The sequence below is a fragment of the Peromyscus eremicus genome, chromosome 19, assembly GCF_949786415.1.
Source record: "Peromyscus eremicus chromosome 19, PerEre_H2_v1, whole genome shotgun sequence".
Taxonomy (NCBI): domain Eukaryota; kingdom Metazoa; phylum Chordata; class Mammalia; order Rodentia; family Cricetidae; genus Peromyscus; species Peromyscus eremicus.
The window spans coordinates 58,312,543-58,384,387 of NC_081435.1; the positions used below are offsets into that span (position 1 = coordinate 58,312,543).

Consider the following 71,845-nt stretch of genomic DNA (forward strand, 5'->3'; position numbering starts at 1 on the left):
CCAGAATGCTAGGATTAAAGGTGTGAGTGCCACCATTTTCTGGCCTCTATGTCTGTCTAGTGGCTGTTCTGTCCTCTAACCCCAGCTAAGTTTATTAGGATGCACAATATATTGGGGGACACAATATATCACCACACTGGGTCCCTGGGTCATACCAACTGGATTGTAAAAGTTTTCATAGCTCCCAAACCCTGCATTAGCCCAGTTCTGAAACACTTCTAGATCTAGGTTCCTTTACATTCTAGCTAGCTCAAGACCCCAAGTCTTAAGGGGAACCTTTAAAAAACTTGATGGAGTTATAGTAGGAAAACTCACATGTGACAATAAAGCTTCTGGAATTCCTAAATGCGTTTTTAAATAGAGGAACATTAAATTATATTGACTGGAATTTAGTAAGTTGAATCTTGCAGAAGCTAAAATAATAACCTTAAATTCATGTGACTGACTCCATTAAACTACATTCATAGGCATGATATAGACACAAAATGGAAATGTCAAAGTTTCTAAAAGTATATATTTCCCCCATTTAGATTTTGCTCCTGTTTCTTTGCTGGAGGTGAAACCCAGGGCCTCACATACACTTGTTTAATATACCATTGGGATGTATGCCTAGCTCGACTGTCTCCTTCAATTTTCACTTTCACTAATGACTCCTAAAAGCACACAGTTCCGGTACTGATCTCTCCATGACAATCCAACTCTTTGCCAGCCACATTTCTTGATAGATAGGTTTCCTACAGGAAGTTATTATGTAGTTTATCTCTAATCAAGTACATTAGACCAAGTTTATGATTGGACTCAAAGGCAAGTTTGTGTGTATGAGTGACTGCATGCTAGACAAATCAGTTTTAATTTTCTATCACATTACATTAAATACTCTTTTCTATATGTTTACAATTGGTCCTTAAATTTTAGGTTCTCTATGTTCAGAAACCCAACTTTATCATCAGTCTGACATGGTGTATTCTAGTCTTGCAAATATTTCATAGTATATCGTCTTGGATTTCAGTAGCACATCTCTGGAAAGGGTAGATAGTTATAAATAAAATTCTTTAAGACAGATCTGGAGTGGCGTTTGCCACTGCAGTTCCAACTATACGGGAGGCTGAGGCTGGAGGATCTTTTGATTCCAGGAATTTAAGGCCAGTCTGGACAACACAGAAAGATCCACCTCTCAAATATGAGTAATACATAACTTTCTAAAATTTAAGTCAATTTCTTTAAATAATGTTCTACTATCCTCTAAAATTACTCCAGAATAATGAGTTGGCTGACTTAGACGAATTACACACAGATTCCTGAAGGAGTAGTTTAGTTGGTTAAATTGGACTTTATACATAAAGATGTATTTACCAAGTGACAGGCCACTGATATTTTTGTGTGAGGCAAAGGGGTTTAAATCAAGAAAAGACCCCCTGAAACGAGGTCAATTCCAGATAAATCCAAGGACTGCAGACGTTCTACGGAGAATCTAGAAGCCAAACCCTTACCACTGAAGAGAACGCTCCAAATTAAAACGTCCTAGGAGAATTAGTCAGTGGCCCTGACCCCCAGCACTGGAGGACACTGACAACCATTTCGTGGGGTTACTGCTTCCTTCCTTCAATCCAAAGTCCCTGGGAAACCTTGGTGGGACAGGAAGGAGGCTAACAAATGCTATGGCGTCCAAATACCAGCTTGAGTTGTTGAGGAGATCCAAAATGAGATCCCTTTTGTTTGTTTACTCCTTAACTGAAGAAGCGAACCTAGGTAACCTCACACGGTGGCTACAGTTTAACCTTACTTGAAACAAAGTACCCCGGGTCACCCTTGACACTTGTCAGCGAGATTGCCACCCGACCAACCTTCGGCTCCCCGCGCGCCCAGTGGGGGTTGGGCCGGAAGGGCGCGGCGGGGGCGGAGCAGGTGGGCTCGGGGGGGGCGTGGCTCCGAGGAGGCGGGGACAACGCGGCCGGGCCGGGAGCTTGGAGGACCTAAGAGGCGCGGCCGGGGCCACGCCCCGGGCGGGAGGGCCGCTCTGTGCGCGCCCGCTCTATGATGCTTGCGCGCGTCCCCCGCGCGCCGCGCTGCGGGCGGGGCGGGTCTCCGGGATTCCAAGGGCTCGGTTACGGAAGAAGCGCAGAGCCGGCTGGGGAGGGGGCTGGATGCGCGCGCACCCGGGGGGAGGCCGCTGCTGCCCGGAGCAGGAGGAGGGGGAGAGCGCGGCGGGCGGCAGCGGCGCTGGCGGCGACTCCGCCATAGAGCAGGGGGGCCAGGGCAGCGCGCTCGCTCCGTCCCCGGTGAGCGGCGTGCGCAGGGAAGGCGCTCGGGGCGGCGGCCGTGGCCGGGGGCGGTGGAAGCAGGCGGCCCGGGGCGGCGGCGTCTGTGGCCGTGGCCGTGGCCGTGGCCGGGGTCGGGGCCGTGGCCGGGGCCGGGGCCGGGGCCGCGGCCGTCCCCAGAGTGGCGGCAGCGGCCTTGGCGGCGACGGCGGCACGGGCGGCTGCGGCGTCGGCAGCGGTGGCGGCGTCGCCCCCCGGCGGGAGCCTGTCCCTTTCCCGTCGGGGAGCGCCGGGCCGGGGCCCAGGGGACCCCGGGCCACGGAAAGCGGGAAGAGGATGGACTGCCCGGCCCTCCCCCCCGGATGGAAGAAGGAGGAAGTGATCCGAAAATCAGGGCTCAGTGCTGGCAAGAGCGATGTCTACTACTTCAGGTACCTTTCTGAGGGTGCGGGGTGGGGTGGGGTGGGGTGGGGTGGGGTGCAGTGCAGTGTCAGGTAGGGGTCAGGGGTCAAGAGCTGGCCTGGGCAGGGGTTGCAGGATTAGAACAGAGTCCTGAAGGTATATGACAAGGACCGGGTGACCTGGTATGGAAGGGGAGCCGAAGCCCTCCCTTCCTTGGCAGAGGTTAGACCACAAGTGAAGGGGCACAAAGGTGTCTGAAAGGTGAGGCGGGCACACTCTGTTAGAGGGCTTCCGGGAAAATGGTTCGCAAACGAAGGGTTAATGGGAGTGATGGTTAGTCAGTCCATGAAAGGGTTAAAAGAAGGTGTAATTCATCGAAACTGTAAAACCCAGTCACTGTTGGCGCCTGTCCCAGCATGTCCCGGATTCATCATCAGAAGTGCGTTTAATCTTGCACATGTGGAAGAATTAGCCATCTACAGGAAGAAAGTTCCAGTTAACTTTGTAGGGTCCAGGGAGGTTTCACTTACCAAGCAGGCATTTGTAACTCCAGAAACTGCGTGGAATGCTTTGGCGTGGCAGGACATGCTCATCTTTTGACAGCGGAAGTTGTCAGACTCCCAGACTAACATTTGCTCCCCCCAGTGAACATGTGGCAGTGTCTGGAGACATTTTCGGTTCTCACCTGGGGAGAGGGTGCTGTTGGCATCTGGTGAGGAAAGGCCAGAGGTGCTCCCGTGCTCCAGGACTTAGGCAGCCCGTTGCAGTAATTATCTTCCCCCAAGTGCCAACCAGGAGTAAAGTTAAGAAAGATAGCTGAAGTGTTTCAAGGTTTCTCACTTGGATGTCATCTTGCCATACTGCGGTTACACTGCTCATGTCCTTCGTTTATGATAGGTGGCAAGCTCAGGAAAGGGTCATCGGCCATTGATACCAGTGGATTATAAACAAACTGACTGAATGTTCCTCCACACCATCCCATTTTTCGAGGAGTACAAACATGTTATGTTGAATAGGTTGGAGGTCCCTTCGTGGACAGATGGAACGGTTTTCAGGCAGTGAAATATCTGAGTGTTTGGGAACTAGTTCTTAGTCATCCAGAAGCTGCAGTAATGTGAAAGATTTCCTATTGGTCATTCACTGGGACGGGAGAAATATGCTTATGTATAGTATTTCCAAATCATATATGCCATCATTTACGTTTAAAAAGTTGAAAAGTTGTGTATAAGCACACGCATCAAAATACATGAGTGTAGTTCTTGCTGATAGAGACCATAAATATGAACATATTGTTTTCCGTTCCTCCTTGGTGCTGTTGGTCAAACCCAGGGTCTGGTGCATCTATAGGCAAGTGTTCTGCCGCTGAGCAGCAGCATCCCCGGATCCTGAACACATCCTTGCTGGTCTCTTAGATACAGGAATAATTAGTTTACTCTTTTCAGCTCTTGAGTTCCAACTCATTCTTTCGCTTTGTTTGAGACAACTTATTTTCAGTGTTGGGAATTGAATCTATTCCTTGCACGTGCTGGGCCAATGCTATAAACTGAGTCATGGCCTGCTCCCCCTCCCCCCTTTTAAACTTTTGTGACCAGAGCTTTGCTAAGTTTCCCAGCCTGACTTGAATTTGCCTTGAGCTGGTGATGCTCTTGGGCAGCCCCCTGTGGAGCTGGGATTAAGGTTCTATCCCACCAGGCCTGACTAGAAAACTTAAAGTATGAAGATGATTGTGTGGGTTTGTTTCAGTTTCTCCATCACTGTTCGGTTCAGTGCTATGATGGTGCTAAAAATAAAACACTAGCAAGACGTAGTGGCCTATGCCTTTAATCCCAGCACACAGGTGGATCTCTGTGAGTTCGAGACCAGCCTGGTCTACAGAGCAAGTTCCAGAACAGCCAGGGCTACACAGAGAAACTCTGTCTCAGAAAACAAAACAAAAAATTAAAACGCTACAACTCAAAGATATATTTGTTTCATTTAGTGCTATTTACAATTCCTCTTTGCTTTGGATTTCATTTTACTGTTATCTTTCCTAGGCAGGCAGTCTGCATAGGCTTTGTGTGAACTGCTGCCGATGTTACGTCTTGGAGGCAGTTATATTTGACGAGAGTTTTTTGTTTCTGGGATTGAATCCCTTGAAGAAAAGCTCCATTCTTAGTTGAGCATTGTAGAATTTGTATTTTCCCTGCTTACAGAACTTGTCTTGGGATATGGTTTGCTTGCTTTTGGAGTGATGTATTTATTCAAACTAATTTGTGTTTTTCTCTTTTTGGATATGTGGCTGGAAAGGCTATTTCAAAAGCCAAACTGGGTGCAGTTGCACATGCCTGTAGTCTCAGACACTCAGGAAATTGAGGGACAGGGTCACTTGAGCCAGCCTGGTTAATGTAATGAGACTCTTGTTTCTAGAGGCTGGTGAGATGGTTTGGCAGGTACAGGTGTGTGCTGTCAAGCCTGATGACTTGAGTTTGATCCCTGGAGCCCACGTGGTGGAAGGAGAGAACTGGCTCTCAGAAGTTGTCCTCTAACCTCCTCCTCACCGTGCACACTGTCTGCCACACATACACCAAATAATAAATGCATATATGTTAAGAAATTAGAAATACAATAACCAGAGCTTTGAACGTAGAGCTCTTGCCTAGCATTTTTGATTATTTAGTAGTAGTATCATCAAGATGGAACCTCATGTAGTTCTGGCTTGCCTTGCACGTAGAGATCTGCCTGTCTCTGCCTCCCAAGTATTGGGATTAAGGCATAAGCACCATACACAGCTAGCATTTTATGTAATGTATGTATAGATGGTGTGGTGTGGAGGCCTGAGATTGACGTCACGTTTCTTTCTTAGTATCTCTCTACCTTTCATATTCAGTCAAGGTCTCTGACAGAATCTGGAACCAGTGTAGCTGGCCTCTCCCATGTGTGCTGAGATGAAGGGATCAGGCAGGACAGTCAGCTCTTGCATGGATTCTAGGGCTCGAACTCTAGCCCTCACACTTACATTTCAGGTGCTCTACCCACTGAGCCACCTCCTCAGACCTTGCTTAGCATACGCCAGGCTCTGGGCTGGATCCAGTACTACACAAAAGTAGATAATCAGAAATCAGCCATGTTGCCACAGAGCTCCAGTCTGTTCATGGTCACATTTTCCTGACTGTTCTACATTGTTGATAGATTTTTTTAAAATTTAAATTTAAATAGTAATGCTTCTTGGTAGATAATACCAATGTAACCAATTAAAAGCCGACTTTCTGTACAAATTCGTCCTTAGGAAATTCATCAAACATCATAGTGATAGTTACTCTTTTTATACGACACTGCAATGTTATTTCTTGTGCTTTGAAATGGAAAGGACATTGAGGAGATTTGTGCTTCTTTAGGACTACAAAGAGTGTTGTCGGTAGTTTGTTGCTCTCCTGTAAGGTGTGAGTTACTGTGTGGAACTGTTGTCACCTGTTGTGACTCTCTGCAGAGGCTATGCTATGAACACTAAGAAGCGTGAAATACAGTGTGAGCTTGTAGTGCATTAGTTTCTTTGATTTGTGATGGCAACTTTCTGTGATGGATTATGATGATGGGCCAGAGTAACCGTGAGTTCATATTACTTTTCAGACTCAGTTTTACATATTGGTATCCCATATGATACATGCCTTTAAACCAGGATCTCACAAAACTGTATCTGTTAATGGTAGGTTCAGTGTGAACTCTCCTGCTGGTAGGTAATGTGAACACCTTCACCCAGCTGTTCACACAGCTTCTAATAATGCTAGCCCCCAAATTAGTCTGCTCCTGGGGAGATTAATTTAACTAAGCCATGCCTATTAACAGAGGGTGTGCCTGACACTTATTAATTGGGCTGAAATTAAATGTACAGGGAAAGCCTTTGGTTTTGGTAGAATATGTTTTGGCTGCATCTTGAAACTGCCCGAGTTGTAATAGAAGCACCTCTGGGTGCCAATTAAGTACTATAATTACGCCCTCTGTCAGGATTACTGAGATAGTGCTGTGGCAGTTCATCTATTATCATCCAAAGCATGTTTTAAGAAAAAGGGTGTGGTTTGTTAAACTGCTGGGTCCATTGGTACAGTTTCTGAAAAACTTCATTGCCACATTTGAACCCATAAAACAGTAATTTTCTTACTGGCCGTGATCCTTCATTTCTAGCATTTGGCATTCTATATAACACGTACTGGTTTGTGTTTCTGAAATACTTTCCTCTTCATAGGTTTCTTTAGGAACTTACTCTCTCTTGCCTTCTTTTTTTTCCTTTCCCTGTGCAGCGCCCTTCATGGTCCTGGTACTAGGCATGTAATCCCAGGCTGGCTTTGAAGAGGTGGCAGTCCTGTCTCAGCTTCCCCCACGCTGGAATTACAGGCACACACCAGCTCTTGGCTGGTTTCACTTTCTTGAACTAGAAAGAACAGGACTCAGATGTTGTTGAGGTCCATAAAAATCACAAAGGATCTTAATAGGAGTCTCCAGAGGAGGCAGCTAGGTGTAAGATTGGATCTGGAAATGGTTCTCCAACTCCTGGACTTAACAGTGGCGCATTGTGAGCATGCTACGGCTTTCCCCATGCTCTTATTGCCCACTCATTAGTGGGGTCTGGTTGCCACAGTACTTCATACTATTTGACACAGGGATTAATACAGTCCTCGCTCGGGTAACCAAATAAGCAGCACCTTCAGTAAGGAGTGACCTATAGCTTTATTTTTGCTCAAAATTCCAGGGGATATAATCCATCCTGGCTGAGAAGGTGTGACTGTAGCCCTATCCCAGGTTATTACCCCTGACCCAACCTTGAGTATCTGAAGCAAATTTAATACTGTATAATTTCATTCATAAAAAACCTCTTCAGTAGGTTGCTTGTGGCGGTAAGATTGAAACATGGCAATTTTATAACCAGACATAGCTCAGTATTGCAAAACTAGAAGAGAAGTCAGCAGTCACGTCATGATTACTCCTGCCAGAGCGGTGCTATCTGCATGGGTTCAGAGGAGGGAAACACGTTGATTGTGAGTGCTGTGGGGTCTTCATGGTAGACCGAGGGTGTTAGGTTAATAAAAGTAGGGGTCTCCAGAGGAGCTCTGGAAGAGCTTGGCGATTGGCGTGTTGCATTATGGACCAGGGAAAAGATGGGTCACTCAGCTCATTCATGATAGAATGAATTAACCAGCATGGCTGGAACAAAGGTCGCTGGGTAAGAGAAGTAGAAAGTGGGGTTGAAAGGTTGAAGGGAGCCAGGTTAAAGGGGCCTCCAATGCAGGGTAAAGCACATTGCTAACAGGGAAAATCCACTGACCTCTTTTAGTTTCATGTTTTCAATTTACTTTACACTTACATAAAACATAAAATTATGTATCTATATATCCTAAGGACTAAATTTACATTGAAGGCTTTTCAAGAGGAGCTATGAAGGAAGTGCTGTTTTAGGAAGAGCATTGTGGATCCTTTAGAATGCAGACCACGGATAGTCTGTCAGGATGCCCTGTGGTGATGAAGACCATTTTGACTGTGACCATATGCAGAATGGGTTCAAAGGGGGTTATATAGTAACTGATGAGACATGGAGATAGAAATAATCTAAACGTAGATAATAATCCACTGGGGTGTGTTGTGCAGGGACTTATGAATGTCTATTTTAGGATAGCTTATGTTTGCAGGGGAGTGGAGGAATTGTGAGGAATAGCTTTAGTCAGTCTTCCTGTCAGTACACACTGCTTTTTGAAGCAGGGCTATGCAGTTTTAAAAAAATCTTTTGGCAATTTTCTGACAACAGGGTTTGTATTTAAGTACACAAGATAATTCCAGTTTCACATTTTAGCTTCAGATAAAATTTGGTTTCTGGGGGAGTTGTTTTTAATGTTAAGGAAATCTTTTGTTTCGAATATTTACTCAACTTTGAACAATTCAAAGGGGTAAAGAAACAACTTGAAAAGTTTAAGGAGTCAGAGAGATGGCTCAGTGCTCCTCCAGAGTACATGCATTTCCTTCCCAGCACCCACATGGTGACTCACAACTGTCTGTAACTCCAGTTCCAGGAGCGACAGGGGCAACACACACGTGGGTACTCAGACATCCATGCAGGCAAATGTCCATGCATTTAAAAAAATACAACTTTTTTTTTAAAGTTGAGGTTTTCGTAGTTTAATCTCTTCCAGTGTTGAAGTATTTAGATTTGTGTGTGTGTGTGTGTGTGTGTGTGTGTGTGTGTGTGTGTGGTTTTCCTTAATTCCTTATAAAGTTCTTCTTGATCATAGTGGGTAGTGCTGTACTTCTGAGCATGATCTCCATCTAACTAGCCCTGTGCCTTCTGAGATGCCCCCGTCCCTCACAGACTGCTGTGTCTCATTCCACTGTAGTGACTGCCGTGCTCGCAGCTCATCGTTTAGAAACTGCTTTGAAGATAGGTTTGGGTGTTGTTTGTAACAGCCACGAAGCTACAGTTCACCATGTCATCGATGTGTCCTGGGTTAGCGAAGGGGCTTCCGAGTCTAGTTCTGGCTGCATACTGCAGGCCTGAGGAGACAGGGTGGCACAGTAGGATGCAGTTGTCTGCCTCAGGCGGTGATGGTTCTAGGTGAGTTCACCGTGGTCTGGTATCTCAGGGACAGTTGTTAATTTTTTTTTTTACATAAAGTTTCTTTCGGATAATTGTATTTAAGAGTCTTGAAGGTGGAGTTAGGGTTAACAGTCACTTTAAACAGTTTGACAGAAATGAAAGGAACCTGGGCCCAAGTGATGAATTGTCTTCACATGAACTGAGACTCCACTCAGGGTTTTGCTTTTTAATTAAATAGTAAGAGAAATGAAATGCATGGTTGCACGTTAGTTCAGGAATGGGGGTAGTAGACAGGGAATTTTTGTTTGTGGTTGAAACTGAGAGAGTATTTCATTACTGGATTAGCTCTGGTCAGAGCAAACTGAAAATGACTAATATTCACCAGTCTACTAGTGTTAAAAAAAGCAATACTGTAAACTTAAGTTATGAATTGATACTTCTAGAATAAAAAATTAACTGACATTCTAGAATAAAAGCTTAGTCACTTTGTGAGTCCAGGTATTTCTGAGATGCGGATGGGTAGCAGCCATCTTAGAGGGTGGATGGGAATGTAGTCACTGCGTGTGCTCAGCCAGGCACTCACAGAGTCAGTTGCTGCTGTGCAGATGGCTTGAATCTCATGAGTACATTTCTTCCTTAACTATCTCTTGGGCCTTGGCCTCCTGTTGCTTTTCCCTATCTCCTACAGAGCAAGGTCCCTGCTCTTAAAATTCCCTGGGGCAGGCAGGTTTCTCTTCTAGAAGCTTGTTACGGAAATGACAGTGGCTTGTCCTGAGTTTTCTGCATGGCACATACCTGCCAGATGCCTTGCAGAGTCCCATCTGTGTGACAGGAGGGAAGCAGGACTTACTAGGCACCACTTGATGTTGCTAATATTGCAAACTTCGCGTTTTTTACCCTTCTTGGATTACAGCGTTTATTAGTGGAGTATGTGAGACTTTTACCCTGGGCCTTGGGCTTGCGGGGCCAGCTCTGTACCCCTGGACTGTGTCTGCAGCCCAGATAGTCTTAGGGTTGAGTCCTTGGGTATTTATGTCTCCTTGGAGTCTGAGGAGAGAAGTGTCTAGAGTGTAGCCTCTTTAATGACTTTTTCTCTGTAGAAGCCTTGACACTTGAGGTACTGGTGTCTTCTCACGGTGGCTTTTAACACACAAGGAAAAACCTCTTGCACATTCCACTTTGAAATTTATTGGTTCTTCCCACAATGACTTTCTATTTGTCTCAGCCACACGCTAAGCACAGTGGTGCCTATCTTTTTGGTAAAAGTTACTGCCTGAATATTTTCAAGTTCTGAAAATAAGTCAATTGAAAGAAGGTCCACGCTGGAGCTCAATTTTATTGCATTAAAAGGATCTTTAGGAGGAAATCTGATTAAGAATTGTTACTGTATTTTGAGGAAAGATATTTTCTTGTTCTTTTTTATGTACTGGAGATACTTGGAGGGCCTTGTGGATACTAGGTGAGCATCCTCTCACTGAGCTACATCACTTTTTACTTCCGAAAAGCTGCCCAGTCTGGCCTTGAAAACTCTGAGATCACAACACGCATTACTACCCTAGCTCCCTCCCTCTCTCCCTCCTTTCCTCCTCCCTTCCCTTATTCACTCCATCTTTGAGATAGTTTATCAGACTGTTCTTTATCAGTCACATGAGTATTTGATTACGAGGACTTCATGGGTATTCTAGCTTAATTCAAACTATAATCATAGAAAAGACTGAGAAATACAATAATTTTTACAACTTTTCAAATTAATTTGAGTGATTTAGTAAGACTTATGTAGTAAAACTGACTTGACTAAAGCTGAAAATTTTAAGTATATGATTTATCCCATTGTGCTTGAAAAAGAAACTACATTCTTTCTTAATTGACAGGGTTCTTGCTTTCAGAAAGTTACTTTGTTCAATGGTTGCCTCTAGATTATGACATTTGAGAGTTTTAGAAAAAGGGGTTTATAATATTTGGTTGTTGGAAATACATAGGAATCAAGGAAACATACAGGAATCGTAATGAAGTAAAATTTGAGAAGATTGTGCAATTGTTTCTCATCTGGATTGGAGAATAACAAGGCTACATAGGCACATAACGATTTAGGTGGGCTTGAAGAATTAATATCTCATTGACAGGTTCATCCTATCTGGAAAGAAATACTGGGAGGAATTAAAGGTATATGGCATATTTCAGTGACTGAGGTTGGAATCCAGGATTCCTTAGTTGACAGGAAAAAGTCTACAAACAATATATTTGATTGAATTCTTTTGATGATGTGCTAAGGAGGGGAAGGCATTTTGTCACCCTTGGGGAATCTGAGCATGCAGAATTTGAACTTGGTGCTGGATGGGTGGCAAAGGGATGTGGGAACTGAAGGGTTGTTAGTGTCCATCCAGCTTGGAGGAGTAGGTGCTACATGGGCCATGATGCCACTGGCAAAGATGGGAATAACAGATCAAGTACAGGCAGCGAGTGAGGTGGGAAGCATGTGGTTGGTAGTGATGATCAAGTTTTGGGCAGTGTTGAAAGTACCCTGATGGTTTACTTTGAGGTGTTGAGCATATTTTCCAATATAACTTGCAATTGGAGTTGAGGTATTCTGTATGTGATCATGTCTTCTTTCCCACAATGGATTTTGGTTTTGGCTACTTTTATTCTCTTATGGTCTGGTAGTTGGTGGTTGTAATTGTCATCTGTTGGATGAATTTTGTGTAATTTGATTTGTGTTCCCAGAATGCTTAAGTCATGGGATTGTGAAAAACAAAGGTTAATAGGTCTTCCAGCTATCCAAAATTTGTGATGACAGAATACCATAGAATGTGACAGATGACATGCACTGTGTTTTAGACTTGAGCCTGAAGTTACTTTAGTCCAGAGTAATGTTTCATTGTTTTGTTTCCCAGTGTTTCAAAGTTCTTTGTTCTTGAATTATTTTTCACTTATTGTGACTAGTTAGTGCAAGGTTAAATCCTAGGTACGGCATGTCAGCCTCTGTGAGATGCCTTCTAGAATTCTCAGGGTCTTCTGCAGACACGGTCATGGTCTGTTCTAGCTATTTGGCTTATAAAAATTATTAGATAAGACTTTAGGGACATTGTCCCTAAAAAACAGTTTCACAGATTAATCACACAGAGATCCTTTTTAGGGCAAGTCTGTTCTGTACACTTCTGGTGTGTTTATAGTTTTGTATCTTCGGCAGTTTTTTTTTAATTTTTTTTTATTGATTTATTTGGCTTTTTTGAAGCAGGGTCTCATAGCCCTGGCTAGTCTGGAAGTAGCTTGTGGTTGAAGCTGACCGTTTACCTCCACATTTTAAGTGCTGGGATTACAGGCTAGGCCTGTGACATCACACCTGGCTAATAAGTTATTTTTGATAGCCTTATTTTATTTATTTTATTTTTCTCTCTTTAGATCTCTGTGCTTTTTTATTTTTACTTTTGAGATTATAATGTAATTACAACATTAATTATAATATAATTACTCCCCTTCCCTCCCTCCACATCCTCATATATATTCCTCTCAGGTTGTCTTCAAATTTATAGCCTCTTTTTTTATTAGTTGTTGTTGTATGCATATATGCATATACATATACATATATATATATATATCCCTAAATATAACCTGCTCACTTAATATGCTTATTTAGGTAGTTTGTCAAACGAGTCATGTCAGAATTGTATAAACAGGTTCACAGATGTTCTTGCTTGTTTTTCATTTCAGTAGTTATTGTAGTTTTAGTAGGAAGCATATACATGTCAAAATTTGAGTTTCTTTATTTTTACTATTGCAGATACTGTAAGCTTATGCCAGATTATGTGGATTCCAAATTCATCTGTTTTAAGCTAGCTACTGAGCTCTTGGCATTGGGTATAAACTGGTGTTTTCAAAAAGCAGTCTGGAAAGAAGTTGGTGAGAAGGTAGACTCTTGCAGGGAGTGTGCATGCTGTGCATGTGGCTGTGCTCATTCTGAGGCAGTTAGCTGAGTGAGTGATAGCAAGATAACCTGTAGCGGCGTGTACAGTGTGCACCCAAGGGAGAGCTGTATTAAATAATACGATATCTCTTTCTGCAGAAAGTTAAGAAGTTCCTTCAAAACTTGTAGTAATTCTAAAATTAAACCAAACCCATATAATTATAATTTGTAACAATCAGGAACAGAAATTCCTGTTAAAAAGGTTATATAGGATTTTATTTTTAAAAGGTTATATAGAGGCTATTAATATTTCCTTTTGTACAATTAAACTTTTATTTCTTCTAGTCCAAGTGGAAAGAAGTTCAGAAGTAAACCTCAGCTGGCAAGGTACCTGGGAAATGCCGTTGACCTCAGCAGTTTTGACTTCAGAACTGGCAAGATGATGCCTAGTAAATTACAGAAGAACAAACAGAGACTGCGGAATGATCCTCTCAATCAGAACAAGGTTGGTAAATTTACTCACAGCGTAGACATGCACTTCCCAAGCTCTCCAGAAGGGTTTCATGTGCCATTGAGATCACCATTGTCTGAATGTCTTTCCTCACTACAGAGTATTTGAAAACTTACAAGTAGGATTTATTTTTCTATATTTGGAAGTACTTGAACAGAGAAAGTGTGAGTAATTGTGCATAGTAGAAAACAACATTTCAGTATGTTGGTAGACCACTAACATGTACTACACTTTGTGATTTTTTTTTGAAGTATTTTTTTCTGTTTGCTAAAAAGAGGCGACATTACCACAGAGTGTGTAATTGCATAGTAATTGTGAAGTTCAAAATTTGGGGAGGGGCAGTGTGACTTTGACTTTGATGATGTCGATGACACTGACTCATAGATGTTATTTTCATCCTCACAGATTTTTTTCACTAGCCCTTAATTTTTTGGAGTTGCTTGATTATTCCATAGCTATATAAACAAGTCACATTTGAATATGTTAATTTGATTAAAGCTTCAGTATCTTTACAAAAAAAAGCTTCTATTCTTCCAAGGACACCTGGCCATGTATGACCCACGGACAACTCCTTGACTTGCATGGTTCCTCTAGGTAGGTTACTACCCTTAGTGCTGAGTCAGGAGTTGAGGTGGACATCACCACTGCAGATGCCTAAGTCAGTGATTTCAGTGACTTTGTTATCAGTTGTTAAAGGCTTCCATTCCTCTAAATTTTAGGAGTCTTTGTTTGTGTGTTACCATCACTGCTTTCTCGCAACAATCCTGTGAAAATAAAGAGTGAAAAGTAGAGGCTTTTCATAGGGTTTGACGGATGTAACCCCGCCAGACCGTCAGAAGTACAGCAGGCCTTGCACTCAGGAACCAGGCTTTGCCTCAGGCAGGCGTGGGCTTGGTGAACTGGCTGTGCTGTGTGTTAGCTGATACAGTCTGTCATAGTGTAATATCGGATACACATAGACAACTTTCTGAAGTTGAAGCCGCGGAAGGCCTGAGGCCTTTTGTAGAATAGAGTAATAAAACTTCTCCCATAGCATTATTGTGAAAAAGAAGTAAGAATTTACATAAAAACATTTAGCAAAATATTGACCCCTGCTGTTTCCTTTTTCCCCCCTCCTAAACTGCCCCTTCCTTCCATAAACTGTAGCCAGCTTGCTGAGCACCAAGCTACCCTACCTGCTTAGCGTAGTGTTTGTATAGGAAGCTTTCTGGCTGAGCTCTTTTCTTCCTTGCCTTTTCCTTTTCTGAAGCACATACACGCACCAGTGTACCTGTGTGTATGCATACATATGTGTATATGTGACAGTTACGGTTTTCTAAAACTGCCACTTTAAAACTCTAGCCACAGTGCCACCTGCACTGTGGACCTGACTATTTATGAAACGAAGAGAGTGCTTTTAAATTATCCTGTTGTTTCCGGAATTGCATTTTAGCCTCATTCAATGTAATTTGAAGCTTTACTTCCTGACAGTTAGGGTTCATTAAAAACCAAACACTAATTCGTCTCTAGTTTGTGTGCACCTTTCTGCTCTAGCTGCTCTGGACCAATCCTCACCCTGCAGCATGACATGCCTGCGCTTTCAGGACCTGATCTAGCTGCTCTGGACCACTCCTCACCCTGCAGCATGGCATGCATGCGCTTTCAGGACCTGCTTGCTTCTGTGCTGTTCCCTCTGCTTGGAATGTGCTTCCCCCTCCCCCTCCATCTGGCGAACTCCTCACTCAGCCAAGGCTCCACTCCATTGCCTGCATCTCTGGGAATCCTGTCCCTTCTTCCATGGTGACTGCTGTGCTTTGCCATTGTGTTTGTGCCTGTACTTCAGCTAGACTGTGAGCTCCTTGGGAGCAGGGACTCTGTTTTGTTTTTGTTTTGTACAGTAACTCAAAACCTTGCACATAGTAAGTAGCCTTGATGTTTGACTATACTAGCCACCTGATTCTAGATAGTGGTAATAAATGTTTATTTAATAAAGTCATACAACACAGGTTTGGAAGTGCCTTTTGTTTTCATTGTTTTCTGACATTCTATGTGAAGTTAATGGTGTCTGGTCTTGCCTTCATTTGATTCTTAAAAGTTTTAGGTAAGTAGCCATGGTGGGAGTAGTTGCAATTTTTTTTTTTTTTTTTTTTTTTTTTTTGAGACAGGGTTTCTCTGTGTAGCTTTGTGCCTTTCCTGGATCTTGCTCTGTAGACCAGGCTGGCCTCGAACTCAGAAAGATCCGCCTGCCTCTGCCTCCCGAGTGCTGGGATTAAAGGCGTGCACCACCACCGCCCAGCAATTTGTTGCAATTTTAGAAACAGACTCCCTTTGGGAGTAACACTATCATTACAAGCAGAGAACATACTTGTGGTGTAGTTAGCTGATGTTTTTCGTGACAGTATTGCATAAAGAAAGCTGGGAAATGTAGCTGACAGAAATCTTGATATGTAGTAAGCTCGGCTATAGTACATTTTTTTTTTTAAGTTTTAAAATATTTTTGGAACTGGGGATAGTCAACAGTTAAAGTTTTTAAACAGAATTGACTGACTATAAACTCTGATCTTGATGTATGTCTTCTGTATTGAAGCAGTTATTGCTAATGAATGGTATTTTCAAAGGTAAGATCTTTGCAAAGTGGTTTTTAATTACATTCGAGTGGGTCAGTAGGATGGAGTGGGCATTGGCTTTGGATTAACACACACTGCAGTTTTTGTACTTGTTTTTGCTTTTCTCAAATTTAGTCTTACTCTGACCTCCCAAATGGATTGCATTCTTGCTTTCATTACACTTTATTGATTTTTCACTGCTATAATTATTTGCAGGCAGCCTCATCTCTCAAGGTGATAAAATAGTTGAAATGCTAAGTGTGTTACTGAAGATCTCTCTGCAGCTAGTGGGGGCAGGTGGCTCACAATAATGTGAAAGGGACCAACTAGGGTGTGGTAAAGTGATGTCAGTTTTCTCATAGTAGAGCATTCTGGGATGGAATTCTGTTAGCTGTCGCCATACATATGGCTAATGTGTGGCTGTGTATGCCTGGTGCTTACCCTGTTGGACAGTACAGTTTTAGAATGAAAAGGCAAAATCTTGGCTTCACATGTAAAATATTTTTGTGCATATGCACACACACACACACACACACACACACACACACACACACACAGAGAGAGAGAGAGAGAGAGAGAGAGAGAGAGACTTTTCAAAGATACCTCAAAGTTTCAGAGATAGGATTTGACATTTTAAGGAGGCAGTAGAGGCAAGATAATAATTTTGGGTGGGTGAGATGGCTAAGCAGTTAAGGGCCCTTGCTGCCAGGTCTGATGATGTTGAGTTCCGTTCCCGGACCCATGTGAAGGGGGAAGGAGAGGGAGCACATGTGCATGCGTGTGTGCACACACACGGAGAGGGAGGAGAGAAAATAACTATTAAAAATTTAAAACAAGATAATTTTGAAAATTTAGCTGGAGATCTGGAGTGAGCTACATTAGTTGTGAATGCAGAGCATATTTAGGGAACTCAGGAAGCTTGCTTCTGTTAAATTCTACATTAAACTGAATTCTTTATGTTTCTGTTTTTAATACTGTAATATAAATGTCTTAGTAATGAAGCTACAAAACAAAATACAAACACTCTGATGTTAACATGCCCTACGATATATTTTGCAAGTTGCTTACAATAAATATTGTAAGGAACAAGTCTTATCTGAGTTTAACTTCATAGCACTGCCACTACCTTGGAAGGACATAGTTCTTTCACTGCCTTTCTGTGGGACTTTGGAAAATAAAAGCATCCTGTTTCTTTGGGAGAGGTCAGTTCTGTGTCAGATCTGCTGTCTTTGATTCCACATGAATTATCTTGGGCAGTGGGAGTAGTTAGTATGTTAATGTGATTGCAGGCACTGACTTGGATAATGTATGGCTGTATCCTAGATTCTCAGATACATGGAGAAGATACTTGTTTCCGTTATTCTCACAAAATAATAAAAAGTACAATTTATACCTCAGTAGTGTAACTTGGGGGCAATATCTATAGAGTTTAAAGAAACTTGTAAGGTAGTGGATGGTTTGCACTTTGGTTTAGACTTAGTATGCAGTGTGGAGACTGGACTGGAAAAGGGTGAAGCTGAAAGTAGGCAAGCTAATTGGGCTTTTCGAGTCCAGAAAAATAATGGGCCTAAATTAATACCTTGACAGGAGGTATAGAAAGAGAAGAATCAAGAGAAATAAGTAGCTTTAAGGGCTCGCTGGTCACAGGGAGAGAGACTTGATGCTTTCTAAAATTGTGGCTTTGGTCACTGCTGTAGTTTGGTTATAGTTTGTCTCCTAGAGGTCCTTATCTAGAGACTTGGCCCTCTACTGTGATTTCGAGGTGGACAAACTGTTGGCAGGGTGGCCTAGTGGAGAGTGTAAGTAATAGGGTCCCACTTTTATAATGAATTAATGCCAGCTTGGTGGAGCAGTGTGGGTTTCATAGGCACAGCAGTGGATTGTTATCAAAAGGTCAAGCCTAGCCCTTCTCTGTTCTCTTGCTTCTCTGTTTGCACACATGCCCCTTGTGCTTGTAGACTGCTACTGTGATTTGTTGCAGTGGCCAGAGGCCTCTCACCAGGATGCTGGCACCAGGCCTTGGGCTCTCCAGGAAACAGGATTGTGAGCTCGATGAACCCTTTTTAAGTTGCCTTAGCCCAGGGTATTTTGATTAGCAGCAAAAAGTAGAGTAAGTCAGCCATGTCCAGGTGTGTGTGAAGTTGTCCGTGAGGTGGTAGGTGGTAAGGGGAGAGCCTGTGGGTTGGGGTGAAGCTGGTGGAGTTACAGCAATTGTGTTTCTTAGGTTTCCAAAAGGGGCGCATGTGGGTTCTCATGATTTTTCAAGGATTCCTGCCCTAGTGATTTGTCACTTGTGTCCAGTGTAGAGACAAGTAGGATGGGTACTTTTTCACACTGCAGAATGCAGATGAGATGAATAAGAAATCCTGTGGAAAACTGAAAAGGACTTTCTCAAAGGTAAGAGCAAAGTCAAGAAAATGTGTTACAGAAGCATAGAAAATGCTTTTGTTAATGCCATGGAGAAATCAAGGAGAGTGAAGACTACATCAGAATTGGAATGGAACTGTTGACCTTTATGTAGCCAATTCCCAGGGATTGAAAGGCCAAGAAAGGGTGTTATGCCTGGTCTTTGAAAGTTTTATAATTTGGATTTATTATTAGGTGAAATAATGTGGGGAAATGGTGAAAGGATACCCAGTGAGAAACATTTCCCTCCTGCTTTTGTGTTTCAGCTCCACAACTCTGTTCTCCTCCCTGCAGGACAGGATTAGGATTTTTTTTTCTTCCTTTTTGTAAGTTCATTTAGGTCATATGCAATCATAAACATACTGTATTTGCATATTATATGTTCATGTTTTAACTTCCCTATAAAATGATTAGAACGTCTTTCTCTAAATATTGAAAGACAACTTGGAAGGAACCAGAATGAGGATGCAGGATTGTAACTTGAGGGTGCATGTCTCAGAAACTTCTAGGATCCTTCCAATTGTGTGCTGTACTTTGCGGGGGTGGGTGGGGGTAGGGGTGGGGGTGGGTGGGGTGTGTGTGTTTCTTCTACAGAAAGTTTATCTCCATCAGAAACTCAAAGGGATCTATACCTGAAAAACTTAACCATTTTTTTTTCTAAAGCAGAAAGGAGAGCCAAGGTGTGAGGGAAAAGAGGGGCCAGGCTATTTGGTATAGCTCAGAACAGCTGTTTGCCTGATTGTGGACTTCCCAGTTACTGAGTAAATGAGTAGGGGTTCTGTGGTCAATTCATCATCATGACAGTGCTTTGTATGGGCTATTGTAAGAACTACCCCTTAGCTTCAACCTTCCCAGGATTTCCACCTCAATAGAACGCAAAGAGAATATATCTCTTGACCTATAAGAGAAAGTGACTGGAGTCTTTCCCTAAGATCCCTGCATTCTGTGTGTGTATTTCTTGCTGGTTGGAGTATTTTTCAGTTGCCTGTAGGTGTACTTGGGTAGAGAGGGAGTGGATACTCCACGGGTGATAGAATTAGTAAGACATGGAAGTCTTTTCAAGGAGTTACTAGTGTTTATATTAAGTGTGGGTCTATATTGTATATGGAGTGCTATTAATTTGATATGAAATGGAGAAAAGTGGAAGTGAGGAAACAATTTTGTCTGGTAAGGAATGGCCAAGACTTAGGAGATGTGTGGTGCTGAACATAATGGAGTTATTATTGGGATTCGCTAGCAAATTGGATGTAGAGAAGGACAGAAGACTTGAGGTGAGCCCTTGTATTTTAGATGGAGGGGGTGGATTGGTTTGCTGTTTACTTAGATCACCTTAGGTGAAGATTGAATAAGGATGGCTAGAAGTGAACTGATGATGCCAGTTGGAGGTTCCTGGAATACTCAGATGCTGATGCCCTGTGCAGTGGGTACACTGAACTAGAACAGAGGTCAGCCAGAAAGTCATTGGCACATGTAATTTTCCAAGTAATGAGAGTGGTGGGTCCCAGACACAGGCAGAGATACAGGATCAGCCTTGAGAAGCTCCAGAGTTTGGCTAAGGCAGACGGAATCAGCAAAAATGGGTCTAGAAAAAGATGACTAATTAGGTAGGGCAAATGAGAGAAGTACATTCCAAAAAAATAGAATTGCTGCTGTTGAAGGATTGACCAGAGGAGGACAAAGTTTTATTGATTTGACATTTTAATTACTTTTCTGTTTTGAGACCAGGTCTCTACATAACCTTCAGTGCCCAGGGTCTCACTATGTAGACCAGGCTGGCCTTGAACTCACAGAGATCCATTGAGGTTAAAGGTAGCATGCATCACTTTGCCAAGCTTTAGTTAGCTTCAGAACATTAGGTTTTGTGAGAACAGAAGCCAGATTGGATAAAATTTGTCAGCAAGGACAGTTATTTCAGTAAATGTTATTAGGTAAGAGGGAGAATCACTAGATGAGAGATGAAAGAGACACCACTTTGGTTGAGCTGTCTCATTTTAAAGATTGGAATGGTTAAAAATATGGCTTATGAAAGAGTAGAAATTGTGGAGATCAGAAAAGGGAAATGTGTTTGCAGATGACAAAACCATGGAACTGTACTAGTTAAGGAAGAATGTGGAAGGCACAGGAAACTAAGAAAATAGAGAGTCAATTGATGGAGATTTGGGGGTCAGAAAAGGCAGAAAGCAGTCCTTAGACTTGAGCTGCAGACTGGAAGTAGAGAATTGAGACTCAAATGCATCACTGAGATGTGGAGCTAGAGTTGCTGTTTTTCGACAAGCCTATAACTAATGTCAGATAGGTGAGGTCTGGCAGGGGAAGGTCAAGGACTCGGTTTTGGGTGAGTTACTCATGGATGGAGGTCGTTAGAAATGAGAACAGGCCGGGCGGTGGTGGTGCATGCCTTTAATCCCAGCACTCGGGAGGCAGAGCCAGGCAGATCTCTGTGAGTTCGAGGCCAGCCTGGGCTACCAAGTGAGTTCCAGGAAAGGCGCAAAGCTACACAGAGAAACCCTGTCTCAAAAAACCAAAAACCAAAAAAAAAAAAAAAAGAAATGAGAACAGAATTTGGGATGAAAAAGACAAAGCATAATGACCTGAAAAAGAAAAACGGGTAAAGCCAGATGCCATGGGCTCTGTAGAAGCTGGTTCCTTTGAAGGCAAAACATCAAGAAATGGTTAGAAAGTAGTAGGGAGAGCAGAAAGCTCCTTCCTGGTCCTCAATACACCGAAGGGCTGGGAAAGGACTGTCGATGGCTCAGAGGGTGAGCGCTTGCTGTGCGAGCTTAGTGACCTGAGTTCAGCCTCTACCTTACACAAAGATGACAGGAGAGAAGCTGTCTTCTGACCTCCACTCACGTGCCCTGTCCAAGCACACCCCCATAATAATAACACAAATAATTAAAAAGTTAAATGAGCTTGCTGTGCGGCTCAATGATAGAACGAGTCCAGGGATTGTTTCTTTTACATTTTAAACTGGAACCCATAATACTCCTTTTCATAAGAATTTTAATACAGATCTTACAGCTTACATTTAATTATAACGTTTTCCTTTAGAACTTTTAAGTTCAAAACAGAAAACAAGACTACTCAGGCTAGGGCTCTGTAGTGTAGGGCCAAATGTGTGTTGGCATTTTGCCTCTAATTAGCTTATTGGATGGAATTTTCAAAGTCTGGGCAAGCATGATTCTCAACTTGGAAATAGTGTAGAGAAAGTCTCAGGAGATGATACTTGAGTGAGGTGGTACGTCATCCATTAAAATGCCAAGTGCTATGCAATGAGCTAAGTAATGCACAGGGGCCTGGGTGATATTTCAGGTTGAATGGTAAGAACAAATTTTTCTGCTGGTAATTTTCAGACTGAGTTCTGAGTGACAAGTGACCATTCTTTAAACAACAGCAACAACAACTTGAGAGAAAAGTATTCTATGCAGAGGAAAGAGCCAGTGCAAACTCTAGGGAAAGATGCACCCAGTATGTGAGGACAGAAAGAAGGTCAAGGTGCTGGAGTTGAGTGAGTGCAGAGTGGTACCCAGCTGAGAACAAAGCAGTAGTCTACTCAGTCTATCAGGGCTCTATACTGCACAGGGAAATGGTGCAGTGCACTGTTGGAAGGTCCTTGTGGGAAGTCATAGGCTGGTTGTAGTCACCTGTGGAGAACATATTGTAGAAGAGTAGAAATAGAAGCCAGGGTCTCTATTAGGAGCTGTTAAGACTATTGCGCTTGTCCAGACAGAGGTGATGATGACTTAGGCAGTTTAATGAATAAAAGAGAAAAAACGAGGTAGCAAAGGAAAGTGGTCAGTTAGTATTCTCTTGTCCAAAGAATTTATGGTTTTCTGTTATGTACAGAAATATCCTTAACAAATGGGTAAAGGATATTTATCCTAATGAATGAAGTTAATTATTGTTAGTAGCATTCCATATTTATGGCTAAGTTGAGTTGTGTATTTAGAAATTTGGGTAGATAAATATTGTTAGGAATTAAAAAAAAAAACCCAAATTGTAGGCTTGCTGATGAGGGTAATATGTTCAGTATATTGTTACGTTTATCCAACTTTTCAGGATTCACATGTTTCCCACTGTGATAGAAACTTCTGACAAGGCCTGGGCTTGGCTTTCAAATGAATAATGGAGGCACATTTGAGGATGTGGTTGTGTGTGCCATGGCATTCACATGATTTTATTTGGATACTCAGTTTTGCTAATAATTTCATTAAAATTTGCAGGTCTTAGCCCAATTTTGTAGACCTAGAATCTGAGGTCATTGTGTCATACAGAAAAGCATTTGTGTTATTGTTTCCACAGTTCCCCCAAGGACACAGACACATGGCAAACAATGTTACATTCCCAGGAGCTGGAGTTATGGGTAGTTGTGAACTGTCTGAACTTGGGTCCTGCAAGAGCAGTAAATGCTCTTAATTGCTGAGCCATATGTACATCCCTATTTTGTGTGTGTGTGTGTGTGTGAGAGAGAGAGTTTATGTGTATCACATGTATGCAAGAACCCCTAGAGGTCGGAAGAGAGCATTGGATTCCCTGGAACTGGAGTTACAAGTGGTTGTGAGTCACTGGGTGGATGGTGGCAACTGACCCTGGGTTCTGCAAAAGTGACGTGTGCTTAGCCACAGAGCCATCTTTACAGACCCTCTGTCTACTCTTAATAAGCTGTGATGGGGTGCTAGACAGTTTGCGTTGTTGGTGTTTGATTTTGTGGAAATTGCTACTTGAGGATAATCTTGATTTCACTCAGGCACACCCAAGATATAGCTGTCCTGGAAAAACTTAGAAGGTTGGTTACATTTATAAATTTTGATAGCATGGCAAGTATCTTAATGCAAAAAAGCTGCTATTTATTCATTTTTTTTTTGCCAAGACAATTACAAATGATTTTAGTGATTGTCCTTATCTCCCTGTCTTCCAGAATGTAAGAATGTAAGCTCTAAGGCAGGGACTTTTTTAAAAATGACATTTTCAGCTTCTGGTTAGTACCTACTCCATAGGCACACAGTCTGTTTTTCAGTGCTTCCCAATTGGGATATAAATATCTCTCTGGAACATGTGTATTAAAGGCTGCAGATTTAAAATGGTGTGTGAATGACACTTTACAATGTCAGCTGTATATGAACACTGGGTAAGTAGAGCAAAAATTTTCACCCTATGACAAGGTGAATTTTTAAAAGTGAAAAATTAACTATTGGAAAGTAAAACCTCTATGCTTTAGTTATAGAATCTGTACAGTGTTGAACTATCTTTCATATAGCTCTTCTCAAAACCTGACTGACAAGGTTTAAGAGAACCTCCTGCTCTTGCAGAAGACCAGGGTTCAGTTCCCAGCACCTACAAGGTGGCTCAGAGTTGCTTGTAACTGTGGTTCCAGGAAACCTGATAACTCTATTTAGGTCTCTGCAGACACTACACCCACGTGCTGCACATACGTATATGCAGGTAAACACACTTGCACACACAAAGTAAAAATAGATTTTTGATGATAATAAATCTAGCCAAAGAAGGTGATCGAGTTTAAGTCACTGTTCTATGTGATATGTAAATTTTACATGGATATCTGTTTAAGACATACGGTGTTGGATGTCAAACCCAGGGCTTTATTCATGCTATGTAAGCACTTTCCTGCTGAGTCACATCCACACTGTACACTGATGATTTGAAAGGAACCATTTCAGCATTTCTTTGAAGTTCTACACACTGTGTATGCTTCAGCAGATCTATAAAGATACCGTGATGTGTTTTCTCCACATTCTCCTTTCTCACCAGCCTTTCCTCTAGAGACAAGCATACTTCTCCCTTGTTTGCGGTACTAAGTGGTGTGTTTTCAATAGAGGGGCGGTTGGAAATACTGGGTTGAGAAATGAATCACTTGATTACTTCTTCCACAGATAAAATTCTGTGCTTTTAACAAAATGTAGGGAACTTCATGTATCTACCGATTATTACAGTTTTTTTCTTTCTTTTTTTTTTTTTTGATGGCTCACTGTGATATTTTAACAAACTCTTCAAAGCAATTCAAGGTCTGAGTCACATAAGATGAACTCATTCTGCCCATTTATGTGACTAGGACTTTTCAGTGCCACCTCATTTATTAAAATAAGAGTAAGAACAGAACTGATGCAATTGGTAATACTTATCTAAGAACATGAAGCTATTTTATAATTCTTCAGTCAGGCATTTGGGGGGGGGGTGAGGCAGGAATTGGGAGGCCAGCCTAGGCAATATAGCAGAACTCCATTTTAAAAACAAGAGGAACAGATGACCCCACCCCTTTCTTTTGAACTGTGTTTCATATCTGAAGTTACCATTTATGTTTTGTAATTGTGTTAAAATTGTAATATACCATCTTTGGTAAAACAGGTTTTTTTTTTTAACATCATTGAGAGCTTTATATAATAACAGAAAGTGGAAAAAAGTCACTATCAGTATGGATAAAATACTGATTGTTTATTAATATTGATAATATTGATAAAATATTAATAAAGATTTTCAAGTCTGAAATTGGAGATAACTTTGGAAGTGGAACTCTTGATTCAGAAGGAATATATAAAATGTAGGCTGCTGAAGTGTTTGCTCATGTATAAAGGGTTGATAGCATTGTATCGGTTTGTTACAGTGTAACTAAGGACAACTGACAGTTGCATCTGTAATTATCGATATTAGGTAAAATGCAAACTAATGTCAGCTTCATGGTGTAGTGAGCTGCATATAACTTCGAAGTTCTGATGGGTAGGGATGCAAACACCTGGCAGATACTGGTTTATGAAATGTTCTTTGCCACTCATGTTCTATAACCCATGTGGGTCACTCAAGTGTTCCATGGATTGAGACCCCATTGTTCCATCCCCTCCCCAGTCACCTTTACTGTGTGGTTCTTAAGTCTTACATTACAGGCTTTTGTGGAAGGTCATTGAAAGTAAAACAAAAAAGAAACCTGCTTACTAATTATGTTATTGAATACCACAGTTATTTCTCTTGTAGATTTAAATGGGACATATTTTTAGAATTTTAAAGTTCGTGAGCTGGGCTGTTTACAATATTGCAGTGAATTTGCTGATTTAGTTTGTATAAAGGAGCTTCACTTTTTTATATTTAAAGAGACAATTTTGATTTTGTGAACAGCTATAATTGTGCTTCATGCCAAGGTGATTGTTTTTAACGCCCAAGCTTATGGCAGAGTGTCAGTGGTTTAGGACAACTCAGGTAACAGGTGGCCATGAATTAAGTGACTCTAGCAGTCCTTAGGGGAGGGTGGTAATATAGTTTACTGGTTCTGTGAGTTTCTGGAAAGCTGGTCAGTCTTCTTTGCAGATTGCCCAAGAGAATGTTTTAGAATACAAAATTACTTGTCAAATTTGTTAACCAGTTAAAAGGAAAAGAAAAAGTGTTCAAAAATGCTTTGAGTGAAATCAAGAGAAGAATGATGAGGTACATTCTTTAACATCTCTTACTCTGTGCAGTTGTCTTCGTAAGAATTAGGCTAGGGTTCTTTAAGACGGAAGGGAGTGAACCATCTCATTAGACAGGGGAACCTAACAATGTATCCTGAATATTTTAGCAAGCTCTTCTAATTTTTCTTTATTGATCCAAGAACATAAATATATAGAAACATCAACCTTAGCAGTTTTTTGTTGTTGTTGTTGTGTGTGTGTGTGTGTGTATGTGTGTGTGTATGTGTGTGTGTGTTTTGTTCTTTTGAGACAGGGTTTCTCTGTGTAGTACTGGCTGTCCTGGAACTCACTCTGTAGACCAGGCTGGCCTCAAACTCAGAGATCTATGTGCCCCTGCCTCCTGAGTGCTGGGATTAAAGGCATGTATTACCACTACCCTGTCAACCTTAGCATTTTCAACACTAGTAATTACAAATATTCAATACTTCCAGTCTTTGTGGATTTAAGATTCATAGTTTGTAATAGTGAAGTGTAGTCCTTGCTTCATCCTTTCTAGTGTGAGTCTCAGACTTAGATATGCTTGTATATACAAACAATAGTAATTACTTCTGATGCCATATTTGTTCTAGTACCAGCAAAGCATACTCTTCCTTATTAAAGAATGTAAATGTTAACTAAACAAGATACTGTTTAGTGACATAATTATTTGATAATCTTAATGACAGCAGTTGTCTTCCTTAAGAATTAGGTTGCCAGGCGGTGGTGGCGCACACCTTTAATCCCAGCACTTGGGAGACAGAGCCAGGCAGATCTCTCTGAGTTCGAGGTCAGCCTGGGCTACCAAGTGAGTTCCAGGAAAGGCACAAAGCTACACAGAGAAACCCTGTCTCAAAAAACCAAAAAAAAGAAAAAAAAAATTAGGTTAGGATTCTTGATCACTGAATATTGACGTTAGGCTGGATGACTTTGTTGTTTAGGGCCTCAAATGTTCTAAATGTTGTAAGCCAGAAATGCTTGATGCCTGTATGCATCCCAGAATTGCCGCAGGAGTTTTAACAAATGCACACTCCTAGTACCCATGAGAAAGCACCAAGCCTGTCCTCCGCTTGTAATCCCAGTGCTCGGGAGGCAGACAGGAGGACCCCTGGTTCTCTCTGGCCAGTTGGTCTAGCCAAATTGGTAAGCGTCAGGTTCAGTGAGACACCTTGACTATTAAAGTAAGGTGAAGAGAGGAAGATGCTTGACATCAACCTCTGGCCTCTGTGCATAAGCACATATGTGCCTGCATACTCGTGTATGTGCACAGACAAGCACATGTATACACACAGAAGCACTCACTTGAGCCTCTTTTAAAAATTATTCTGTATATGTATGCACATGTGCTCATGCGTATGTGTGTGGCCATTACTATTCCATGGCACGTGTGGGAATCAGAGGACAGTTTTGGGGATTAAATTCGTTCCTTCCATCATGGGGCTTCCAGGAATTGAACTCAAACGTCAAGTCTTGACTACAAGACTTTATCCACTGAGCCATCTTGCTTTCTCAAACTGCATAGTTTGTAAAGTTGGTGTCCTTGAGTGGTTATTTTGCACCCTGTCCCTTGAATTTGCACAGTGATGGATTATTAAGATAAATCTAAGTGCCAGAAACTAGTATTGTGAGAGTCATTTGAGGTAAATGTATCTCTTGAGGATAAGCACATCCATTGAGAGAAAATTAGGATAAAATAATTGCAAGAATGCACAGTACATACAGAAGAGGAATGTTGGTGGTGGGCAAAGGAGATGGGGAAAAGGGATATTTAATGGATTCAGATATTACTGAAGTTGTTGTCATAGCTGCCAGGCGATGCTTACTTGGTAGGCTTGCTGATATTTTATAAGCAGTGGCCACAGACTCCATACCTATATGGCCCATACAGTTAATGCAAATGTGAATTGTCCAGGAATGCCAGAGGACACCTTGTCCCTCTAGTGGGCAGCTGTGACTAATTAGTTGTACTTGCTACTCAACCAGGGTCAGTCGACCATTTCTCCATCTTTCAAGGTTTGAGAGAAGCTAGAAGAATGGATTTTATATATGGACTCTACACTTAATCTACTAAAGGCCCCTAAAAACTGACAGCACACAGGTACAGTTAGACTTGAACTACCTGCCACCAATCAATAATCTCTGTTGAGAGCAATCTTCTCCAAATGTGGGCATCAGCATCCTTCACCGTTGGAGACCTTATACTGATGCAAATTCCCTGGCTCCACTTCAGGCCTACTGGATCAGAAGCTCTGGGGATGAGGCTGTCATTCTCTTCTAACAGCTTGGGTGATTCAGATGTGTACTCAGATTTGAGACCCACTTTTTGGTAGTATGGAACTTGACATTACAGTTCTGTATGGAGACAGTGGTAAAGACAAAAGACCTCTAATAGAAATGTCAGGCATAGAGTGTTCTCAGCATATGACTTTTTACATGTTTTGTCAGAATCAAAATAACAATGATTTTTGTCCTGTTCTTTTTGTTATCATTCCATTGGGTATTGCAAATGAAGTTAACAACAGTTCTGCTTTACAGTTTGACCTCACTAAAACATGTCTGACATTTTATTTACCGGATGATTCAAATTTGAATAACATGTCATATGGCTTTTCAAAGCTTTGATTTTAAATCTTCCCCAAAGCATGAAATGTGACACATAACAGAAATAAGGAATGCCTGTCAGACTGAGTGCATGCTTGTCACAGGCAGCCTGAGCTGCAGAATCAGTTTCTAGTCAAGCCTGGGATAGATATAGTGAGATACTCTCAGCAAATAGAACAGGAATACAGGATGATTATTCCTTATACAAAATACTTGCCATCAGAAGTGTTATTTTCAGATTTTGAGATATTTCCCCATATGTAAGTGGGTAGGCCTCACTTGATGGTCAGACCCAAGTTGGTACATGCAGTTTATTGGTTTTCATATACATACACCTTATATGTGTACAGAAAGTGAGTTTATCCACTATTTCGGGAACCTTTGTTTGCACTCTGTTATATGAGATCATGTGTGAAATTTTCCATTTTTATCAGTGGTGCTCAAATTTCGATGTTTTAATTTAGGCATATCTCCTTATTTTATTGACATTTTCTAAAATGAATTCTGTTTACTGGAATCAGTAATTTAATGTGATTTTATGTTAGGTCTTGTCTCACTGCTAGTCAATCAAACCAAGTTTTAACGCTTATACATTTAATGCTAATATTTGTCCCTAGTCTTAGAATGTAGAAACAACTGTTATTCTGATTGCTATCTTAAAGTTTTTATTCCTTCACAGATATATTTATTTGAACGTCCTTAGTATGTCCTTAGTATTCTGTTAATTAGATAATTAATACCATACAAAGAATTAAAAGTATACCTTTGTAGCTAGAGTTTTCCTGCCTGGCCCACAGTCAGGACAAATCTCTCTCACCTGCCAGACCCACAGCCGCTCAGACCCGACCAAGTAAACACAGACTTATATTGGTTACAAACTGTATGGCCGTGGCAGGTTTCTTGCTAACTGTTCTTACAGCTTAAATTAATCCATTTCTATAAATCTATACCTTGCCACGTGGCTTGTGGCTTACCGGTACTTTACATCTTCCTTGTCCTGATGGCGGCTGGCAGTGTCTCTCTCTCTCAGCCTTCCACTTCCCAGAATTCTTCTCCTTGTCCCGCCTATACTTCCTGCCTAGCCAATGGTCAATCAGTGATTTATTTACTGACCAATCAGCAACACACTTGACATACAGACCATCCCACAGTATACCTTAATTATGAAAAAACCCACATAATAAATAACACATAATAAAGTGCTTAAAATGCACTTTTAGAGGGACTGGAGAGATGGATCAGCAGTTCAGAACCCATATTGCTCTTGCAGAGGACCCGAGTTCAATTCTCAGCATCACACAGTGGCTCACAGCTATTTGTAACTCCAATTCCATGGCATCCCAGTGCTGCTTCTGAGATCTGCATGCTCTTGTGTCCACGTGGTACATGTACATACCCTCAGGCATACAAATAAATGTTTTTTAAATGTACCTTTAGAATATTTAAAGTGCTGACATGGACCAAGAGTTGGAATAATCTTATTTGAAGTTATGGATTTTGAGTTTAAAAAGGTATTGATCCAATTTTGTTTACATATAATATTAATGAAAATACATTTCTATTTACAGGGTAAACCAGACTTAAACACGACATTGCCAATTAGACAAACTGCATCAATTTTCAAGCAACCAGTCACCAAAGTCACAAACCACCCCAACAATAAAGTGAAGTCAGACCCACAACGGATGAACGAACAACCACGTCAGGTAAGGGGCTAATTTGTCCTTCAGTCACATTTTCCAGAAAATTCTGGTATTTTTTACCAGGCAGAATTCAAGTAAATTCTGGTTAAATTGGAATGCATTTGAAAAAAGTTTTATGTCCAGAGCTCCTATAGAGAATAACCAAAATAATATAAGACATAATAAAAATACTTTAGAAGTTAATTAAAGTGAATCTAACTAATATTATTGGCAACAGTATTATGCTTTCTGTGTTATAATATTCCCCAGTCTTGGTTGTACTAATCTTAGTTTTTTTTTTAAAGATTATTTTTCTAGGGATAGTATTTCCTAGAAAGATGAATCATGCAGCTTGTGTTGTGTTTGGTTTGAAAACATTTTCTATTATTTGGAAATTGCTTCTTTCCCCCTTTGTTTCTGATTTCTAATTTCAAGGAATCTATCCCAAACCTTTTGAAAAACAGAATTAGATACGATTTGCCAGTATGAGTACATCACTGTGAGTTCTGTTTTTGTCTAAGTTCAATACATTTTTCTCTTTCATTATTTCTTCAACTTATATCCACCAGAAAGTTTTCATAGAAAAAGGTATTATCTGAAAGGCCTCCCTGCTGCTTAACCAGGTCACACATCCAGGGATGGAGACTGTACCAAATGCTCAGCCTTCCAGGTTGTTCTACCAACTCCCTCCCTCATGTGGTCAGAAGTTAGGTGCTCCATGAGTTTCGGTCATGAATGTGGTGAGGAGGTGGAGGAGAAACACTGCATTTTCTCTCTTTTCTCTTTGCCTCCCACTTGACGGGTTAGAAACACTGATTGGCCTACAATGAATATCTTTTGCTTAAATATTTTCCATTCTATCTTTTCATTTGAATGTTTTTCACTTGTTCTTCAAGTGTTTCATCTCCAAACTTCACAAAGGACTGCACCAAATCTCTCAGACAATTGCTCTAAAAGAAACTACAGAAAGAAATTCAGTTCCCACATCCTCTGTAGTGTTTTTTCCTCTTCAGGTGAGCAAGGAAAACAGAAGATGTTTGGAGCCACATTGGATCAGCATCTTGCTATAGATGTCTCAAGATTTGAAGTTCTAAACTTGCTTTACTGTTGGTCCCCAAGAGATTCAACAGGGGCCATGTAAGTGTATCACATCAAGTATAAAAGATGCGTACCTGCATGTGCCGTTAGGTTCTTGTCAACACATAGGTTTCTGTGGGCCATTCAGCTTTCGGTGTGAGGCTTTCCCCTCTGTTTTACTACCCTGTGCAGGATAAGAACAGAACTGCTGGTGGTTCAGTTCAACATAGAAGGGATTCTGCCATCTTGAACTCTGTCTTTATCAAGCTGTTTTCTGGTTGTATTCTTTAGCAGATAAGCTATGTAGTCTTGAATATCTGTCCTTTGGCTTTTTGATGACTTAAATATTGTTTCCTTACAAAAGTTTTTATTATTTGAAAATTTCGAATGTTGGTAACTGAGTAAAATGCTTCCCAAATCCCAAAAGACAAAGGTAGAGTATAACCTCTAATGATACCATTTACATTGGAAATTGGAGTTGTCCTATTGAGAATAGGTATTAATAGATTTTATCCTTTCACACACTGTAAACCTGTGTGCTTTATTTAAAGATCAGTTGACAAATTCTGGTCATTTTAACAGTAATTTTAGTATTTACTGGACCTGCACCAAGTCACAGATTGTAAAAGCTGTGGTAACTGTATTGTGCGGGGTGTGTAGCTGTCCCTAGAGATCAGTAACCTAAAGTTTTAAAGCTGAAATGAACAGAATGGTACCTCTCATTCTTTGCTTTGTTGAACATTTTGAGTTTTCTTTCCTTTATTACGGTTTATGTAATGACTCTCAAATGAGAAGTGTCTGTCCCTTCTCCCCTGTCTGTGTCAAAGAGTTTAGCATCTTCACTCCAACACAATCTTTTGAAGGCCTGTTCTTCCTTTCAGCTAGTGGAGGCGGGTGGTGTTGTAATTATTCAGCAGGTTACTTCGGCAGACATGGCTGTTTGTCCTGTTTTCATGTAACCTGACAGTATCGTTAGGATTTTTGGATTGCACTGAGACAGTTGTCTTTCCTTCTTCATTATCTCAACCTAAGAGCTGAAGTGACATTTGAGAGCTGTGTCATCAATACAAAGCTGATAAAGAGGTCTTTTTATAATTGTGTCATCTCAAAAACTCTAGTTTAGATACAGATTGGTTAAATAAAATGATCACTCACACACACACACACACACACACACACACACTTATATCAAATGACTACTCAACCATTGTTGGGTAGATGGTTGACAGAAATATATGAAGACAAAAATAATTCTAATTTTGCTACTCATCCTTTAGATCCAGTAAAATAGGTCAGCAGTATAAATTACCCATTACTCAATTTGGCAAAGTTATTTTTATTAGACAGTGAATGAATGAGGCAAAGAGATTTATATTTCTGAGGTTTCCATAGGTGACAGATATTTTTATACTTTAAATATATCATTCTCTTCTATTAAGGTATTTAAGTTAGTGGTATGAGCATTAAATTTTAGGCCTAGAATTAGAATAAAGTTTCTATATTTTAATTTAGACTTCACTTTCAGTAGGTTTGAAGTGATAGATGAGAAGAAGAAAAACTAGCAGTCCTTCTTTATAGAACAAGCATTTTATGCCAAGGTCATTATATGACTGTCCAATATGAATTCTGTAAAGTATAAACTATGAATTTATGTGGATGACTCTTTAAAATGCTTTATCTTCAAATGTGCAAACTAGCATTTTTAAAGAATGCTTTAAAACAGAATTTAATACAAAACACAGTAGTTACCTGTGCATAAGTTAAGATGGTAAAGTAGGAATGGAATGTATTGACCCTGGTTCTAACAGGGTCAGTAACGGGTCATTTTTAGATGTAGTAATGTGTGTTTGTCGTTTCATTAGATGGAGAAGCTGGAGAGAAGGCTTATGTGAGGTGGTGACTCCTGCTGGGGTCATTACAGTGCCTTCTGTAGCTAGATCTATAAGACTCAGTCAAGTTTTTAAAAAATCTAACTGAATTGTGACTTCATTAAGGATATCTTTTCTAGTTAACTTCTTTGAATAGGTGGATAACTCACTGTTTTGAGTCTTTTTTTCTTTAATACTCTTATCTTTGATGTTCTCTTGTCTTTGTGTGTTTCTTTTATCTTTAAATTGAAGAAGTTTCATTTTTGAGTTTTTATTTCCTTTTGAAATTGTGAAATTAACAGGGCTGATGCACCTTCAGTGTTATTGATGGTCTCTGAACATTGATTGTTTTTCTCAAAGAATAGTCATGTTTTTCTGTAGGAGTTAATATTTGAAGCAAATAAAGATGTATGCTTGAATATCCTGCTTGATCTATTTTGTCTTTTGCTTTTCTAGTCCTTCTTTCCTTTAATTCCTCCTGGAAGCTAGCCAACCTTTTTTTTTAGAATGAGTTGCTTAAATTACGTTAGGAGAAACTTGCCAGCTGAAAGCGAAAATTTTAAAACCAAGTGCATTTCAAGTTGTATGTGAAGGGCTTATGAGGTGATTCAGTGTTGAGTTGTTGTAATCCAGAAAGTGGCTGTGCATTGTAGGCATTCTAGCACCTCTTATCCTTTGTAGCCTCAACAGTCACTTCTGGTACAGTCTCATCATGATGGCTTTATGCCTGAGAAACATCAGCAAGTGTAGAGCCCCTGAAGTGTATTATGTTCCTTTTCTCTTCTCCGGGCAGGAAAATTGGCTGCTTGGGCAGAGAATATGAGTTTGAAATGTTACTCTAAGGAATTCTGGGAAGATATCTGGTGCAAAGTGGTAGATAAATAGTGTAGACTGGTGCTATGGGTGGTCAAGAAGAGTGAGGCTACTGTGGCTAGGAAATTTGGGGTGAGCTTTGGAGAAGCTAGAGGACTGGAGAATTAGTAGTCATTAGAAATGAGGTGTGTGGTTTGTGTGTATCTTTACTTTTATTTATTTACTTTTGCAGCACCAGGGTACATATTCAGGGCTTTGCATGTGCTAGGCAAGTACTCAACCACTGACTGTATCAGCAACCCAGAAATACGGGTTTTAATTAGAAATAATAGAAGCTGAAAGTAGTTCATGTTGTTGATGGTTCCTTAAATGATGACCTTTAGAAGTTTAAATACCTTATTTATTGTCTATTTTCTCTATAAGAGAAAGAAAGTTGGAATAGACAAAGAAAAAATTACTCATAGTTTATTTTTACTAATGTAATCAAAATATTTTTTAACCATTTAAAATACTTTTAGTCTTTTAGTCTATTTTGAAAAGCATAATGCTGATTACACATTTGTGTGCTTTAAAAAGTTTCATGTAACACTCGACACCTTTTTGTGTTTTATTTGATATGTTCCTGTAATTTGTAAGTTAACTGTACTGTATGTTGTGCTAACAATGACACTTGCTTATGACTTCCCTAGCTACTCCCCAGTTTAAGGTAGTATCCAGAGAGTTTTTGTACATATTAAGTCTCTTCCTACATGTTACAGTGGTTCCTGGGCTAAATTCTCAGAAATGTAATTAACCTGAATTTATGATTTAATATATGTCATCAAATTGATCTCCACTGAGTTGTGACAAATTAAAAGACTATCCACCGGCAAGTTAAGCACCTCGGTTTCATTTTGTCTTCTGTGACATGTTTTTTTATAAAGGTGTTCCATTTCAAATTTATATTTATTTGAATATTGTAAAGTTGAATAGACAGGCATCTGTGTTTTCTTCTCTAAGGAGAACTCTGAGAGGATTTTGACTGTATTGTTGGTTGTTATTACCCCGAGATGAACTTAACCTTACTTCCTGTGGCAAAAGCTCATTCCTGTGACATTCTAAGAGACCTCACTCAGTCATCTGCCTCTTGAGTCAAACTGGCTTCTACCACAAAGCATTTAAATCTATTCAAATTATGTACTAAAAACATTCACTTTACTTGTATGCCCTTTGAACATTTATTCTCTTTCTTCTCTTTAGCCAAACTTTTGTATGGTGTCTGTATATTTGCAATTTACTTGTTACTTAATTTTTGTATCTCTAAAGCAAAGCTTTTATTCTTGCTCTGCCACCCAAACTGCTCTTACTAGGCTCATAAAGTTGGTTGTTAAGTTAAAAGGATAAAATATTCTTCTTAAATTACCTCCTGATCTGCTCTAGTATTAGGCACTGTTAGTATTTCTGCCTCTGATCTCCGATCCCCCCCACCCCGTGTGTGCATATGTGTGTGTCTGTTGGGGTGAGGGGGTGTTGGTCTTAGTTGGTATTTGCCTGTTTTTATTCCCTCCCTTGGGTTGGTTCTCCTGACTGTTTTAGATTGTTGGGCTCCCAGGCTATTTGATGTGAGTAACCTCCATGGATTAAACTCCCCCCCCCCCCCATGGTTTCCACCTCATATGTTAAGGATTCCCAAATCTGTATCTTTTTCCTGAGCTTCACTTGTTTGGCTCAGTCCACATGGAAGTATCATAAGCACCTGAGTCAACTTGTTAAACTCTGTCCTGTCAAACCAGCTAGTTCCTGTTTGTGCCGTGTTTCATTAAAACACCACTGTTCGGCCGGGCGGTGATGGCGCACGCCTTTAATCCCAGCACTGGGAGGCAGAGGCAGGCGGATCTCTGTGAGTTCGAGGCCAGCATGGTCTACTGAGCGAGATCCAGGAAAGGCGCAAAGCTACACAGAGAAACCCTGTCTTGGAAAAACCAAAAAAAACCAAAAAAAAACAAAAAAACACCACTGTTCACCTCTTTCTGGAAAGCCAGAAGCCTGAGTGTGTTCTGCTGCTCTTATATCTTCAACCCCGAACCATCTAGTTAGCCTTCTTACTGCCTAACTAAGTCGTCCCGCCTCACCCTAACACGCCCTTTAAAAAACATTCTTTTTAAGTTTTATTTTATCACTCTTATCACCACACACCAGGAAGCTTTCCGAAGTTCATTGCTTGTGAGTCAGTTTACAACAAAACTGAACAAGTCGATCATGTTTACAGAGAGGCTTTCAGCAGAAGTCTGCAGTACAGTGCGTGGAACACACACTCGCCCCGTGGAAAACCAAGTCTGCTGCTCATCAGCATGGAAGTTGAAGGGCTGAGATGGAAATCAGGAATTTAGGCATTTGGAGAAAGAACCCCTAGGCTTGGTGGCACACGCCTTTAATCCTAGCACCCCAGAGGCAGAGGTAGGTGGATCTCTGAGTTTAAAGCCAGTCTGGTCTACATAGTGAGTTCCAGGACAGCCAGGGCTACATAGTCTCAAAGAACAAAAACAAAATCAAGATCCACAAAATAACAACAAACAATACTGAAATACATCTGTCCACATTTACTGTTCCACTTAGTTAAAACAAACCAACAAACAAACCCACACACTAAGATGTCATGGAGAACAGAGACCAGTACTTCCTGAGACATGGAGTAGAGATGTTGCAGGCCATTACTCACTGTTGGCTGTGGTTCTGAGTGATGCTAAACCAACAGGAAGTGCTCCCTTCTTTATTCCTACATTACATAGTTACTGTTCCATCTTGCCTCTGCTTCCTGTCTTATTCCTTCAGTTCATGAAAGATCAGAGAAACAAAGCACCCAGCTGCCAGATATCTGGCTCCGGGTTTTTATTATTAAGACCAACTAGAATTTCCTCTACAGTCAAGGTTTTTTGTTTTTTGTTTTTGTTTTTGCTGTGATAAAACACCATGACCAAAAGTAACTTGGGGAGGAAAGGGTGTGTATATTTCAGCTTACACTTCCACATCACGGTCAGTCATGAAGGAAGTCAAGGCAATAACCTGGAGGCAGGAGCTGATGGAGAGGCCATGGAGGAGTGCTGCTTACTGGCTTGCTCTTCATGGCTTGCTCAGCTTGACTTCTTATAGAACCCAGGACCATCCGCCCAGGGATGGCAGTACTCACAGGGAGCTGGACCTTCCCACATCAGCCATTAATCAAGAAAATGCTCGACAGACTTGCTCATAGCCCAGCCTTATGGAGGCACTTTCTCAATTGAGAGTCCTTCTTCCCAAATGACTCTAGCTTGGTCAAGATAAAACACCGGCCAGGAGAAGTTCTTCTGTCGTGAAGATGTGAAAGTCTTCTGCTCAAACCCTGAGGCTGCATTTCAGTTTTCAGGGTCAGTTTAAACACCTTAACATGACTTAATCTATGCCCCCTCTGTCTTTTGAGACAAACTGGCCTGGGACTTATGATATCAGATGGCTTTAAACTTCTGGTCCTCTTGTCTCCACCTCATGATGATAGGTGTGAATCCCATGCTTGTTACTGGGATTGAACCCAGGGTCTCAGGCATGCTAGTGAAGTGTTCTACCAATTGATCTATATCCCCAGCCCCCAAACCACTGTTTACTTTTTATTTGGGGAGACATGCTCCGTGGGATTGTTTGGGGGTCAGAGGATGGCTTGCAGGAGGAGGCTCTCCTTCCACAGTTAAGGTTCCATGGGTTGAACTCGGGCCCTTGGGTTTGATGGCAGATGCCTTTACCTGCTGTGCCGTCTCCCCAAAGCTCTTCTTGATCTTCTTTTCCTTCACCTCTCTGGCCTTTCTTCTTTTGTCCTACACTCAGATAACACTGAAAACTTGGTTGCCAACTTTGTGAGTGTTCAATTAAAAAAACAAAAGTAGAGGAATATGGGGAGAGCATTCTAGTCAGAGCTCTTCATCCAGCTATGTGCATGGTGGAAGGATTGACTTAGGGCTTCAAGATCATTGTGGAAGTTGTGATAGGAAGGTAGAACATAACTGATAAAGCCATGAGAGAATTGATAAGATTTGTTGACTGATGAGCTGCTTCTGTGTGGAGTCTTCAAAAGAGCTGAGAGATTAAAGCTACCTTTAGGAATATGGAAATACTAAGGGATGGCTCAGTATTTTTAATAAATAACAAAATATAAAGCTGAATATTGGAGTATTAATAACCCTCATAATCACTGGGGGTCTGGATAGTAAAAGATGATGGTTGAAACTCAAGAGGAAAAGCCAGTTTTGCAATATTAACTTACCTTTCTTTATGGAGACAAGAGTTGCAGTTGAAACATTTTATGTAAATTAAAATGAAGGTATTCATAACTTCCTCACTCACCGCTTACTGTTTATTTTCCCAGTCCCTTATAAGACATGATGACTTATGTGAGGGTGTCCAAGATTGTTCTTCCCAGTGTTGGGGAGTGAACTTCAGGGCTTTGCACTTGCCAGGTAAGTGCCCCACCACTGAGCAAAATTCCTAACTCCAAGCTGTGATTACATTAACAAAAGTCTCTAAATGACTGAAATATAGATTAAAAAATTAGAAATGCCAAAATGTTTCACATCAAGAGCTACTGCGGCTTGTTGTCTCTTATTCCGGTTCCCAGGAGCCTTTGTTTTTAGTTCCTGGCCTTCCCTTTATAGTTACCTCTGTGTTTAAAAATAAAGCACTTCACAGGCTGCACCTTCACAGTTGGTTCTTGGTGCTATTGTTTGAGCTTCTCCAGTGGTAGATGGACGAAGTTTCCTCTCTCTGCTGCTGTGCTCCCAACATGGCTGGATCACAGTTGTAGGGAAATGGTTGAATTCATAGTCATGTTTACCTTCTTAGGACCGAACACATTCCGAGGTGGGGCAAGGCATGTAGTTCTTGTTTGTGACCTTCACAGTAGTAGGCAGCCCTGTCTACGTAATTGTAGTCTTCGGAACTTCTGCCACATGCCTGTCCGCAGCGTTGTCTCTTTCTGGTTGGCTTTGTTTGGAGTTGTCTTTGCTCCTGTTGCAGCTGCCTTAGTCCCTGGCATTTGCTGTGCAGCTGGAGCCCTGGGCTTTCTTCTGCTGAGCTCGGTGCTGAGTTGTTTCTGCATTTCCATCTTTATCTTTGGATGCTCCTCCAGTTTGTAATCAAGCCTCTAGAAACTTGCTAGGAAAATATGATGGGAGATGAAGTTTTTGAAAACTTGCATATTAGAAATGACTTTATTATATTCGGACACACTCATTTTTTTCTGCTGATGGGAGCCTAGATTGAAAAAAAAAATTTCCTCAGCATTCTAAGGGCTTTGCCTTGTAATCCTCTCGCTTCAGGATTTCTGGTGGAGAGGCCAGCACATGCTTTCATAGCTTGCTTGCTCTTCTGACTTTTTATATATGATTTTAAGGAATTTATTCGAAAAGTAAGTATACATATATATACTTAAGCATGTATTTTATGTGAAAGATGGAGGGACAGAGATAGGCAGGCATGGCGGTGCATGCCTGTAATTCTAGCACTCAGGAGGCTAATGCAGGAGTATAGAGAATCTAAGGCCAGTTTGGGCTGTGTAAAAAGACTCCCTATCTCAAAAGCAAAACAAAGAAGAAATCCCTGTGTGTTTCTCAGGTCTTTTCATTTGATCTGGGTCTGCGTAGGAGACATAGGTGATTCCTGCCCTTTGTTGGGGAACATTTCTTTAATCTTTTTTTTCAGAATTTCCTTCTCTCTTAAATCCCTCATGTTTTTATCTTTCTATGTGTAAGTTGGCTTCTTAGAATTTACCTGTAATTTGCCTATGATTTTGCTTGTATATTCTTCATTTTGTTGTTCCTTTATTTTGTGAACTATTCTCTTGACTTTTAATTTCTAACTCTTCATAGCTTATATTTTGATGATCATGTTTTTGATTTTGAGTGGCCTTTTTGTTGTTACGATTATTTGCTCTTCTTTTTCCATGGATAGAATCTTCACTCCTAACTTGGTTAGCATATTAATTATAAGGATGCTTTCATTTGTTTGATGCTATTTTTTTTCCGTATTGGCTTGTTTTTGTTTGTTCATCTTAGATTCTGTCTTTTTCCTTTTTTTAAACTGGTGACTCTTACTTTGTTTCAAATGAATGCTCTAGTATGGTTTTTAATTTTGGGGTTAGACCCAGAATAGCTACTGGGTCATAGAGTATATGTTCAGCTGTAGAAGATGACACTGAACGGTTTTCTCAGTGGTTGTCCATACCCACATGTCCATCAAAAATGTGAAGTTCACATCAAGTCCTTGTTGACACTCAGTGTTGTTAGTCCTTGGAATTGTAAACATTTCAGTGTGTACTCAGTGGTACTAATGTACGTGCATTTTCTTAGTAAGTAGTGGCCCTAATAACCAGTTTTGTGATTTGGCCATGTGGATAATCCCTTCTGATATAGTACCGCTTCAAGGCTTCGAATTTGTTTATTACTTTATTCTTTGTGTGAGTATCATGCCATAGCTAGCTGTGGGGGTCAAAGGACAGTTTGCCAGAGTCAGATCTCTATTTCCATTGTGTAGGTTTAAGAATTGAACTAAGGCCATTATTGGCTTGGCAGCAAGTTCTTTTACCCACTGAACCATCTCATTGACACCTCTGCAAGTTTTTATTCATTATTATAATGGATGTTTTTTTTTCTCATTGATTAAAAGAATTCTTTATGTATGTTTGGATATAAATCCTAATATTTGCTTCAAGTTTGTAGATGACCTTTTCACTCTTTTAAGATTGTCTTTTGAGAAATATGTGCTCATAGCTTTAAGGAAGTTGGGAGGTGGCTGAGACTTGAACAGAGACCTGTGTGCCTATGATACCCTCCCTATCTTTTGACCTGGTAGCAGTTACACAGTGTATTTGTTAAATCTCAACCACTTCTTTTTCTTCTTACCTGTTGGCTTACTTGAAGGTTATCAACGTAATCCTTTGGGTTATCTTCTGAAAGCTTGCTGTACGTTTAGATCTACACCACCAAGAGTTGACCTTTGATGGAAGGTGGATTTACCTCTCACATAAGGACATCCAACTGATACAGCACTATCTCTTTAAAAAAATATTTTTCCATTGCACTGCTTTGTCATTGATGAAATGCTTACGTAGATGAAAGGCAGATTTGGACTTCCTTCTGTATTCATCATGCCTAGCATTTTTTCGTGTGGCTCTAAATCAGGTCTTTGTGCTTACCAGGCAAGCGCTTTACTGACTGAGCTATCTCCCCAGCCCCATGGATTCCTTTGTTCTGTTCTTTTGATCTGTTTGTACAGATGGATCTATTTTGGGGCTATCTGCTCTATTGTGCTGCTTTGTCTGTTCCTTCCTGATGCTGCAGTACTGTAATTACCAGCTTCACAAAACCTCTTGATAGATGGTAGTGCAAGTTTTGGAGGTTTGCTATTCTGGTTCAAGACAGTCCTTACATATCTTTCTTCCTTCTGCCTTTCTTTTCTTTCCTCCTGTGTTATGGATTAAACCCAGTGGGAGTAGCATCGGAGAAATGTCAGCACTGTGGATGGTGGTCTCATTTCATAGACATCTTAGGATGATGTTAGTCCTTCAGACATTTGGTGACTATATTGTGCTGTGTGTAGATTAGAGAGGAGTAATAGCAGTATTTAGAGAAACCACTGTAGCAGGTAGTTACTCTTCCTTCATCCTCATCAACCCTGCATGTCCCTTTATGTTTGTTCCTTGATCTTTTTTAGACCGAACTGTTGGTATTTATTTAGCCTTAACATGAGATCACATTATGCTTTTGCAGCCACATGAATCAAGCTTTACCTTGTTTCTCATCTAGTCCTGTCTTCACAGGACACCATGAGAAAATATAGAGTGGTTTATGTTTGTCCTTTAATCTCTGCACGTCATGGTATTTAAGTTATCTTATCTGGCCATAACCAGACAGCTCAGATGTTAAATGGAACTGATCTTAAATAGAGCAGTTTAAACATTGGACAGTGAATTCCTTTTAGGCAGAAACATCATTTGCCTATATAATTGTAACCTAGTGTCTTATGTATTTAACTTTTCACAAGTTGGTGGATGTAAAGTGCACATTTTCTGGGTTTTGCTTTAGTCTATAAGTATGTGACAAGATATTTTTATTTCTTTTTTTTCTCCCTCCTTTATTTTGTTGGATGGAATTTGGGGCCAAACCCAGAGCTTTGTAAATTCAAGGGAAGCATTCTGCCATTGAACTACATTTACAGTCCTGGAGAGTACTCTACCACTGAGCATCATTCCTAGTCCCAAGATCCTTAATTCTCTGATTAGATCCAGTAAATACCTTATGAAATGAATATGAATTCATTGAATTTTTGTAAGGCTAACATTATAAAAAAATTCTGAGCAATTTGCTAAAAATTTATGTTATCAAAGAACTTCCTCATAGTTTTTTAATGTTTTGCTAACCTGTGATAGAAGTGACCATTATTAGTGTTTGTAGTCTTCTAGTGAAAATACATCTAAGAGAGAATTTCCCTAAGCTAAAACATGTGTTTAGTGCTGGGTCAGGATTAAGACATTTAGCTGTCAAACTAGCCCTCTTCCTATCATCCCGCCTTCCTTTGATTGACAGTAACCCATGGATAGTTGCATGCCAGCTGTGCTCTGACTTCTGTGCTGTGTTGCATGTTGCCATGTGAGCAACTATGTGGTACTGTCACATTCTTGACCAAGTTGAAGATTGCAGGTTAAAACTATTAAAAAGTGAGATTTTAAGGGAACTTGTTTCTGTTGGATAAAGTATTCTCACTTTTCTCCTTCCATACTTTGAAAGTTATATCATTTCCTATGGATTTGTCCTTTTCTCTTTGGTACTGAGTATTAGGTGTTTTAATATGCTGCTTAACAGTAATAGAAAATACTGGAGCAGACAGAGAACCATCCTAAAGGCAGACAGACCTTCCTAAGTCCCCTGACTGCAAGTACAGGTGACAGTGGAGTTGGGCAGAGGGATCTTGAGACAAGAATTGGATTTGGAATTAGAAGGTGCTGTGACTGTAAGCAAAGTCATTGCTAATATGATAGGTTGAGGTGGAGTCTGGTAGTTAGTTAGAAGGAAAAGAAAGAATGGCAGGTCAGGAAGTCAGACGGCCTTCTCTTCTGGGAGTAAAGAGGTGGTTTGAGAGAGATGCAGCATGAACAAGGACGTGTTTTAGGTGGGCAGAGTTCAAATGAACTTGTACTTTTAAAGGAAGAAACCCAAGGAGAGGAAGGGAAATGATAGCAAATGTGGGAAGTGGGTAGGGCAGCCCAGGAGGAGGCAGAAGAGATACACAGGAGCCTGAGCGTGGAGCAGGCTCAGCAAGGCAGCAGGGCACTGGTTTCTCTGATAGGTGGGCGGAGGACTTGGCAGAGGCTCAGTGCCTGGTTCTTCTAGTCAGCGGTGGGATCAAGTCTCATGGCCACTCGGTTCAGGTGCTACTTTGTAGCTTATGGTGTTGAAAATAAACAGAAAGAGGTAGAGTTTCGAGATAGTTTTAGAAGACTTTTGCTTAGTTTCACTCCTGAACTTGAGCACATTTCCCAGTGTTCAGTTAATTTTTATTCCAATGGAGGCTGTATTGCAAAAGGGGAAATGCATTTCAAGATGATTTATGAGTCAAGATACATTTTCCTCTTCTGCATTGCTGGGTGTGAGGAGGTGTGTTTGCTATGGGTTTTTAGCTAGATCTGAGGCTACTGATAGCTGCACACAGGATTCACATAAAGCAGCATGTTCAAGACCAGCTTGTCGGTTTTGCTCTATTACTGTGTCTGTATTTGAACATCAGAAGTCACTTTAGTAGGAGTCTCGCCTTCCACAAGAGTCTGCGTCAGATTGCTGCGCTAGCATGTTCTGTGGTGCTGTGGATATGAGAGCTCCTTCTAAAATCTGTGCATGTGTTTACATTCTGATGCATGTGTCTTGTCTTTAAATGTTTCAGACATTTGGAACTCCACATCTTCCAAAATAAACAAACTTAGAATGGTTCTAGTATCACAGAATATTCCACAGAGCATGACTTAATCCAGTGTGTTTGAATTATTAATAATTAATAATTGCTGTTTGTAGCCATGTATGTTGTCAGAAATTGACTGAATTTCAACTTTTTAAAATATTTTTATTAATTTTTTTCATACAATATATTTTGATCATATCTTCCCCTCCTCAAACTCCCCTCAGACCCTCCCCACCTCCCCACCAACCTAACATTATGCTCTTCCTCTCTCTCTTTCCAAACAAACAAACAAACAAACAAACCAGGAAACAAAAACAAACACAAAAAAATCCACAAGAAACATGAAAAAGAAATCCAAACAAATGAGCAAAAGACCAATAAGACAAAAACTGCCAAAACAAAGCAAAATAAAACGAGAAGTCCACCAGAAACACCATTGAGTTTGCTTGTCACTGTGGTCCTGTGTCATCTCACTCACGCGGACTGACTCCCTGACCACTGTAGTTCTGTCATCTCACTCACGCGGACTGACTCCCTGACCACTGTGGTTCTGTGTTATCTCACTCACGCTGACTGACCCCCTGATCACTGTCGTCCTGTGTCATCTCACTCACGCGGACTGACCCCCTGATCACTGTGGTTCTGTGTCATCTCACTCACGCAGACTGACCCCCTGATCACTGTGGTTCTGTGTCATCTCACTCATGCGGACTGACTCCCTGATCACTGTCGTCCTGTGTCATCTCACTCACGCGGACTGACCCCCTGATCACTGTGGTTCTGTGTCATCTCACTCACGCAGACTGACCCCCTGATCACTGTGGTTCTGTGTCATCTCACTCATGCGGACTGACTCCCTGATCACTGTCGTCCTGTGTCATCTCACTCACGCGGACTGACCCCCTGGTCACTGTGGTTCTGTGTCATCTCACTCACGCGGACTGATCCCCTGATCACTGTGGTTCTGTGTCATCTCACTCACTCGGACTGACCCCCTGGTCACTGTCGTCCTGTGTCATCTCACTCACGCGGACTGACTCCCTGGTCACTGTCGTCCTGTGTCATCTCACTCATGCGGACTGACTCCCTGGTCACTGTCGTCCTGTGTCATCTCACTCAACGCTGACTGACTCCCCGATCATTGCCTTTTTATCAGGCAGTACACAAAGGTGTAGCTGGCCCTGGTGCTTAGGTGGGTCTGACAGATCCAGAAAGGGTGAGATGGAGCAGGGATCCCATCCGAGTAGAGGGCATATGCTGCTCTAGCTGTCTGTTCTGAGGTCTGGGTCCCCTAGTGTAAATGCCCTGCCTTTCTGTCCTCTCTCTGCACTGGAACTTTCCATCCTAAACCAGTTTGTTTCCCCCTCTTCCTCTCTGACACCCTGGGGTGCCTGGCAAGGTTCTGACAGTTTTTGGGTTGTTGGAAATGGGATGGTGTCCCAGGCATCCAGAGGCTGCTAACAATGCACTGGAATTGTCAGAAAGCTGGACTGGGAAACCCTGCTTTAGATGCTTGTGGCTAGGGAGGGCCTCACTTTTCAAACTTGTTGATGACTTCAGCACAGGAACTGTCTGCTCCCTGTTTCTCTCCTGCCTGCCATTCTGGACACAAGCTCAGCTCTCCTGAGGTTTCTCTGAGAGTTTACCATCACTACAGTGTAGAAATAGACAGACTAAAAATAACAAGAAATTACAGTTTGGAGTTCTCTTAACTAAAAGCTGCCTATGCCGCTGGACTTGAGGTAGAACAGGCTCTTGAGCTCCTGGAGGCTTCAGTTTGTCCAGACAACTGATAGACTGCTAGGTGAGTCTTAGAAGGTCACAGTAACTTTCACTGCCTGTGCTGCAATAATCAAGAAGTTTGCAAAGCAAAGCCATCCTCAGCCACAAGTGTCTAAAGCAGGGCTTCCCAACTGCTCAGACAGTTACCGTGGAGCTTTAGCAGCGTGGCTGGTCTGTACGCTTTGGGACCTATGGCACCGTCCCATTTCCAGCAGCCCCCAAATGTCTTTGCCCAACTCATGTACCCTAGGCTTTCCCCTTCCTACTCACATGGCTCCGCTGTGCAGAGCCATGGCAATGGCCCCTTTCACTGTCCTTCCATTGTGGCACTACAGGGAGGAAAACTCCATGGGTCATTTTAACAGAAATTGGGGATGGGGAGCTTTTGCTGTGTAGGTCCAAACAGAATGATTTTCTGTTGTCTTTTTGGAAATTTTGCAGGCTGAAATTATGTTGCAGCGTGTCCCGAAGTGCTGCTGCCCAGCACAGATTCACGCTTTCTCTTCCCGTTCTATCCACTGCTGCCCTGTACCATTAACTACCAAGCTTTGTGTGCAGCTGCAGAGGCCATGTGTTTGGAAGAGCTCCTTATTAGAAGGAAGAGCCCTGTGCCTGGTTTGAGGTTGTGCTCTTAGTGCTTTGGAATTCTTAGTCCTTTTTAAATAAGGGGCTCCATGTTTTCATTTCCCAGTAGCCTTGCAAATTAGGTAGTGGATACTGCTTCCCAAGTATTCCCACCAACACTGAGCCTAGTTGGGAGGCAGTCAGCTTGACTGAGAGGGAAGGGAAGAAGAATTTAAAGATGCTTGAAGTATCAAGAAGTCCCCAGTAGAACTATTGGAAGAGAAGGACAGATTCTTATGAATGTGCTCAGTCTCAATTTTCAGTGCCCTTCAAAACTGATTTTTGTCTTGTTTCTTTCTACCTTCTAATTTTTATTAAAATGACAAACTTAATTTTTGATCCAGGCATACTAGTTAATTTTTGCTATCAGGCATACTGGTCAACTGGTAGTTTCTGTCTTGGATTTGTTCAGGTGTTTAGAAAATTGCATTCAGTTGCTATAACCATTTGAGGTTGTTTTTATTGTTACATTTCATAGGGAAGGAAACAGATACTTATAGCGGGATAGCTGCTTAATTTATGAAGTAATTGACAAACCAAGGCTTAGACTATAGGTTGGTCTGAGTCTAAGGCCCGCTTCTCCTCACTCTGCCATTCAAAGTTAGATATTTGTATCTTCCCAAGTTGACTGTCAAGATGAGGTCCTGAGTAACTATGGAAGGCATTTTTATGCCAAGTGAATTTTTTTTTTCTTTTGAGACAGGGTTTCTCTGTGTAGCTTTGTGCCTTTTCTGGAACTCGCTTTGTAGACCAGGCTGGCCTCGAACTCACAGAGATCCGCCAGGCTCTGCCTTCCGAGTGCTGGGATTAAAGGCGTGCGCCACCACCGCCCAGCCCAAGTGAATTTTTTAACACTAAATAGATAAACACTGATACTTTCCAAATTGTATATACTTATAGATATAAATAGTGATGATATGTTTGGTACAGATTCCTTCTGCCATGGTTATGAGAAATAGGTGTTGGTATAGGTAATCTAGAACAGTATTCCTACAAAATAAAATTGGAAACTCTCAGCTACATGTTCGTAGTGAGACACCCTTTCTTCCCACTTGCTGTATGAAATACTTACTCATATATATTATCAGCATCATGTTCCTGGAAATGTTTTCTTAGAGGGAGAGTCTTATTTTGAAATCTCCATCCTCTGAAAATTTTGTTGATTTAGATGATTGGCATTTATAGATGGGCCTAAGAAAGTTTCTTTGCAGAGACTATACATATACTTTAAAAATCATGTGACCTAGTCCAAGAACAGTTTGCTGTCTCCCTAAGACTCTCCACAAGTTTTAGCTAAAAGCCTTACTCACCCGGCCTCTTTATTCTGCATAAAGAGAAGGCAGACATCAGACATGACTTGCAGAGTGTTTGCCTGGAGGTTCCTTAAGTGGATCCTGAACTTGAAGTGGTTTCAGACTAACTCATTTTAGCTTTCTTAACAGGTATAAATCTGTCATCCATCTTGGAAGTCACATTGAGGAATCCAAGGCTGTGTGGTCCAGTGGAGGGCAGACACTGAGTGCTCTTCCTGCTCTTGTCTGGAGCAGGTCTACTTAGATTTCCTGACCTGGGTGTAGTTCTAGATGAATTGCATACTCCTTGTCCAGGCCCGAGAAGCCTCAGGTTCTTATCTATAAACGGTGCAGCAAAAGGTGACTAAATTCCTGTAATAATGCATTTACCAGAGGGCTGGACTTCTGGGTCTCTAAATGGTGGTTGTCACCTGTCGCTGTTGCCCTTGTGCCCCTGAGGTCCTGTGACTGAGTGTAGCTGTGCTGCACAGCTAAACTTTGGGCGAGCCCTTTCTTTATACCTAAACAGTCAGTAAATGTTTGACTACTTTAACACATCTTCCTACAGTGAAATCAAATGGGAGGAGACTACTGTTGTCCTCTAGACTCTGGGGTGAAGAGGCTGATTCGAGCTTTCTATCCTCAGGCATAGTTGGTGCAGTTGTGGTGTTGACAGTACACCACCCCTCTGTGGATGCTGCCATTCTCTCACCACAACATAAACTAGGCTTCTTCTGCTCACATCAGAATCACCTAAGATTCTTAGGAAAACAACCACAACAATACCAAAACCAACAATTAACTGCTGAAACCCAGCCCTGTAGAGCAGAGTTTCTGAGAGTCAGGCTGTGGGATATACATTTAAAATAACCTGCTTTGGCTGCTCTGTGTAAAACAACTAAGGAATGATGGTTACTGCTTAAGCTACTTCTTTGGGTAGGCATTGCTTTTCATTTCTGTTTGCCTGTAGAACATGCCTGTACATTTCCCCCATTCTCTAATGATGAGATTAATGTTGTGTTGCCATTATTACAGTCGCAGTGGTCTCCCTGGCTTTGTTTATTTTCACTAAACAGAGCTCCTTAGCCAGTACATGAACACCCAGTACCTACCAAATACTGTGCATTGGATGGATGCTCAAAGAATACTTACTGAGCTGGGATTGATTCTCTGATATCCTTTCCCTGTGAACCACCCCTTTCTGTGCTGCAGCCTGCACAGCTTTGGGATTGACCTGACGGCAACCAGGAATGAAGACGTAATAGACACACTTATGGGAAAGCTGGGATGGGGGTTGGTATGCTCTGATGGAGTGTATGGAGCCTACCAGCCGCCAGAAATTCAGTGTGTTTATCATATTCATCTGAGTGAGGAGATGGGTGAGTTAATCTTGGTAGTGGGGAGGTCTCTGTAGGGAAGCAGTCTCAGGCTGCAGTCATCTCAGAGGATGAAGCCCTGGTTGATACTTTCTGCACACACTGTCAACACTGGTACCAGGACCAGTGGAAGGCCTTTCCATTCCCCAAGCCTGCCCTGGGGAAGGCCTTGACATTCCCCGAGCCTGCCCTAGGGAAGGCCTTGGCATTCTTACGGATCTGAGGTTTTGACATGGCCATGCTCATGCCAACAGTACTCATCCAGTCATGACTTACCGGCTTCTCATAAATCTGACTTTCTCAAAGAGTGTAAATCTGTTCAGAGTATGAGTTAATGCTCTCAGGGTGGTGGATGGGTATAATGATAAACGTTTTAGCAGCTCAGTTTCTGGAGCTCCAGAATTGTGTGTAGTTTTGATTCCTGTTTCTTCCTCATCTTCATGATGCTCTTCTAAAGACAAGCTAATACAGCCCTCAAAGCCCAAGTGAAACTTTAGCAGTTCAAAAGCAAAGATGTTACAGTTGTGTTTGGGATTAGTTTTACTTTCAGTAAACATATTTGGTGGCTGGTCTCATGAAAGAAATGGCTTTTGTGACACACCATCCTGTTTGTCCCTTTGGGAAGCCAGGGTAGATAAAGTGCAGGCAGCTGTGCCCAACTAATGCCCTAATATCCGTGTTAAGTCAAGACCTGAGAGAAGAAGGCTCAGTGAGGCAGGGGCCTTGTAGTGACCAGGATGCTTCTTCAGCATGGCCCATTGCTGACCTTTTCGGTGCTTAGTGCTTACAAGTGATGTTTAATCCCATCCGATATTTTTGCCACAGTCAGGTGGTTTATTTGAAAGGCCATTGCTGAGACCATGGGCAATAGAAAGTGATGTTCACTTGGGAGCTGTCTGATTTTTTTTAGTATTCTGGAGTATGACAAGAAGATCTTAGAGGCACTCAGCGATTTCGTTGGTAAAGATTAGAAAGGTACTTAATAGCTGAAGGTTGAAGGTGATAGTGCGTTGATTTTGTGACTTGATTCAATTATTAAATCAATGTTTCTCTTAAGTATTATATTTATTGATCATTTGGTGTCAGAGCAAGCAGCAAGACTAAGTTGAGAAAATCATTGAATTAGGCAGGTAAAATCAGATTTTCATGTTAGAATTGATGACAATGGTAGTGTTTACAAAATATACCGAGAGAGTCTAGGTAGCCATGGTAAAATGGGGACTCCTCTAATAGTTTTGTTAACTTGAAACAGTCCAGGATCACTGGGGAAGAGAGTCTCCAAGAGTTATCTAAGTCCAGTTGTCTAGATCATTTTTGTGTACATATCTATGGAAGATTGCCTTGATTATGTGCATTGATGTGTGATGTAGCTCTCTGTCAGCAGTACTATTCCTTTGGATTCAGGGTTCTGAAATACAGTAAGAGTGGAGAAAGGAGGCTAAATCCTAGAGGTAGGCATGCAGTCATTCTCTCTGTGTTCTTCATTGTGGGTGTGACTAATGCTTCAAGTTTCTGCCTTGACTCTCCCTGACATGAAGGACAGTAACTTGGAATTGTAGGCTAAATAAATCATCTCTCTCTTCAAGTTGCTTTTGTCAGGGTATTTTATCACAGCCCAGAAAGGAAACTAGGCCACCTTACAGATTTGGAAGGACCTGCAATGTCAATATTGCTATTGTTGAACAGAGATTGACTGAGGAAAACTCCAGATGAACATTGTCTAATCCTAGTAAACATCTGAACTTCATGAAGACCTTGAGAAACATTTAGGCCAGCTGTTCTCAACCTGTGGGTTGTGACCCCTTTGTGGTCACATATTGTGTGCTGCATATCAGATGTCCTGCATAGCAGATATTTGTATTATGATTAATAACAGTAGCAAAATTACAGTTATTAAGTACCAACAAAAATAATTTTATGGTTGGAGGTCACCACAACTTGTTGAACTGTATTAGAGGGTTGCAGCATTAGGAAGGTTGACTGAGGCAAAAGAAGACTTTTCCCTCCTTACTCTCCCCAAGGAGTGTGAGTTATAAACTGACTGAGGATAGTGAAAATAGATCACAGAGTTTGGGGAGCTGCCTTCAGCAGTATTATAACTTGGTAAAAACAAGAGCCATGTACCCATGTTTTAATCCAATATTTTTCTTGATTTTCTTCTGACTTTTTGTATAATTTTCCCTCTGATTGATAAAAAGTTCAAAATAAAATGTAGTAAGTTCAAAATTATCTTTTGGTATCTGGAACTAGAATTTTAGGTATAAAATATTGACAATCATAACCACTCATAATTTCCATACTTTTATTTTTTGGTACTCTTGTTTTATTTTTACAAATTAAGTTGTCGAGGCATTTCTTCCTCATGAGATTGGTTCTAGGACCATCTACTGACATCCAGGTCCATAAGCTGCTCAAGTCTTCTGTGTCCATGGCCGTGTTATACCATGTAAGATGGTGTAATGCCAGCACATTAGCCTTGCACATTTCCTCTATCCTTTAGCTTGTACCTAAGTTACTTCTAACAGCTAATGTGATGTGAATGCTGAGTAAATTGTTATTATATTTTAGTGTTTAGAGAATAATTTCAAAAAGTTTGCACATGTCTAGTACATAGGCAGTTTTCTGTAGTGAGTTGACCAGTGAATATGAACTGGCAAAATAGTAGGATAACTGTGTGTATGTACATACGTATGTAACATACACGTACATATCTTTGGGATCTACACATGTATTTTTATGTGTGTGTTTATACATGTGTATGTGTGCGCCAGGGGACAACCTCCGCTGTTAACCTCATGAATGCCATCCCCCCCCTTTGAGACAGATTCTCTTAATGGCCTGTCTCACCAATCGGGCTGAGCTGGCTGGCTTGACAGCAAGCCCCAGGGATCTGCCTCTCCTTCTCCAGTGCTGGGATTACAGTCCTGTGCCACCATGCTTGGAATTTTCACTTGGATTCTGGAGATGGGACTCAGGTCCTCATTATTGCAAGACAAACACTTTACTGACAGTTGTCTTCCCAGCTCTAAATTCTGCATATATTAATGAGAAATTAACTGGATTTTATTTCCTTTAATTATTTAAAATAATAGCTGTGGTATTCCAAACAAAGATAACATTTTCATACCAAGGAGTAAATAGAATGCAGAAAGGATTTCTCGGGACGGTTATGATAATCATCATACTTTCACTGAACTCTGATTAATATACTTCCATCTTCCTAGTATTGACTGACTGCTTAATTGGCTACATTTTCTATTTCTACTGAGAATATTACTTGTAGAAAGATGTAAGACCCGTAACTATATAACTATACAAAAGGTCTGTAAGGCACTTTGTTGGAGGTTACTCTTGGTGCCCGTTTTGAGGTTATTATAAACACAACATAATATTATTCTGCCGTAATGAGATTTATATTACCATATCTTCTCATTTGTCTGATGGGTGCTTATCTGATGACTTTACATATTAAGCTCCCCAAGGCCCCCAAAGTAGCCAGATCTTGCTCAAAGTAAATATAGTAAGTTTTATGATTGCTGTATGATAGGTACTTGACGCATATTACCTTACTTACTCTCCACAGTAATCTTGTGTCATAGCCATTGCTTCCGTATCTGTAAAATGGAATTAAAGCGTTTGAAGAAGTAAAACATGGCCAAGGAAGGAAGAGAGTCCTATAGAATTCCTTGTTTTTTCCCATGTCTGCAGTAAATATGATGGGGGTTTAAAAAGAAGCAGGATAAGGACCATTGTTGATTATGCATCCACAAGACATGCATAGTGTGTGTTAGGAACTCAGAACATGCTGCATGGATGGACACATTCAGTGAGACATAAGAGTAAAATCCGAACAGTCTATAGAGTAAAACTATGCTGTTGTGTTTGAAAAGATATTGTCTACCCCAGTAGCTCCCTGGGGCAGGGAGAGCCTTTAGTGCTCACTAACACCAGAACAGTAATCTGGGGCCACTGGGTGGTTGAGTGACCCAGGGACCTGTGTAACAGGGAGAAAACGATTCATGACTGGTATGAAGATGTTTTGCAAAAATTTCTATCAATAATAAGTATAGTATTTACTCCCCTAAATTGTACTGAAAGGCTAACCATATAAATGTCTTAAAAAAATCATGTTTCCACAAAGATATTGGATATTATTGTTTTTTTTCTCTGATAAATTTTAACACTGGCATTTTGTGCTAAATGAATTTTTAAAAATTCAAATTATTACATTATTTTGAGGATACCTTATTAGCAATTTTATATAGCTTTATAACCCACAACAGCCTGTAATATTGTAGCAATTGAGTTCGCAGAATCAGAACAGCACTTTTTGAGTAAATTCATCTGAAGGAGTTAGGATGTGTTGAAAAATTCTTGTTTGGGGTTTCATTTAGCTTGCTGAAAGGAAAAAAAAATCAGAAAACCATAGGAAACTACAGAAATGACTTACATTGCATTGCTCAGCAGCAGGGAATATGTCTACTAACTGGTATTTTTGCCTTACAGCTTTTCTGGGAGAAGAGGCTGCAAGGACTTAGTGCATCGGATGTAACAGAACAAATTATAAAAACCATGGAGCTACCCAAAGGCCTTCAAGGTACTATTTAAGTTTAGTTGAATAAATATTTATTAAGTACTTACTGTGTGCCAGTCACTGTAATTAGGTACTGTGCATCAATCTACAGCTGACTTGTAGCAGCAGGCCTTTGCTTTGGGGGACCATGTGCTTTGCTGGATGGCATGCCTCTTGTGTTATAAACTGAGGGAAAACATACATGACAAGCGTGTCCTAGGGTTGCTGGTGTATTGTATGTCACCTAGCGTTTCTTTTTCTTCGGTGTGAAATGTTTGGCTCCAGGTCAGCCTTGTCATCTCCTTTAACCCGTGTGCTGCTTTTAGCACTAACTACAGATGAACCAAGTGTTTCCCACGTGTCCTGCTTCCCAAGTAGCAGCATCTCACCCCAGCATTTTCTTTCTCTTATCTTCTTACACTAACAGAACAACTCCAAGATCTCCTGTATCTCTGCTGTGTGGGTTACAGTAGGAGTACATACTCTGGCCCATGATATTGCCTAGTGATTCTGGGGTAGGGGACTCAGTGGCCAATAGGGTTATGCCTCATTCAAGGGTTTTGCATTATTTTTCAAGGACTATAATTTCAGTCCTCAATCTTGACTTAGCATAGATTTCTCAAAAATCTTCCAAGTGTACAGTTGTGCCATTATCTCATACTTGTATTTTCTTAGAAATTATTGCTTTAAATAAGTTCAGAACTTTGATCAGGTCACTTAAATTTTGCTGTGGCGAGAGCCCTGTACAAGCATGAGGGTATGCACTTATTCTAGGAATCTAAAATTTTTTTTTTTGGTCATTTGAAAAAGATGATTAAGTTTTGGATATGCCATGCTTGCACTGAAATTCCCTGAAGTTTCAGAATAAAGATGATAAGAATAGAGATACTCCTGGAAATTGATATTAAAAGCTATAGGAAGAAATTGATCCAGGCTATGTTAATAGGGATACTTGAGCATAGCATGGTGATCTTATAGGGATCTTAGATTATTTAAGTAGTTGGCCCTTTTTGAGAAAATGGACATAACTTTTCAAAAGTTTAGGGCCTTAAGAAATGTATTTTCAAGTTGAAGTTTTGTTTGAAGGTCACTGTTTGATGTCGGTCCTTTGGTCCATAGTAGCTATTAGTGGGTATGGATTGTTCCTTGTCGCTTGGCGCGGCTCAGGTTTGCCTGTGTGATCCTAAGTGAGCATGAGAACACTGGGTGTTTTAGGCAGGGGCAGGCCCACTGGCCCAGGAGCGCTTCTCTTTCAGCAGTGTGGCGTTCTCATTGCAGGAGTCGGCCCGGGTAGTAACGATGAGACCCTTCTGTCTGCCGTGGCCAGTGCCCTGCACACAAGCTCTGCACCAATCACAGGGCAAGTCTCTGCGGCCGTGGAAAAGAACCCTGCTGTCTGGCTTAACACATCTCAACCCCTCTGCAAAGCTTTCATTGTCACAGATGAAGACATTAGGTAAGGCATTTTAACATGACTTTACACACCTCGGTTTTGCCCGTAGATAATTTTTTATAAAAGCCTTACATTCAGTGTCACAGCTAGTACAGTTGATCATCCTGTATTCAAAACTTAAAACTAAGTTCAACATCTGAAGTCTTTTGAGGTTTGATATGACACCATAAATGAACAGCTTGATGCCCTACAACTTTGCTTCATGTGCCATGGATGTTATTACCCTTACACTAAGTGTATAAAGTGTATGTGATGTGGAAGTGAATTCTGTGTCCAGCCTTAAGTCCCATACCCAAGATATCTCTGTGTGTGTGTAAATCCTCAAAAAAAAAAAAAGAAAAGAAAAGAAAAAAAAATTTCTTTTGTCTCCAAGCCTGCCTTTTAGATTTAAAAAAAAAATTCCCAATCTATAAGTGATGAATCTATCAGAAATCATAGTTTGGGTTTTACAGAGTGTGTTGGCTAGCTTTATGCTAACTTAACACAAGGTAGAGTCATCTGAAAGGAGGGAATCTCGATTTAGAAAATGCTTTGCTAAGATCAGCTATAGGCAACCATGTAGGGCAGTGACTGATGGGAGAGGGCTCAGCTCACTGTGGGCGGTGCCACCCGTGGGCTGGAGGTCCTGGGTTCTAGAAGAAAGCAGGCTGAGCAAGCCATGGGAAGCAAGCCAGTAAGCAGCACCCCTCCGTGGCCTCTGCAACAGCTCCTGCCTCCAGGTTCCTGCCCTGTTGAGTTCCTGCTCTGACTTCCTTTAGTGATGAACTGTGACGTAAAAGTGCATAAATAAACCCTTTTATCCTCAGGTTGCTTTTGGTCATGATGTTTCATCACAACAATAGAACCCAGACTAAGACACAGAGCTTTTCTGAAATGAACGGAAAGTGATAAAGATCTTTGTAAGGAAAATATTCCTGAAAATAGGCTTTGTATCAGAGGGACCATCACAAGAATGTCATCAGCACATTAGTCATGTTCTCAGGGCAGCAGTTTTACAGTTGGTGCCTCTGGAGTTCGGCTCTAATGAGCTCCTTTCATCCATCAGGCCTTTTATGCAGTTTCTTTTTAGTTTTGAGTTGCCTCTTAGAGTGCTTGAAATTGAAACCCAGGACTCTAGCATTCAAGGCATGTATTCCAATCCCAAACCCCACCATTTCCTTGTTCCCCATGGCTTTGTGGTTCTTTGTGCATTGGTTTGTCTGCAAACCAACCTTTCTTTAGAGAGGTGTAGGTAGCCTTGCTGCCGTAAGGCTCAGCTGCATTTTAAAGTTCAGTTTTGTTATCATGAGTATATTTATTTCATTCAAGCTCAGTGTAGGGGTTTACTTATATCTGCTTTATTGTTACATGAAAAGATTTAAATTGTTCCAGAGACACACACCATACATGCACACACACATAAATATGCACTCACCCCCCCAAGCGTCCGCACATGCACATACATGTACACACATACTCATACAGTAGAGCTAGATGGGAAGCAAATGAGCAAGACAGAGCAAGGAGGTAAACAGAGTCAGGAATACAAGAAGATATAGTTACATCTGTAAATAGCTTTCATTCTTTCTAAGGCTGGGCCACAAAGCAGGTGTTTAACAACAACAGAAAAAGGAAAATCTGGTTTGGATTGGCAGCACCCTAAAGTATAAGCAAACTATTATTTCAGAGAAGTAATATTGTGAATAGTGAGATCACATGGAAATTACTTTCTGGGACTTTTGAACTTTGGTACCATAACTTTGCAGTGATGATAATAATGCCTCAGTATATTGCGGGTTTTTTTTTTTTTCTTTTTTAGAAACATGGCAGTATATATGTGTTTTTCACTGTTTCTATTTGAATTTAAATCAGTTTTCCTGGACTATCATTCCTAGACAAAACCAGCAGATGGCAGTTTGGAATCATCCAATTTAAAATAGTTTTCTGTTTGTGTTTGTTTCCATCTAAATTTATAAAAGATTGATATGGAAATGTTCCTAAGTGTATGAGTCTAGCTAGGTTTATAATTGGAAAACCATTCTTGGGCTTTAAAGTAATCTCTTGAAAAGATAGAAAACAGTTCAAGGTTGCATTCATGTGCTTTGGTTTCCTGAAATTTGCAATCAACTTTATTTTTGAAGAATTTTAAAAAACAAAATATAAAAATCAAAGCAAGAGATGAGGCTGTTCTGTGGATCATGTGACCTTGAGGAAGATAATTATGTGGGAAACAAGGTTTTTTTCCTCCTTGGTATAAACACAGCGAGCATGAACAGGATTTTCACCAAGTTGTTAAGGGTTTGGACTGGGGTCCTGGGAATGCTGATGGCTTCAATACTAGAACTTTTTATAGCAGAGGTCTTAAAACCACGTCGGGGCTTGGCTTACGTGTGTGACAATCACTTGACGTAGCTGGTGTAGCAGGAATCCTTAAGCAGCTTTCCTTGTTGAATTGGCACAGCTTCCGAAGGAGAACGGCTGCTCTTCCTCTAACTGCAGCCAGCATTGCTTCTGCAAAGCTTCCAACTGAACATCTCACTCGTGCACAGGGGCCTGCGAATCCTCTCTGTTGTTCTAGCTGCAGAGTGTGCGCTTTCTGCCTGAGCACTGGCTAAAAATCTCAGCATTAAGTGTATCTCCTCAGCATCCCTGGTAATATTTTTAGTCATGGGGTAATTGTTTTCTGATACTTAGTAACATTCTCTTGAATCAAAGCTTACGTCATTTACAAGCTCACAGTTCTGTGATTGGACAGCCTGGGCTCTGCTCAGCCTCACTAGACCGAGGTCAGTGCGGTCTGGACCATCTTCCCTTCGGGAGCGTGGGAGTCTTTTAAGTTCAGACACTTTCGTGAAGTTCAGCGTGTGCTGCAGGGCTGAGACTCTGTTCAGTTGTTGACTGCTGAACAAGGGCTGCTCTGTACCCTTACAGGTGCCCTGCGGTTCTCCACTGCTTGCTTCTCTGTGTGCCCACACAGTTTTCTTTCAGGACACTTCTTCTTGGGTTAGGTTCCCTAGATTCAGCTTTCCTGTGATTAATTAATGAGTCTGTGATTAATAATCGATTATAGAGTGATATCTCACCATATCCACAATTGTCACCCACCCTCCTGGGAAAAGTTACCCAAGCAGTATACATACGTGGGCTGTGGGGGGCTCTTGGAGAGCATCATAGAATCTGCCTACCCCTACAGAAAGCACGTTTGCTGCATAAAGGCAGGAAATCATGTTCAAAGTCAAAGAAACTTGGTGACATACATTAGAGCTCAGGAGACTTCTCACAGATGCAGCGGGCCCCACCCCTGCCTTCCTTGGTGGGTCATTCTGGTGTCTGTGCCTCACCTGCTCTGTCTTTAGGGGGGAGACTGCCAATGTGACTGAGATGTCACTTGGCAGAAGTTTTCAGTCACTGGGCCAGAGAGGAGACAAACTGTAAGAAATAAACGAATGTCTTCTTCTGGACCCTGCTCCATCACCCGAGCATCTGTTGCACTCCAGTTTCATCTAATGTGAAGAAACTCTAAAGGTCAGCTTGACCCTATACTGCCTTCCCCCTGCCTGCCTGCCCGGTTGGAAACTTCACTCAGGAACTGGAAGGCTGCTCTTAGTAATCCTTTGTGCCAATTCTCTTAATAAAGAAATGGAAAGCGATTTCATGACTGAAAGGTGCATGTTACCTTCCTTACCTTGGATGTGGTGTCCTTCAGCCCTGGGTTTGAGAACAAAGGGGACTCCACAGCTGGCTAACCCCCCAGGGATCTGATGGTCCTCCAGACATGTTCCTTTCCTGTCCGCCATCCGGGTGTGTGCACTGCTGCCCTCTGTCTGCCTTACGGAAGGAGACATCAGTAGCTTCTGCACCTCTTCTGCTGGTCTGACCATCCCTCCTCTTCTCACACGTGTGGAGCCAGCCCACTCACCTCTTCCTTGCTCCCGCTGTTTCTTGCTCTGGCCTCCTTGTTTGCTCCTGGATGTCTGTTCCTCCTTCCTCGGGGAGCTGCTCTCGCTGTCCCGACTCCATAGCGCTACAGAACATATTAGTAGACTCTTTTGTGGTTGTTTCGTCTTTTTATTTTTTCTGGAGCTGAGGACCAAACTCAGGGCCTTGTACTTGCTAGGCAAGCACTCTACCACTGAGTTTAATCCCCAACCCCTCTAGTAGCACCTCTATCCTGGGTTTTGTTTGTCATCTAATAGTTGAGGGCCTTCTTTTTTTGGTTTTTCGAGACAGGGTTTCTCTGTGTAGCTTTGCGCCTTTCCTGGAACTCACTTGGTAGCCCAGGTTGGCCTTGAACTCACAAAGCTCCTCCTGCCTCTGCCTCCTGAGTGCTGGGATTAAAGGCGTGCGCCACCACCAGTTTAGGGCTTTCTTTATGATGTGGAACTATTGTCACTTTTGAGGTCACCTTGCAGTCACCAAGCTAGAGAAGTTTATGATAATGGTCTTGGCCTTCTAGGCTCATCTCAGGAGGAGAGATGCTCTTTGGTCTCTGTCCGCAGTCATGGTCTTCAGTGGTCCTGGCTCTTCCCTGTGGAGCTGGCTTCCCAGGCCTGCGTTCTCCTGACTCAGCCATAGGATGTCCCAGCGAGCCCAGCCTGCTGTGCCTCTAGCATGTCTCCTTGATGCTTCACCTAGAGTTGTCCTCCCTTCCTTTCCCATGTTCTCTCCCCTCATAGCTTTACGTTTTTAAGTTGTCGACAGCTCCAAGTCTTCACACCCTTGAAATCTGTGAAGTCGAGGAAAAGGCCGCTGAAGTTCATCTCTTCCTCCAGAATCTCCTGAGATGAGAGAGAACCACCCTTGGGAAGCTAGCTGTTCTTTCGATTTTTTTTTTCCTGGTGGAATTTGCAGTGTTGGTTTGTGTGTATAGAACCAGCACTTGGGCAGTCTAAGGAAGCGTGCTTTTCTAAGTGATGGCGGGCACTCAGGGTAGTTTCATTTTTATTACTTACCAAATTTTCAGTTTCATTTCCTTCTGATTTTGAAAAGGAAACAGGAAGAGCGAGTCCAACAAGTACGCAAGAAATTGGAAGAAGCACTGATGGCGGACATCCTGTCCCGGGCTGCTGACACGGAGGAGATAAACATTGATATGGACAGTGGAGATGACGCTTAAGATATGATCAGGTAAGCAAACGCCAGACGCAGAGAGCGGCAGAGGGAAGGTGTTCGCTTTCGTGTTGGTGTCCCCTTTTGTACTCAGTACTCAGTGATGTCGTTGTTCCCCTCCTGGTCCTTTCCATGCCTCCCTCTGGACTTAAGGACCGGTAAGTTACTGTATCTGTCCTCATTCTGTGAGGACCTTCTTGCCACAGTAGACACCTAGAAGGCATCTTTGGCCTGCTTCATATCGTTTTAATCAATGGAGAAAAAATGTCTATGATGTCCTGGGAGAAAGCAGAGGAAAGAGAAACGGACTCTTGGGTTCGCCTTCTGAGGGATGCCACGCCCTCCTTAGAATTATAGCAGTAAGATAAGCAAAATCCTCCCCGTTAGTAGATTCTCCAAACCGCACATTCGACACAGATGGAACAGGAAGAACATTGACAAGTCTAACGTGAGTTTACCTTAAGATACAAGTGTGGGCTCCATTTATGTGTGTGTTCTGTTTGCTGAGTACTCCCACTCTGGGGCTTTGATGTGTCATCTTGCTTCCCAGCCTCTGTCTTGTGTTTTGGCAAGATCTGTTTTAATTTCTGCCACCCCTATGCCAATGACTTGTTCCCTCTGAAACGGAATCTCCAAGGGAGAGACAGCAGAGCAGAGCATGTTGCGAAGGGTCAGCAAAGCTGTTCTGAGGAAGGAACGTTTACCTTGGTCCTGAAAGACAGCAGAATTGAGTCGAGTGGAGCATGGGTAGAAAGTGGCTTGTTAGAAGGGTTAACAGAGAGAAGGTTGGTTTCTTCAAAGAAAAGATGAGAGATTGGACTGTAGAGTGCCTGTTCCTTAGGGAGCAGGCGAAGTGTGTGGGCAGCAGGCCTAATCTGGAAGGCCCGGGAGTCACGGTGCAGGACTTCTTGGAGAAGGTTTGATCATATTTGCTTCATTTGGCTTGGAGTAGAGAAAGCTTAGAGGCAGGGAGACCCGTTGAGGTGTTGCTATGGTAGTCTAGTAAGGGACAGTGCCAGCTTTCTGAAGGTGATGGGAGAGGTGAGCAGGAAAGGGTGGATCTGAGACATGTCTGGTGGTAGAATCAGCCTGACTGGTGGCTGATCGGAAGCAAGCTTGAGGCAGTGGAGGGAAGAACTGGGTTTCCGTTGGAGCTGCTGACTGGGAGTCGTGTTTGCTAGAGGAGCAGAGCTCAGGGAGGGAGGTGAGAGAAGGTGGCTTTAATTGTCAGATGCCTTCCCTTCCCTTGAGTGCCTCTCCATACTTTAATAGTGCCCATGATGACAGTGCAACCAAGTAGTAACTGTGACGTCTGCTGTTGACATGGCCGGGGAGAGCAAACATCCGGTCCCAGAATTTCCTGACCTGCATGTAGTTCAGATCCAGTTCAGTGTAGTTCTCCGTATTCTATTTCCTGACTGGGGACCTGGTTCAGTCCTAGTTTAAACCTTTTATTTACTCATTGAGGATAGGAAGGAAGACACTGTGTGGCCGTTTTGCACTTTGTTTTCCAAGTTGAAAGGTTGCACTGTAGGAATCTGATGAGCTCATTCAGTTTGTGTTAAATCTCCCAGAGAGAGAAGTCTGGAGCATGTTCCTGTGGTCTGAAGTCCTAGCCACAGTGTCTGAGGAGCCAGGTAGGGGGTCTGCATGGCTGTTGTTCGCATGCAGTATTCGGTGCCATCGTGTCAAGATGTAATCTGGGATGGCACATCTCTCCTGTCAGTCTGGTTCTGGTCTGTTTTGTTTTCTTCTCTTCCGAGGGAGTTTACTCCTGAAGTCAGCACGGGCATCAGGAGCCCAGCAGCTGAGACTTAAGTAGACCTTTGCTTCCTTGGTGGTTGCCTTCTGGGTTGCTCTGCAGGCAACACTCAGACGGCTCACCTTAGCAAGCAGGTGTTAAGGCACCCTCCATGGAGGGGCTGGCCCCTGCTCATGGCCTTGCACAGTGTGCTTCTCACTAGTAACAAACTAACTGTTGAAAATGATTGAATTTTAATAATTCTTTAAAAAAATGACCACTATTTTTATATGTTCAATAAGCAAAGACTTATGCATATTATATTCTGACCTCAAGAAGACATTGTTAGACCCGGCCATTAGACTCGTAGCTTGTAGAAAACTTAGAATATTCTTAAGCATTAAAATTATATTCACATAACCTACTGGTTTAGCCTATATGCGTGTAAAGTCCTGGAGCATGATCACACAGCCTGATTAGATGTTTATCCTTATGTGTAGAAGAGGTTGGGCTCTGGCTTATAAGTGGGTAACGGGTGGGGCTGGCCAGCTTCACATGCCTCATAGCAGATGGAGTCTTCTAAGATTCGGTTTCCTTGGCATGCTAGCCTCCTCATGTTCATGCTCTTTCTAATATTCTGTATATGCAAGAATGATGCACATTTGTTTATTTAGGTTATTTATTTAGTTAAGAAATGTGCCAAGCTCTTCTCTATCACATAAATTTGACACTTACAGATAAGTACCCAGGCTATCAAGCATTTTAGGAATGATTACGGAAAGGAGATAGTGACAGAAACAAATGTGTTGAACCATGCAGCCGAGAATGAACTTTATTAGACACCAGTTGTTCCGTTTCAGTTGCACAGTGACGTCTCACTCTGGTAATCAGGAGAAGCCTCAATCGCATCTACAGATGCCGTGAAGTACAAGAAACCATTATTATGTAGAGTTGTCTCAAAAATAGGTTTGGGTTTGGCTGTTGTCTGTTAGGAGATTTTATTTATATGCCCCATGAGTTTCCTTTTTATGCTGTTTTAGCTAATTGTAGACCAGAAATATTGTATAAGCAATAATATATATGATTCTTTGACAGTAAACTGGGTATTAAAAGTCGTCAGAATGACGTACCAGAGTTTAAAGGATCCAGTGATTTATGGTGTTCAGCCATCCCCATCCAGTCCTGGAGCTCAGTGTTCTCCCAGGACTGTGAAGATGGGATTCTTAGTGAGTCTTACTGACCTTTCATCTGAGAAGTCATTGTTCTTCTGTTTTCACAGGTAACTTTCGACTGACCTTCCCCAAGAGCAAATTGCTAGAAATGGAATTAAAACATTTCCACCGGGTTTCGCCTGTAAGAAAAAAGTGTACCTGAGCACATAGAGCTTTTTACTAGCACTAACCAATGCCTTTCTAGATGTATTTTTGATGTATATATCTATTATTCCAAATGATGTTTATTTTGAGTCCTAGGACTTAAAATTAGTCTTTTATAATATCAAGCAGGACCCTTAAAATGAAGTGGAGCTTCTGATGCCAGGTGCAATCTACTGGAAATGTAGCACTTACGTGAGATATTTGTTTCCCCCACAGTTTTAATATAAACAGATCAAGAGTACCAAATACGTTTCCCCACTAAAGATTATTATGACTTCACTGTATATAAACAGATTTTTATACTTTATTGAAAGAAGATACCTGTACATTCTTTCATCGTCACTGTAAAGACAAATAAATGATTATATTCACAGACTGATTGGAACTTCTTCTGTTAAAGAACACACACAGTCATAGCCCTTGGATACCATTCCTGATCCACGTTCAACTTTGACCCCGGGCCTTAGCTTGGAAATGGAGGTGGTGGGAAGTAGCTGGTGTATTGCAGTGTGCCTGCAGACTTCTCTTCATAGGGGTTGTCTCACCAGAAGCTTCACATTGTCTCTGCCATTCAGTTTTCTCCTCTTGCCTGGGACTAGTCCTTTGGAAAGTGCTACAAAAGTCAGGCTCTTCCTTCCCTGTGACACGACTTAGGTATGTATACAAGGCCCCTATCTAGGTAGGTGCTGCCTGAAGCTGCACTTGCTCTGCCTGGGATGTTTCCCCTTTCTAATATCCACTAGCTTACTAAGTCTATAGAGCACTTCAGAGCCTTTACCACCGTGAGGCAGCCTCTAAGAAGTGGTTTTATGAGCCAGAGTGTGATGCTTTACTAATCAGTATCTGACCAAAGTATTAATTTTTCTCTTCTGTTAGAAGCCTAACTTTATTACCACTGAAATAGCTTGATATTTATTTATTAAAACTGGCATTAAATTATTCAGTGAGTTTTTTAAATTAAAACATACTTAAATTGATCTGAGCCAAAGACAAGAGGGAATGGCTCTAAGGAAATTATGAAAAATGGAGCCAAAATAATGTTGCTTTATAGGGACAGTTGATGCATTTATGTACTGGACGTGTGCTGTATTTATGTTCATTTTAAATGAGCACACATGCTAAGCATACATGAGTCTCTACATTCAGGTCCCAGCACCAAAAAAAAAAAAAAAAAAAAAAAAAAGAACAAAATAAAATTAGACCCGAAGGAAGTAGTGTGGTCAAGGTTGTGACCATCTCTGCATCCATGTCACCTGTACCCTTCCTTACCTGTAGTGGGTAGCCATTCCACCGTAATAATTTCACTAATAATTACCAGGACCTCCAGCATGCTTTTCATCCCAGGGAAGGAGGGAGCAGCAGGACTGTCAAAGCTGTACGACTAGCTGAGTTTGGGCTGCTCCGCTTTTTGAACTTTATTGCCAAACTGTAACAATACTTATCGGAATTTCTGATTTTATTAAATTTTTATGTCTGCACCTTAGGCCCCCAGTTTTCTTGAAACATCCCTACTGGTAGATGAATGGGCAGATTTGCAGGCTCCAGGAGGATTGTAGCCAGAGGATCCCTGCTAGGGGCCATCAGAGTGACTCAGGCTAAGTGTCTTGGCGTTAACCTTGATATCTCTTAAAGAGCTGGGACTACTATTAGAATGGCTTCCCAGAAGTTGTTCTCCTACCCCAAGCTCCCGACTCCACATGCAACCTCGTCTTGGGATCATATATTCTTTTTACAACACAATCCAACCCACTGTACAAACTTCTATAAACAGGTTTTTGAAAGCAAACTGACAGTGTACAGACTACAAAGCTTTAGTAGTTTTTCCTTGTGTACTTTGCTCAGGTAGAAACAAGGTGTGTAAAAGCCATTATAAAGTGGTATCTTGGTGACCATCACATGAGGCTGTGATGTGCTCAGTATACCCACAGGACATGTCCAAAATTAAATTCATCATTTTATGGTCACAAGCCCACCATCATCTTGGATTCTTCAACTTGGCTCAAAGTCAACTTCAGTTGGACAAGGCAGAAATGCAGGAATGATGCTGGATGTTGCTCATTCCCTTGCTTGTAGCATCTGTCAGTCCTGTTAGAAGTACTGAGTTAATCACACCCCTCACCTCCTTCCTTCCACAACCACTGAGTTAATGGGAACCCTCTTCTCTCCCTCTGGACTTTTGAATAGCTTCCTTTCTTTCAACTGTTCACTGTCCCTTCTTCTTCCTCCTCTCTCTATTCCTCTGCTTTTGTCTCCAGAGAGATTCTCTGAGGAAGCAGAGGTGATCATGTCCCTTCCCTGCTCCGAATTCCTCACTTGCCTTTAAATGCAGGTTCCAAAGTCAGAACATGAATTTTGCAGTTACCCACATCTTATCCTAGACTTGGCCTTTGTGTGACTTGTCAGGGCCCTCAGTCTCCTTGCTTTTATTCCTCCTCAGTGAAACAGGAATAACAATACCTACCTCATAGAGTTGTGAGGATTCCGGGAGATGGTGTTTGCAAGGCGTTTGGGAAGGTGCCTGCCACTTAGTAAGTGCACTCAGGAGAATGCTGTCACCGTCATCCTGTTGTGTTTAAGAGGCGTTTGTCGGTAACCCTGACTGTGCTTGTAGCTTTATTTCCAGTACCCGGTTTCTTTATAGGGAATTCTGAAACCTGTATTCGATTGGTTGATTCTTTGTCTCTTTCGTAGAATGTAAGCTCTGTGAGAGCAAGGCTCCCCAGTACTTAGTCTATTGCATGTAAACAGACAAGCACTCGAGTCTGTTTCAAAAAAGAAAAAAAATAGGAAGAATGGTCAAAAGACTCTAACTGGATTTGTAGCTGTAGCCTCACCCTGCTACTGTCCCCATTGCCGTTCACTTCAAGAAAAGACACGTCACTTGCTCCTTTGAAGTTCTGCTGGGCTTCGGTGTCTGTACACCCGTCTGTTCCCTTCCCCTCGCCTGCCGGTCTACACGGCAAGTTTCTGGTCACGGGTAAGTGTCAGCTCAGTGGCTACCTCGTCCGTGCTGTTGCCCCCATTTCTCCAGGCAGATGATCTTTCCCTTGTCCAAGTTCCCACTGTATTTTGTAAATACCTCAGTGGAGGCACTTTATTGTATTGTAAAAAGTGTTTTGCATGTCTGTCTCTGAAATGACCTGTAATCAGTGTAAAAGCAGAGCTGGTGTTTTTCCATCTTAGAGCCCCCCAGGGCCTTGATTAATGCCTGGAATGTGCTTGTCAATAAGTATTTGTTGAATGAGTTTGTGAGTGAATAAAGACTCATGCAGTTAGAAAACAAGTTTTATCAAGACAGAGAGTGCCCAATGGCTTCCAGAAAATTTTTTTTCCTCTAGAAAGCATTATATAATCTCTTTGAATGTTATATTGTTTGAATTTTAAAAATAATACAAGTTTAATATAGATCTTCAAAAATGATTGCAAAAGATATCAAAAGCTTTGTGGTCTTTCAAATGCTATAGAGTTCAAAATAAATATTTGCACTATTTCCATAGTGAATGCTATGAGGAAATGTATAGCAATAAATTTTGAAGCTTTAAAAAATATTTGTGTAAATCATTGTCAATGACTTAATCCATGAAGGACAGCTCTGTGTTCCTGGACACAAAAGACTTTGCAGGGCTCCAGAACTTTCAGAGCATAACTCTTATACCCCTTCAACACTACTAAAGCAGTTGCCCAGTCCTTCTGCTGTGCCTGGGAATACAAAGGACTGCCTGGGTCCTCTAGAAGTCAGAAGAAGATGCTGTGACCTCAGGAGCCCCCTGCCTCCCAGCCTCCATCCAGCTGTCTTGCTCACTTTCACCTCTGGAATTGGTGGATGGATGGATGGAGATTTTATATATATATATATATATATATATATATATATATATATATATATATATATATATATATATCCCATACACAGTACATTTCAGTATCCACCAGAGGGAACATCTGTCAGTTACACCAGGGTATGCCAAGAGGAGCTACAGGGTTGGGACTTGGAATGCAGATAGTCTGAGACATGAAAGAAAAATTAACTTGTGCAGAATATATGCCCTTTTGTAATAATTATCTTTTAGTTTAGTTTTTTAAGAGATGATAAGTGGGAAAAGTTTTACTTCTTACATTTATACAACTTTTTACAACGTAACATCTTCACCATCTTTGAATTTTTAACTGTATAACAGGCGTCTATTTTTATTCTCATTTAAGAGTTAAGGAATCTAAGCCTCAGATACATAGATGGTTTATGGAAATTAGCATGGGGCAGGAAGTGAATTTGAATACAGCAGTCTGTTCCTAGAACTATTCATCCTCCACGTTGTCCTTGCTCAGGCCTCCAGCTCTTCTGTGACAGACAGCAACACATTGTGGGTACTGCATGCCTATTACCTGAAAGCTGATGCCAGGCAGAGGGACTCTGCTGCTCCTGTGTGTGGCTAGCTGAAGCTTTCACAGAGGACTCTTCACTGATGAACCTTTTACAAGGATGATTTCTTACCCAAGCATAATTCTTCCAACATAGAATGTTGGGGGTTATTTGTATGTGGGATTTAGGGTACTATTGCTGGATATTTTTAGGTTTTACCAGTTCTCTGAGTTCTATGGCAAGATGTAATTGGACCATAAGCCCTGATGAAAGCATACTTAAGTGGGTATGCATGTAGGCCATGTGCTAACTCATCCATTGAGAGTAGGAGTATTTGACTCAACATTTCTTTCCATCTCATCTTTTAGGGATTTTCTATATTTAAGTGTTTTACTATGTATATATTAGCAGAGTAGTCTATGTGTACAAGTTGTAAATAAACCTAAGCTTGGGATACAGGCCATTAATTTTGAGAGGATGTTAAAAGGATTGCAGGCCACTTGCTCCCACAGAGAGCTTCCTTTCGTTTCTGGAGTTAAGGAGGCTGCCAGTGTGTTGCCATAACATGAATACTTTTATGATTGTGTGTCCTTCTGAGGCCATTTCTGTCCTGTGGAATTCTCAACAGGGAATAAAATACAATGAGCATCAAGGGTTGCTCTAGGAACCATCAAGTTTGGGCTAGTGATTTCACCCTGTCACACAGTCTAACTCATATGTATCTTAATTTCTACCTTAATTCAGGGGAAGAGTACTTCAGGCTTACCTCGTGTTCCACACATGCTAAAGTATTTTATGAATGGTAGCAACTTCTTCCTTCTAAACAAACAAAACAAAACAAAATGAAACTTAAGTAAATTAAAAACCAAACACAAAAAAGCCCCAGGTGATTTTAAAGGGCTAGAATTGCTTTCAGGAGAGTTACGTTGATTTTTATTGATTGGGTGTATACTCCTTTTACTGAGAGAACTTGAAGTTGGGGTTGTATGTGTATGATTTAGGGAGCTGTCAAAGTGATAGTAAGGCACAGTGTGACTTAAAAAAAGACCTCAGTCCCAATAACTAGTTGTATGAAAATGGAGACGTTAGAAACTTGTGAGAAACCCTACAATTACCACATGGCAGAATGTACAGTTGATAATGGGAATTACTGCACTTTAAAGAATCAAATTATTTGTGTGTGTAAGTATGTGTGCGTGTGTGCATGTATGCACGCGTGCACACTTGTGGGCTCCCAACCCTAACCAAGAAGCTCTCTATAATTGATACCTACTTGCAAAGAAAAAATTAGTTTTCTTCAGTAGAGTATCCCTGAGTATGTTAGCCACACTTCAGGGTGGGGCCCCATGCCCAGCAGTAGAAACATAAAATGAACTCAGTGATATTTTTGTATACTTTGTGTCTCAAATTGCTTTGGTTGGGCATAGTTTGTTTTTTGGTCTTTTACTTGTATATTTTGGTTTCAGGGTTTTTTTGGGGGGGAGGAGTCTATATGTGTGCCTATTTCTCTTTGGGTTTTTTGTTTGTTTGAGAAAGGGTGTGGTGGTGATTCAATCCCAGCACTTGGGAGGCAGAGGCAGGTGGATCTCTGTGAGTTTGAGGCCAGCCTGGTCTACAGAGTGAGTTCCAGGACAGCCAAGCTACACAGAGAAACCCTGTCTTGAAAATCCAAGAGAGAGAGAAAAGATGGGGAGCTGGGTGAATGAAGAGATAGGGAGGATCTAGGAAGAGCTAGGGGAGGGGAAAAGCATGATCAGAATATATTGTATGAAAAACAATTTTTCAATAAAAAAGTCAAATTTGTGTGTGTGTGTGTGTGTGTGTGTGTGTGTGTGTGTGTGTGCAGGTACCTATGCTTCTGCATGCACGTCCTGTTATATGTGAGGAAGTCAGAGGACAACTTTTACTATTGGTTCTCTGCTTCTATAATGGGATCCGGGAATTGAATTCAGGTCATTAGTCTTGTTTACTTGCTGGCCTCATATCTTTTAAAGCCCCCTTCTTTCCCTCCTCGGTCTTCCCTAATTGTAGAATGACTTAATATAATGTTGATCATGAGGGAACAATATTGCAGCCGTGACTATAAGGAAAAAAAAAAAAACCCTGCAAATGTGACTTTATGGTACAAACTAGAGTTTTGTCACTGCTGTGAGAAGGGGATGGATTAGTCACCTAACATGGAGACACAAACACCAGAAAGAAATTAACTTGTTTTTAACTCAATGAGTTAAAAACAAACGCGGCTCTCCGGAGATTCACTCAGTGAATTGTCACGGTGAGGTGTCAGCCTCCCACCATTAAGACAAAAGCTGAGATAATCAGTTTACAAGCAGGAGGGGCTTGCATTGACTTGCCTTCCTGGTCCTGGAGGTCTCAGGTTTTGGGCCCTTGTCACTGGGACGTGTGTATGGTGGCGGACAAGTGGTGAAGAGATTGCCCATTCACAATGGGAAACAGAGGGAAGTCAGGATTCAGAGGTCCCCTTCAAGGGTGACATCCCCAGTGGCCCTGGCTTCCTCCTCTCAGCTTTAAAGGTACTGCCTGCCCCAGTAGCCCTGTGGGCTCATGAGCGAGTGTGTAATAGACAGATTTTGGGAGGACTCATAATTAAACTGTAGCAGTAACAATCTTTGATTTCTTAGAAAATTAATCTCTTCATAATTTGTTGCCATATTCTTAAAATCAACACACAAGAGGAAACCAGCCAGTCTTGCAGAGGGAAGGTAATTCTAGCTACTTGGAGAGTTTCCCTGGTTCAGAATCTCAGAGATTTAGGGAAGAAAAAGACACTTAACAACTAAGGGATTTTAAAAACACAACATGATTACTTAGTACTCTTTAATTCAAATGCACCAGACTAAACTTGGCTCCTATTCCCAAATAAAAACAAAAACTTCTCATCTTTTCCGTGTGACCGAAACCAAGACACAAGCATGAAAGGCCAGCAGGAGCTGTGCTCTCGATGACCTTTTGAAGTCCTCGCTCCAATCCTAACAATAGTTTGCATACTGTGTGTTATGTAACTGGCACACGAATGCATGTCTTTGGGCTTTCTTAAGAAAACAAGAGCTGACTGTCACATGAGTTTAAGGCTCAGTTTTTTGAACTCTAACCAGCACAGGAAAGCTTCTAATTGTCATGACTCCACAGCTGTTCACAGCTGCTGCTTACATGCAGGGCCTTGTTAACCCCTGCCTGGACTACAGTGATGACGTCATCTGCATAGCTGCCTCCAGTTTTTCTTCTCTCTCTCCCTCCCTCCCTCCCTTCCTTCCTTCCTTCTTTCTTTCTTTCTTTTTTTTTTTCTTTCTCTCTGTGTAGCCCTGGCTATCCTGGAACTCACTCTGTAGACCAGGCTGGCCTCGAACTCACAAAGATCTGCCTGCCTCTGCCTCCCGAGTGCTGGGATTAAAGGCGTGCGCCACCACTTCTGGGCTAGCCTCCAGTTCTTCCGGCCTTCACTCCATGCCGTGTTTTGTCACCAGACTTTTCTCACATGCTCTTTATGTTGTCTACTCTCTCGACTCATACTTTCAGCCTCTACTCTTTTGTGCCAGCACTGAAGTCCTCAAACACCTTGCCTGTCCCCGCTTCTTTAGCTAGAATTGGGTAACACGTCCACTGCTAAACGTCAGAGAGAAAGGGCTCTGGAATTACCCCGATGGCGGAGATTAATCATGGGTGTGATGTGGCAGCTGGAGAGTCAACCACAGCAGCACCTGCTTTCATCTTCTCTTTTGAGCTGCCTAACTGTTCTTTTGTGCCCCATTTTCCTCACGACTGTGCTTCTATATGTCATCATGTATTTGTAGAAGTACCCCTCCTTAGTCGGTCCAAGCCCTACATTTTCATTAAGCCCCAGGGCACTGCATTTCTTTTTCAAATGGCTCGTCAAATGCGTCTCTCTCTCTCCCCCATCCGTCCCTTCTCAGCAGTGTGGGTCTTCCTGTCACTTGTGTGTGACTACATTGGCCAGATCTCCCAGGGTTTCTCAGAGGAACGACACTGTGAACTCCTGTAGGACTCGGCATTTGACAGCTTGAAGGTACAGGCCTGCCCAAGACTCTCTTCCCTTTGCCGCCAACGGCACGTCCAGGGAGTTTTCAAAGCCAGCTCTTTCTGATAATTTGCTGCACGGA

At 41.6% G+C, this 71,845-nt stretch overlaps 1 protein-coding gene across 5 annotated transcripts; it reads left to right on the forward strand.

Annotated features, from left to right (window-relative positions):
* The first annotated feature begins 2,010 nt into the window (after window positions 1–2,010).
* On the forward strand, window positions 2,011–60,251 carry Mbd2 (methyl-CpG binding domain protein 2). Of its 5 annotated transcripts, XM_059246097.1 has the most exons (6): window positions 2,048–2,689; window positions 13,463–13,622; window positions 30,219–30,356; window positions 53,622–53,712; window positions 54,967–55,144; window positions 60,110–60,251. In XM_059246097.1, exons 1-6 carry the CDS (start codon window positions 2,145–2,147, stop codon window positions 60,234–60,236), a joined length of 1,239 nt encoding a protein of 412 aa, XP_059102080.1. In that variant the 5' UTR covers window positions 2,048–2,144; the 3' UTR covers window positions 60,237–60,251. The 5 variants fall into 5 exon arrangements, with proteins under 5 accessions (XP_059102081.1, XP_059102084.1, XP_059102083.1 ...); XM_059246098.1 differs by lacking the exons at window positions 30,219–30,356; window positions 53,622–53,712; window positions 54,967–55,144; window positions 60,110–60,251 and adding an exon at window positions 15,224–15,613 and having other exon boundaries at window positions 2,011–2,689; XM_059246101.1 differs by lacking the exons at window positions 30,219–30,356; window positions 53,622–53,712; window positions 54,967–55,144; window positions 60,110–60,251 and adding an exon at window positions 15,212–15,341 and having other exon boundaries at window positions 2,013–2,689.
* Window positions 60,252–71,845: the final 11,594 nt, after the last annotated feature.

What these genes read in the sequence shown, in the direction of transcription:
- Mbd2 (XM_059246097.1), top strand. Translation starts at nt 2,145, where the DNA reads ATGCGCGCGCACCCGGGGGGAGGCCGCTGCTGCCCGGAGCAGGAGGAG. An exon ending in TGAACGAACAACCACGTCAG is followed by an intron (nt 30,357 to 53,621) that starts GTAAGGGGCTAA and finishes TTTGCCTTACAG; the next exon opens with CTTTTCTGGGAGAAGAGGCT. An exon ending in GTCACAGATGAAGACATTAG is followed by an intron (nt 55,145 to 60,109) that starts GTAAGGCATTTT and finishes GATTTTGAAAAG; the next exon opens with GAAACAGGAAGAGCGAGTCC.